A 70,548-nucleotide genomic window follows, 5' to 3' on the forward strand; every position below is an offset into this window, starting at 1 on the left:
TCCCCATCACTCTCTCTCTACAAAACACTCATCGCCACCTGGCATGAGATTTTCCAGCCTTAATTGTCTATTACCCTCTTAGAAAGCATATTATCTTACTAGTTTTCTTTTCTGCTGCTTTCCTACACCAAGAAATATAAGTTTTAGGGGGAAAAACATAAGTATTTAATGAATATTTGTCAAGGGGATGAATTTCCCATTTCATCCTCATGCCAAGTTCATAATCATTGAAGAGACTGGATATAATAAAACTCCTGTTAGTCTATTTGATGATGAGGCTTATTTATATAATTATGAGTCTCTTCTAACATCCTATATCATGATAGGAAGATAAAAATAATAGTCTGACTGGGAGGAAAGAATATGAGCCTTGAGTTTTGACTAATATAGTGCCAGCCTGGAAAAAGCTGTCTTGGCCCCATGAGCAAGTCACAGAAGTCCTTCATTTCCTACTCTGCCTGCAGTTGCCTCTGGAGGAAAGAAGCTCAGCTGTCACTCAGCTTTCTGATTGATTTCATAACAGAGAAATGATTATTATTTCACACACAAATTTCTATTTGGGTAGGTAGTGAGGAAACGTAGGTAGACAAGTCTTCTGGACTAAAACACTTTGGTGGAAAATGGACATCATTGACCATGACTGTGTAAACTCTTCATACTCATGACTGGTAAGTCTTTCAAAAAGCTCGTGTAGCCTGGTCCCCCTATTCAGGTGAGGAAATTGCAGATGACTTGCCCGAGGACACAGAGCATGTGAGTGGCAGGATTGGGTCAGGACAAGACACTCTCCTGTCACAACCCATTGTATAAACTACCTGAATATGCCAGGGATTCTGAAAATGCAGAGAAGTGGTAAGGGGTTCTGAGAGCACTGTCCCTAATACAATAGTCCCCTCTCCAAACCCCAACACCGACACAAAGAATAAAGAGGAGTGAGTCTAGGTTGTTTCCCTGACTCGAAACATGTGGGGGTCTCTGCAAATAGCAACCAGTTCCCCAACACGCCACTGTCTCAGAGAGATGAAATGACGTGCCCAAGAGCACACAGCAGCATAGTGAGTTACTTAAGCCCATCTCCTTTCATTAACACCAAGGCATTATCCTATTACACTGTTACAAATTAATAATTTGAGTAAAAATTAAATTTGTTATATATTCACAGTATTAATGTTACTGCTATCAGATCTGACATTGGTAAAAGTTACTCTGGAAATACCTGTGCAAATCATTTTAAAAGTAACTTTTTCTTCTGATCACAACATGATGAGATTGATAGACAAAGCAAAAAGCAACCTCTGAGTTCCAAGACCTGCCCTGGCACCACAGTGGGCCCAATAGTCTTCTGCTCAATAGTAACATTAAACAGAACCTCAATATCAGACAAGGTCATTCTGCATCCATGAAATATCAGGACAAAAATAAGACATTTGGTAATCATGTTTGAACACAGACAAAACAAGCTAAATTAAAGGAACAACCAAAATGACCAGACATCCCCCTATCTTCAGTGACTGCTACTTCTGGGAAGGAAATGGCCACCCCGGTCCAGTATTCTTGCCTGAAAAATCCCATGGACAGAGGAGCCTGGTGGGCTACAGTCCATGGGGTTGCAAAGAGTCAGATGTGCCTGAGTGACTGAGTTGAGCAGAGCAGACTTAAACTGGAAACCAGATTGTTTCTAGTGGTCTCTGGCTAAAAACACTAACAAATACAACCACTATCCTTATTTTATAATAAAGAATGGAAAGCTCAGAGATGTTGAGAAATTTGCCCAAGTCTACAAGGAAGTAGTGAGTAACAGCACCAGCACCAGCACCATCTGTGTTCTTGTTTCATTATCGTTCTTTCTGTGGTCCCCATGCTTCACTTTCCTCATGTGTAGTAACACAGATAACTCTCTGTTTTCCAAAAGTGTCTCCAGCCTACCTCCTCCCAGAGGCAGGAGCAAGAAAACATCATCAAACTCCCTCTACTTGGGAGACCGGGGGCCTGCAGTGTGAGCAAATGAATACAGCAGCTGAGAGCCATCTCCATGCCTCCATTCCCTCCCTTGAAGGATTCTTAGGATGATAAATAGAATAATACAGGCAAAATGCTAACACAGAGCCTGGGACACAAAAAAGGTAGTTGCCCTTTCTTTAACTGAAATAAGAAGCCCCCTCCCCACATGTGACCTCAGGGAATCAGATTCCTTAGAAAAGTGGACAACTGAGTCTGATATCCATTCTCCTTCTGAGAGTCCAGGAGAACAACCTGCCCCTAAATTGGACTGAACTTAGAAGTAAGGAATAAAAGCCTACATATTGAGGTGTCTGTGTCCCAGGTTTTTGTGTAGCTTAGAGTGGCTGTGAAAAGGTAGATGATGCTGTAATGGGTTTTCTTCCTATGCCTGGTAGGGCACACTCTGTAGATGGGGAAAAGGGAGGTAGCCACTGCTAAGAAGAGCAGAGAGGATCACCATTTCCATGGACCTTACTGGTTAAGGTTTGTAGTTGCAAACAACAGACTCCACTCCAGTCAGTTTAATTTTGAGTATGCATTTATTGAAATATAAGCCACAGTGTTTGAAGCTACAGAAAAGAAAATTGTAACATCATTGTGCAGTCAAGGAGCTTCTTTATCCCAAACCCTTGTCTCATGATTGATGCTGAGAACTGGAGGCTGGAAATTCCACCATGACCACCCACAAGAAGGGCAGTGATGGTGGGGAGGGGGATGACGGTGAGGATGCTGTGAGGATGCTGGTGAAAACAAAAGTCCTGTCATCAAACGACAGGCTCTGTAGTCACTGTGGGCATGAGGAATGTGCTCCATCCAGCATTCCTTCCTTCCTTAAAGAATTATGAACTGTCTCCTTGGTGTCAGGAACTGCACTAAGCACTCGGGATAAAGGCAAGGCTGGCTTTCATGGTGCTGGGAGACAGCTGGATGAGACAGAATTAAGACATGTAGACCCATGGAGGAAAGGAAATAGACAGGTTCTGCTGAGCAGGGTAGGGGAAAGAACTGAGAGGAGACTGTTTCAGAAGCAGCCATGGCTCAGTCCTGCAGGGATCCTCCTCAGACTTCAGAGTTTCAGGGACCACTCTTTGCATGTCCTCTTGCTGAGTTCCAGCTCCAGACGTGGACACCGGTCATCTAGACAGATCCAAGATTTTCCAAAAAATGTGGAACCGTAGTCCCCATGATCCGAATGGCCAACGAGAAGGAAATGAGTTTTTCAAGCCTCGGGTGGGGGTGGGGGGTGCCAGGAGCACTGCAGACCTGCCCTGGAGGGTGGCTGAATCAGTGTTGCCATCTGAGAAAGGGGAGCATATGATCAGGCTCAGATGATCATAAAGAGGCATCTAGGGTTGACCTGCCAAGCTCACCCGTGAAGGACACGCTCAGGGTTACAGGTTTCACAGAACACTGCAGCCTCTTCTCCTGGGAGGCAACAAGGAGGAAAGACACTGTGCAGGTATGAATGGTGTGTGGTCTCCTGAGCTCCACCTCTTTCCCCAACCTTCCCCTCCCACCCTGACCTGACCCTTGTCTTACCACCAGGACCTGGTATTGATATATATATATCTCAAATATATATATTTGATATCATTAAAAGATATATATTTGATCCCTCAGTGACTCCTCCTTTCACTGAGAGTCAAATTCTGATCTTAATAAGTCCCACAAGTTTCCTCATGACCTGCCCCCATGGCCTCTCAGCCTCATTGCCTTCCACTCCCTTCCCCTACGCCCACCCAGCTCCATCCACCCTGGTCCTGGCTGCTCTTCCAACACACACCAGGCACATTACTTCTACAGCCTCTGCTCAAAGCCTCCTATCACAGAAGATTTCCCTGACCCTGGAGAGAAAAAGCACAGCATCCTTTCTCCACGTCCCTCTCTACCTTCAAGAAACTTATGACCTACTATAGGATTTCTCCCCTCTGCTATTGTTTGTCTCCCTCCTAGAAGGCAAGTTATTTTGCCATATATTTTTCACAGCTGTTTCCCCACCCCAAGAACAATGCTTTGTAGGGACTTAATTCCCATTTTCATTTTCTTAACAAGTACACAGTCTTTAATAGAATGGATATGATCAAATTTTTTTTAGTAAAATATCTACCTGATCATTGGACATATTTACATAATCATCTCTAATATTCAGTCTACTGAAGATAATAAAATAATGTGATCCATGTGATCACTGTATTATTATTAACCCCAAAACCTCTCTGAATCCAAATATTTATAGATTTTTATGGGGGTATTTGATAATTAGCCATACTGACTGAATTATCGGCCATGGCTGATTGATCTCAATCTCAGAGCCATCCACTCTCCCAAGAGGTGCTGGCAAGAAAGTGGTGAAAGTTCAAGCATCTAAGTGAGTGTTTGAGGTTTTGGGGAGACCAGTCCATACCTGAAAGCTTCCTGGTTGCCTTTCTTGAGTGCTCTCATGACCTATGAAAGAAGATAAATTCCAAGAAGTTTAGGAGGCCTGGGCCATGAACCAAGACAAAGATCAAATATAGATAATAAAAGAATAGTCAAGAGGGAACCTGAAAACTATACGAATCTGCCTTGGTCCTGCGAGCCAACCACACAAGGGCTGTGTTTCTTGCTTACCCTGCAGTTACTCTGCTCTTTTGATCCCAGGTCTTTCTGGTTTATTTTAATAATGGAGGAATATCAATATATGACACCTAAATATTTTTTCTTGCCCAAGGAAGGTACATAGACTTTTTTTTTCATGAACACATCTTACTAGAAAATGGAAAAAATTGGCCATGAAATGTGATTAAACTCTTTATATTAACGACAGGTAATCTTTTCAAAGAACCCATGGAACATGTACCCCGTATTCAGATGAGGAAACTGCAGATGATTTGCCCCAGGACACAAGCACGTGGGTAGTGGGGTCAGGACTAGGTACTGTCTAGTCACAACCCATTTGATACAGTACCTGATTCTGCCAGAAATGCTGAAAATACAGTTTACCTGTAGAGTCTCTGGATCCAGTGTCCTACTTTCATTACTTCCGTGTCCTTAAGCCTCATCTAACCCCTCATATCACAGGTGAGGATGAGTCTGAGTTTACCCTGATGCCAAATACATGATGTCTCTACCAACACTTAACAGCCACAGTCAATGTACTTTTGGTAGTGTATTGGTGGGCTTAGCGCAGATTCTGTAGGTTGAGGGCTCAAGATTGTCCTCAGTTCAGATGCAAGCCATGTGATCTCGAATAACTCATACTTGCAACCAAGTGGCCAAAAATCAGAGGTTCCATGACTCCACCTCCATGTTCAATAACTCTATAGACCCAGCGACTGAACTCAGGAAACACCTTGCTTATTGTACCCATGTTATAAAAGATAAAGCTTGGGGACAGTGAAATGGAGGAAACGGGTAGGGCAAAGGCGGAGTGGAGATGTGCGGAGCCTCCATACCCCCGTGAGCCCAGCACCCTCACGTCACCTCCTTGTGTTCATCACCCTGAAAGCTCTCTAAACACCAGTGTTCATGGATTTTTATTTAGGTTTCAATACAAAGGCATACTGATTGAATCAGTGGTCATTGGTGATTGAGCTCAATCTCCATTCCCACCCCTCTCCCCAGAGTTGCTGACATGGATGGTATTGAAAATTTTAACCTTTAACTGCCTGTTTGTCTTCTTCTGGAGACACAGGCAATTCTGATGATATCTTGGATGGACATTCATTACCTAAGGAAGACAGTGAATTCCCAGAGGTTCAGGAGGCCTGGGTCATGAATATGGCCAAGAATGAAATATGGATGCTTTTATTACACTACAGTGAGGATAAGAGACACTGACCAGGAATAGAGGCTCAAAGATGTGGTCCCTGACTCGGTATTTTAGGCGGGATATATATATATATATATATATATATATATATATATATATATTTTTTTTTTTTAATTCTAATTTTCCTTTTTTTTTCCATGTTGAGAGTGGTGAAATGTTCCTGCAGTTAAAACTAGCCAATTTCAGGGGAGAAATCCAGAGGGGGCTGGCAGCACCCACCCTACCCCTGCTCCCCAGCCCCTTCTGTGGACTCCCCTCTTTTCCCTCCAGTGTGTAGAGGAGAGGTGAGGCTGGACCTACCTGGGTGTCCGGGGTGCTCTCCACCAGGATAACCAGGAGGAAGAGAAGGGCTGCAAAGAGGCAGAGCCGGTTCATCTTTGTGGCCTTGCAGGAGGGCTCCTGAGGATGCTGGTGATGGACTGAGCTTTTAATATCCTGGCTGAGGGGTAGGATCAGGCCATGAGGAGGGGAGTGGGCAAGGGGAGGAGCTGGGTCAGTCCTGTTTATTGTGTGATCTCCCTACCTAACCATGTCTCCTGCTTCTCTCTGCAGGGGCCAAATGTTGAAAAACAGCAGTTCTCAGACCTGCCAATGCCTGTGGGTCTCATGTAAACATAGATAGTGACCTGACAGGTGGAATTTGTCCATCTGAACACCTAGAGCTGTGCCTGGCGTATGATGGATGGTCAGTGAGTGGATGAGAGCCGACCAATGGACAGATAAGTCATCAGTAGTGTGTTAGTGCACATCCACCTTTTCAGCCACGTGCAGGTGTCATCTCACCTGGACCCCAGTGCCCTGACCACCTCAGATGACAGGTGTGACACAGGACACCTTCCTGCAACCATTGTCACAGCTCCTCCACTGGATGGATATGTGCTATTTACCAGGCACTGGTCCAGGTAGGAACTTAGCTAGGAAAGGTGACATTGTCCTGGGCTGTAACCCTGTTTATGCTTCAAAAAAGGAGTAAAGAGGAGGCAGCAGAGGGGAAGCAGGGAGCTGACACAGGTGGTGTCCACAGCCTGACCACATGTCATCCCTCACCTGGTTTCACAAATAGGAGAGCTGTTTGCCCTAGTGGACTTCAGGGGACCTTGGAAGATCAGCTGCAACCTCCTCCTTCCTCCTGCTCTCCCTCAGTGGCGATGGGGCCACAGGACCTCAGCTTGGGTGGGTACCAGCTCTGCGTTTTCCTAACTTTGCTCCTGAGGATTTAAATCTCCCAGAGTCCTGTGTCCTCAGGTATCAGATGAGATCCACGCTGCACACATCATGTGGTTGACGTGGAAGCAATGGAAGCAACAGGCATATATTCCTTCTCCCTGAGAAGCTAAAGTCCTTTGCAATGTTAATAATAACAATAATAAGGAGTAGTTATAGCACACAAAACCTAGCTTTTCTATGTGTTACATGTTATCCTAAGTACTTGACATACATTAACTCAAACAGTCCAGAAAAATCCTAAAAGAGAGGGTGAGAAGCTATTGATACTTTTTCACGTTACAGAATAAGAACCTGAGATAAGAACAAATAAAATAACTTGCTTAAAGCCCTAGAGTGGTCAGAGAGTTTTTGAACCCAGGATTCTGACTTCAGAATCTGTGCACATGCACTCTGCTGCATTGTAAGCTGTAAACTATAGTGCACACGTGAGGGGTGACACACCCACAATCCCTTCACTCTCGTATATTCACTCCAAGTTACAATCATGTAGCACAAGTCTCTTTACTCATCCACACACAGACAAGCATTTCCCAATCTCTCTTTCTCTCTCTCTCTCTCACACACACACACTGTGCTCCACTCCAGGCCCAAGGAGAAGGGAGCTGGGCTCAATGACCAGAAGCCCTAGGAGGAAGTCCAGCCAAATGTCAAGCAGGCACACAGCTGGGTGATGAGCTGAGAGGACATGGGGGGCTGCCTTCCTGCACAGACACCCTTTCCCTGGAGAAGGGCAAGAGCTCTCAATACCGAGCTGCCCCAGGACAGAAGGGCTTCGGGAGCCCGTGAGTCACCAAACAAGCCACTGTGAGAGGAGGGTCTACTCTCTCCTCAGACATTCCACATGCATGATTTCATTTAGCCTCATGTCCATCCTACAGCATCTGAGAGTTTCATCCCCCTGTGTGAAGGACAAAGCCAAGCCTCAGAGAGGTGAAGCCACTTGCTTATGACACACGAACAACAGAGGGTACAGTGAGGATTCTAGTTCGGGAGGCCTTCTGACCCTGCCCCTCTTCCCCTCAGTCTATCCACCTGAGACCAGGGAGCAGCAGAGACTCCCCTAACAACAGACACATCTCTTTTCTCCCCCGTCCTCTGTCATCTGTCTTTCTCTCCCAATCTCCTCCTTTCCTGGTCCTCCTCACTCTGATCCAGGTTAGAAGCCCCAAGACCAGAAGCCCCCTGATGGGCTCAGCCTCCTTCTCCTCCCCCCTCCAGCTTGTGAATGACTGAGGTCTCTAATTACAAACCTGCTGCGATCATCTTCAGAGAAATAAGAAGGCGGGAGCATCACAGGCATTGTATTCTGGACAAAGATCCAAGACTATGGGACTCCAGATATTATCTCTGCTTCTATTTCTTGGTTCTTCCCTCTGAAATTTAAGAATTTTAGATTCCATGCTATCTAACTGGATAGATAGACTGAAATGGATAGACTGCACCCGGGGTAGACACATGATGTTTAGATTTCTGTGACGTAATGCCCTCTGAAAGGGGCATTCATATCCATGTCATGCTTGGCCTCTTTCTTACTATGTGATATAACAATTTTTGGACCTACAGAGTCTTCCTCCTTAAAAGTGCTGTCATGAATACTGTTATTTAAGGATTATTTTAAGCATTAAAAGGAAGTGCTTGCTGGGGGTGCTCAGTCACTCAGTCATGTCCGACTCATTTCGAACCCATGGACTACAGCTCGCCAGGCTCCTCTGTCTGTGGGATTCTCCAGGCAAGAACATCGGAGTGAGTAGCCATTCCCTTCTCCAGGGGATCTTCTCAGCCCAGGGATGGAAACCAGATCTCCCACATTGCAGGAGGATTCTTTATTGTCTGAGCCACCAGGCCAGCCCATTAAAAGGAAGAACATAAATCAAGATTGTATATCCAGCTAGAATATCAGTATTGTTAGCCCACACATCACATTTCACAGTTTTTAAAAGTTTGCCAGGACTTAATAGTGGGAGTTTATAGAAAATAAATTTCTAGCATTGTTAGAAAAAATGAACAATCTGGCAACACAGTCCTGCAATTTATCAAGAACAGTGGATTTCAACGTTGAGTGAGCATCAGAATCCTTTAGACATTAGTTCCAAAACAGATTTGAGAGTTCCAGTTTCTGAAGTTTGATTTGGTAGGTCATGGGTGGGACCTGAGTGTCTGCATCTACCAAGTTTCTGGGGCTGAGAGTGCTGCTCGAAGGACCATGCTTTGAAAGCTGTGAACTAAGCTAAGGAGAGCTGTTCTGTTTTCAGGAGGGGAGTGTTCTCTCCAGTTTCCATAATCCCCGCTGTTCCTTATAGTCCCTCCTGCCTCCACCCCCACTCCAAATATTTACATAACTCACTTGGCTTGGAAGGCATTTAACATTGTGACCTGAGAGGTGGATTCACAACAAGTGTTCTAGAAAAAGTAGCTTGTTGTTATTTAACCATCTTAGGAGTTAAGCTTCATTATTCTTATATTAGAGATAAAGAAACTAAACTACAGCTCAAGAATGTGACTTGCTGAAGGAGAAATGGCAAGGAAGGAAGCAAAGTTCCTTCAGAAATTCCTTTCTTCAAAATCAGAAGGAAGACAATTGCCAGAAACTGTTAGTCATGTGGGTCCCCAGTTATTTCTATGTTACTAATACAAAAACAAAGAACATCTAGGCAATACTATCAGAAATTAACACACATGATGCATCAAAGAATTTGGAAGTGACTGTCTAATATTAGATTAGATATAGCTTCCCTGGTAGCTCAGCTGGTTAAGAATCCTCCTGCAATGCAAGAGATCCTGGTTTGACTCCTGGGTTGGGAAGATTCACTGGAGAAGGGATAGGCTACCCATTCCAGAAATCTTGGTCTTCCCGGGTGGCTCAGACAGTAAAGAACATAGCTGCACTGTGGGAGACCTGGGTTCGATCCCTGGATTGGGAAGATCCCCTGGAGAAGGGAAGGGCTACCCTCTCCAGTATTCTGGCCTGGAGAATTCCATGGACTGAATAGTCCATGTGATAACGAAGAGTCAGACATGACTGAGTGACTTTCATCTAATTTTTTTTTTAATTCATGCTGCTTAATTTTTTAATTTATTTATTTTAATTGGAGGCTAATTACAATATTATAGTGGTTTTGCCATACATTGACATGAATCAGCCACAGGTGTACATGTGTTCCCCATCCTGAACCCCCCTCCCACCTCCATCCTCATCCCACCTCTCAGGATCATCCCAGTCCAGAAGCCTAGAGCACCTTGTCTCATGCATGGAACCTGGACTGGTGATCTGTTTCATATATGATAATATACATGTTTCAGTGCTATTCTCTTAAATCGTAACACCCTTGCCTTCTCCCACAGAGTCCAAAAGACTGTTCTATACATCTGTGTCTCTTTTGCTGTCTCGCACATAGGGTTATCGTTACCCATCTTTCTAAATTCCATATATATGCATTAGTATACTGTATTGGTGTTTTTCTTTCTGGCTTACTTCACTCTATATAATAAGCTCCAGTTTCATCCACCTCATTAGAACTGATTCAAATGCATTCTGTTTAATGGCTGAGTAATATTCCATTGTGTATATGTACCACAGCTTTCTTATCCATTTGTCTGCTGATGGACATCTAGGTTGCTTCCATGTCCTGGCTATTATAAACAGTGCTGTGATGAACACTGGGGTACATGTGTCTCTTTCAATTCTGGTTTCCTCGGTGTGTATGCCCAGCAGTGGGATTGCTGGGTCATATGACAGTTCTATTTGCAATTTTTAAAGGAATCTCCACACTGTTCTCCATAGTGGCTGTACTAGTTTGCATTCTCACCAACAGTGTAAGAGGGTTCCCTTTTCTCCACACCCTCTCCCGCATTTATTGTTTGTGGACTTTTGGATAGCAGACATTCTGACCGGCGTGAGATGGTACCTCATTGTGGTTTTGATTTGCACTTCTCTGATAATGATTGATGTTGAGCATCTTTTCATGTGTTTGTTAGTCATCTGTATGTCTTCTTTGGAGAAGTGTCTGTTTAGTTGTATGGCCCATTTTTTGATTGGGTCGTTTATTTTTCTGGAATTGAGCTGTAGGGGTCACTTGTACATTTTTGAGATTAATTCTTTGTCAGTTGCTTTGTTTGCTATTATTTTCTCCCATTCTGAAGGCTGTCTTTTCACCTTGCTTATAGTTTCCTTTGTTGTGCAAAAGCTTTTAAGTTTAATTAGGTTCCATATGTTTATTTTTACTTTTATTTCCATTACTCTGGGAGATGGGTCATAGAGGATCCTGCTGTGATTTATGGCAGAGAGGGGTTTGCCTATGTTTTCCTCTAGGAGTGTTATAGTTTCTGGCCTTATGTTTAGATCTTTAATCCATTTTGAATTTATTTTGTGTATGGTTTTAGAAAGTGTTCTAGTTTCATTCTTTTACAAGTGGTTGACCAGTTTTCCTAGCATCACTTGTTAAAGACATTGTCTTTTCTCCATTGGATATTCTTGCCTCCTTTGTCAAAGATAAGGTGTCCATAGGGGCATGGATTTATCTCTGGGCTTTCTATTTTGTTCCATTGATCTACATTTCTGTCTTTGTGCCAGTACCATACTGTCTTGATGACTGTAGCTTTGTAGTATGGCCTGAAGTCAGGCAGGTTGATTCCTCCAATTCCATTCTTCTTTCTCAAGATTGCTTTGACTATTCAATGTTTTTTTGTATTTCCATACAAATTGTAAAATTATTTGTTCTAGTTCTATGAAAAATACCGTTTGTAGCTTGATAGGGATTGCATTGAGTCTATAGATTGCTTTGGGTAGTATACTCATTTTCACTATATTGATTCTTCCGATCCATGAACATGGTATATTTCTCCATCTATTTGTGTCCTCTTTGATTACTTTCATTAGTGTTTTATAGTTTTCTATATATAGGTCTTTTGTTTCTTAGGTAGATATATTCCTAAGTATTTTATTCTTTTCATTGAAATGGTGAATGGAATTGTTTCCTTAATTTCTCTTTCTGTTTTCTCAGTTAGTGTATAGGAATGCAAGGGATTTCTCTATGTTCATTTTATATCCTGCAATTTTGCTATATTCATTGATTAGCTCTAGTGATTTTCTGGTGGAGTCTTTAGGGTTTTCTATGTAGAGGATCATGTCATCTGCAAACAGTGAGAGTTTTACTTCTTCTTTTCCAATCTGGATTCCTTTTATTTCTTTTTCTGCTCTGATTGCTGTGGCCAAAACTTCCAAAACTATGTTGAATACTAGTGGTGAGAGTGGGCACCCTTGTTTGTTCCTGACTTTAGAGGAAATGCTTTCGATTTTTCATCATTGAGGATAATGTTTGCTGTGGGTTTGTCATATATAGATTTTATTATGTTGAGGTATGTTCCTTCTATTCTTGCTTTCTGGAGGGTTTTTTTTTTAATCATAAATGGATGTTGAATTTTGTCAAGGGCTTTCTCTACATATATTGAGATAATCATATGGTTTTTATCTTTCAATTTGTTAATGTGGTGTATTACATTGATTGATTTGTGGATGTTGAAGAATTCTTGCATCCCTGGGATAAAGCCCACTTGGTCATGATGTATGATCTTTTTAATATGTTGTTGGATTCTGTTTGCTAAAATTTTGTTAAGGATTTTAGCATCTATGTTCATCAGTGATATTGGCCTGTAGTTTTCTTTTTTTGTGGCATCTTTGTCTGGTTTTTGTATTAAGGTGATGGGGGCCTCATAGAGTGAGTTTGGAAGTTTACCTTCCTCTGAAATTTTCTGGAAGAGTTTGAGTAGGATAGGTGTTGGCTCTTCTCTAAATTTTTGGTAGCATTCGGCTGTGAAGCCATCTGGTCCTTGGCTTTTGTTTGCTGCAAGATTTTTGATTACAGTTTCGATTTCCATGCTTTAATGTGTCTGTTAAGATTTTCTATTTCTTCTTGGTTCAGTTTTGGAAAGTTATACTTTTCTAAGAATTTGTCCATTTCTTCCAAGTTGTCTGTTTTATTGGCATATAGTTACTGATAGTAGTCTCTTATGATCCTTTGTATTTCTGTGTTATTTGTTGTGATGTCTCCATTTTCATTTCTAATTTTGTTGGTTTGATTCTTCTCCCTTTGTTTCTTGATGAGTCTGGCTAATGGTTTGTCAATTTTATTTATCCTCTAAAAGAACCAGCTTTTGCCTTTGTTGATTTTTGCTATGGTCTCTTTTGTTTCTTTTGCATTTATTTCTGCTCTAAGTTTTAAGATTTCTTTCCTTCTACTAACCCTGGGGTTCTTCATTTCTTCCTTTTCTAGTTGCTTTAGGTGTAGAGTTAGGTTATTTATTTGATTTTTTCTTGTTTCTTGAGGTATGCCTGTATTGCTATGAACCTTCCCCTTAGTACTGTTTTTACAGTGTCCCATAGATATTGGGTTGTTGTGTTTTCATTTTCATTCATTTCTATGCATATTTTGATTTCTTTTTTGATTTCTTCTGTGATATGTTGGTTATTCAGAGCGTGTTGTTCAGCCTCCATATGTTGGAATTTTCAATAGTTTTTCTCCTGTAATTGACATCTAATCTTACTGCATTGTGGTCAGAAAAGATGTTTGGAATTATTTCAGTTTTTTAAAACTTACCAAGGCTAGATTTATGGCCCAGGATGTGATCTATCCTGGAGAAGATTTCATGTGCACTTGAGAAAAAGGTGAAATTCATTGTTTTGAGATGAAATGTCCTATAGATATCAGTTAGGTCTAACTGGTCCATTGTACCAGTTAAGGTTTGTGTTTCCTTGTTAATTTTCTCTTTAGTTGATCTATCCATAGGTGTGAGTGGGGTATTAAAGTCTCCCACTATTTTTGTGTTATTGTTAATTTCCCCTTTCATACTTGTTTGCCTTACATATTGCAGTGCTCCTATGTTGGGTGCATATATATTTATAATTGTTATATCTTCTTCTTGGATTGATCCCTTGATCATTATGTAGTGTCCTTCTTTGTCTCTTTTCACAGCCTTTATTTTAAAGTCTATTTTATCTGATATTAGTATTGCTGCTCCTGCTTTCCTTTGGTCTCTATTTACATGGAATATCTTTTTCCAGCCCTTCACTTTCAGTCTGTATGTGTCCCTTGTTTTGAGGTGGGTGTCTTGTAGACAACATATATAGGGGTCTTGCTTTTGTATCCATTCAGCCAGTCTTTGTCTTTTGCTTGGGGCATTCAACCCATTTACATTTAAGGTAATTATTGATAAAGTATGATCCTGTTGCCATTTACTTTGTTGTTTTGGGTTCGAGTTTGTACACCCTTTCTGTGTTTCCTGTCTAGAGAAGATCCTTTAGCATTTGTTGGATAGCTGGTTTGGTGGTGCTGAATTCTCTCAGCTTTTGCTTATCTGTAAAGCTTTTGATTCCTCCTTCATATTTGAATGAGATCCTTGCTAGGTACAGTAATCTAGGTTGTAGGTTTTTCTCTTTCATCACTTTAAGTATGTCCTGCCATTCCTTCTGGCCTGAAGAGTTTCTATTGAAAGATCAGCTGTTATCCTTATGGTAATTCCCTTATGTGTTATTTGCTGTTTTACCCTTGCTGCATTTAATATTTGTTCTTTGTGTTTGATCTTTGTTATATTGATTAATATGTGTCTTGGGGTGTTTTGCCTTAGGTTTATCCTGTTTGGGACTCTCTGGGTTTCTTGTACTTGGGTGGCTATTTCCTTCCTCATTTTAGGGAAGTTTTCAACTATTATCTCCTCAAGTATTTTCTCATGGCCTTTCTTTTTCTCTTCTTCTTCTGGGACTCCTATGATCTCTGAGGTTGTCCTCCTTTCTTTTAATTCTTTTTCCCTCTCTGCTTCATTTATTTCTACCATTCTATCTTCTCCTCACATATCCCATCTTCTGCCTCCATTATTCTACTGTTGGTTCCCTCCAGAGTGTTTTTGATCTCATTTATTGCATTATTTTCATTATTGATTGACTCTTTTTTATTTCTTCTGGGTCCTTGTTAAACATTTTTTGCATCTTCTCAATCCTTGTTTCCAGGCTATTTGTCTGTAACTCCATTTTGTTTTCAAGATTTTGGATCATTTTTACTATCATTATTCTGAATTCTTTTTCAAGTAGACTCCCTATCTCCTGCTCTTTTGTTTGGTTTCATGGGCATTTATCATATACCTTTACCTGCTGAGTATTTCTCTGCCTTTTCACCTTGTTTATATTGCTGTGTTTGGGGTGGACTTTCTGTATTCTGGCAGTTGGTGGTTCCCCTTTATTGTGGAGGTTCCTCACTGTGGGTGGGGTTGGATGGGTGACTTATCAAGACTTCCTGGTTAGGGAAGTTTGCGTCAGTGTTCTTGTAGGTGGAGCTGGATTTCTTCTCTCTGGAGTGCAGTGAAGTGTCCAGTAGTGAGTTTTGAGATGTCTGTGGGTTTGGTGTGACTTTGGGCAGCCTGTATATTGAAGCTCAGGGCTATGTTCCTGCATTGCTGGAGAATTTGTGTGGTATGTCTTGCTCTGGAACTTGTTGGCTCTTGGGTGGTGCTTGGTTTCAGTGTAGATATGGAGGCTTCTGGATGAGCTCTTATCGATTAATGTTCCCAGAGTCAGGAGTTCTCTGGTGTTCTCAGGTTTTGGACTTAAGCCTCCTGCCTCTGGTTTTCAATCTTATTCTTACAGTAGACTCAAGACTTCTTCATCTCCTTTCTAAGACAATGAGCTGCCTTTTGGGTGCCTGACGTCTTCTGCCAGCATTCACAAGTTGTTCTGTGGAATTTGCTCAGCATTCAAACGTTCTTTTGATGCATTTGTGGGGGAGAAAGTGGTCTCCCCATCCTATTCCTCCACCATCTTAGGACCGCCTCCACTTTCATCTAATATTAACATAGATGATGTGGCAAAGAATTTGGGTGTGATTTCATGAATGTAAAATCATATTTATCAAGAAAAAGAGGCAGGTCCCAGCAGTTCCAGCTGAGAGAGGAGGGGCAGGGTCCAGGCACCCAGGTTACAGAAGGTTCTGGAGGTGATGGTGGGGTGGCAGATGAAAGTGAGGATGCAGCGAGAGAGAAGGTTAGGACAAGATCCTGGATTCACTCCAGTCATGAGGAGCTTGTCTCCTGCATTCCTTCCTTCCTTCCTCCAATATTCATGGACTGTAACCTTTGTGCCAGGAACTGTGCAAAGTTCTAGGGACAAAGAGAAGGCTTGCTCTCATGGTGCTTAGAGCAAACTGGATGAGACAGAAATAAAGCAAGCAGGCCCATAGGGGGAAGGAAAGAGGCAGATTTCTGCTGAGAATGGAAAGGTTGAGAAGGAAGAGGAGGAGGCAGAACTTTTTCAGAAGCAGCCAGAGCCCAACCTGGGAGATTATTCCTTAACCTTCAGCATTCCCGGGGAGTACAGTCCACAGGTTCTCTGAAAAGAGAGAGGATTTTGCTGACTGACATCTCTGAAGACCCAGACGTGGACACCATACACCCTGACCATCCCAGAAATATGCAACCACAGTCCTCCCAGGACTGAGGTGACCAACAAAGAGCAAATGAATTTTGCAGGTTAGGTGGGGCTCTCAGGAGCACTGTGACCTCCTCTCCAGAGTGACTGACTCAGTGTTCCCATCTGAAAAATGGGAGCATGTGAGTAGAATCAGATTATGATGATGGGGCTTATAGGGGTGACCTTTTGTCACACTGGCCCATGGAGGACATGCCTTGTTCTTGGATACTACAGCCACTTCTCCAGGGAGGCATCAAGGAGAAAAGTCACTGGGGGGTTGTTAGGGGTGTGTGGTCCCCTGAGCTCTATCTCTTTACCCTGCCCTTCCCCTCCCTCCATGCCTTGCCCCCTGTCTCACCCCAGGATCTGATAGCACTACCACAGATCCTCATGCAATCCTCCCCCATTTTAAAGTTTTTGTTCTTAGTGTTGCAGCTGCCATGTACAAAGGTCTCAGAGAACCTGGACTTGGCAATGTAGAAGCAGTTGATTATTTTGGCCTTGCTGGGACTCTTGCAGAAGGCCAGGCAGAAGTTAGGTTGCAGGGCTGCAGACACGGAAGGGTCAGAGAAGAGGATGGTCATCAAAGCTCAGTCTACAAGATGAACAACTGAAATCCCCAGTTTGTTTGCAATAGAGAGTGGTAGGGGTGCAGGGAGGTGAAATATGAACAGGTTGTTTGATGCTCTACTTCCCGGACATTATCATTAATGTGGTTAGGCATGACAATGATAGGATGATATTGTAAATAATTCCATATTGTTACTGAATATTTATAGATGAATTGGCATGATGCCATTTATTAGCATCAAAACACATCTAAAAAGAGGATACATTTTAAGAATATTCTCCATATGTTGATAATGATTGGAGCTGGACAAATGTCCATAGGTTTATAATACTATTTTCTGTACATACATGTATGGTTGAAAGTTTTCACCATTGAGAAAAAGTGAGATGGTGTTATGCTATAATGGAGAAAGGCATGGAAGAAAACACACCATTGTGTTCACTTTGGTTACATCATGGGCACAGGAATATTAGAATATTGAGGAAATACTGACATTGCGACTTTGATAAGAATCATTAATTTGGTCTTCATCCCATTCCCACCACAAAGCTCCTAAGTGTTAGTCACTCAGTCATGTCTGACTCTTTTCAAAGCCATGGACAGTAGCCCGCCAGGCTCCTCTGTTCATGGGATTCCCCATGCAAGAACACTAGAGTGGGTTGCCATGTCCTTCTCCAGGGGATCTTCCCGAGCCAAGGATCAAACCAATGGCATTGTCCCCTGCAGTGGCAAGAGGATTCTCTACCACTGTGCTACCTGATTAGGTGGTCATATTTTCACTCCCACTTTCCCCCTTTCCCTGTCCCCACATGGGGAGGTTGAATCTATCACAAATGGCTAAATATTTAATGATTCATGAGGTGTGATGAAGCCTCCACAGAAACCTCAACAGAGCAAGTCATTCATGTTCTTCAAGAGAACTAAGATCAACCCAGGGATCAACACAGATACACACTCCAACATGACTCACGTGGACCACTGCAGCAGCTTGCCCAGGGGCCTCTCTCTCTGCCCTTCGCCCCCTAGAGGCCACTCTCCACACTGCAGCCACAGGGACCCTGTTACAACCGGACTCCTATCCCATTGCTCGCTTGACCAATCCCTCACGACTCCCAGCTCTCTCAGAGTCAAATTCAGATTCTTACAAAGTCCTATAAGGCTCCTCACGACCTGTCCCCATGGCCTCTCTGCCTCATCGCCTTCCACTCCCCTCCCCTCCAGCCACTCTGATCCTGGCTGCTGCTCAAACACACCAGGCTCATTTTTAGCAGCCTCTACTCAATATCTTCTTATCACAGAGGGTTTCTCTGACCCTGTACAGCCTCCTGTATCCCCATACTCTCTTTCTTCATGACATTCATCACCACCTGCCATAGGATTTCCCCCTTTTTTTGTTTGTCACCCTCTCAGATGTCATATTATTTTACTATGTTTTGTATTCAGCTGCCTCCCTATTTCAAGAAATATGGCTTTTGAGGAAAAAAAGCAGAAGGATTTAATGGATATTTGTCAAAGGAATAAATCTCCCTTTTCATATTCATGCCAAGTGTATTGAAGAGACTGGATATAATAAAATTCATATTATCTGATGATGATGCCTGTCTATATAATTATGAGTATACTTATAACTTTCTATATCCTGATAGGAAAATAAAATAAGAGCCTGACTGGGCAAGAAGAAGGGCATTGGTGAAGTGGAGTGAAAGTTGCTCAGTCGTGTCTGACTCTTTGAACAGTCCACGGAATTCTCCAGGCCACAATACTGGAGTGGGTAGCCTTTCCCTTCTCCAGGGATCTTCCCAACCCAGGGATTGAACCCAGGTCTCCCACATTGCAGGCAGATTCATTACCAGCTGAGCCACAAAGTAAGCCCAGAAGGGCATTGAGTCTTGACTGATATTTTACCAGCCTGGAAAAAGCAGTCTTGGCCCCAACGAGCAGACTCATGGAAGTACTGCATTGCCAGGAACCAGCATGGGAGATCCCACCCATGACAAGGTCATGCAGAGGAGAACTGACAGGCAAGGTGAATCAGGACTCGAGGGACTCCCTGGACCTGCTCGAGCATCTACCCTGAAACCAAAGTCTGTCTGTCTACTGTTTACTATATTATACTTTTCACCAACTCTTCTGACATTAACAGGGGGCTATGCCCGACCACCTTTCTCTGAAGAAAATCAACTTAGGGCTCTAATTAATAAGTCTCCTGGGCTTGAAAGAAGTATTTCCATTCTAACCCCTCTGTTAGCATTCTAGCCTGCTTGGCAGGTTTATCCATACTCTTGCAACTAACACACATGATTATTCACAACATCCCAACCATAACCTTCGAGCAGTAAAAAAGTTTTATTAAAATAATACTGCATTGTTGAGCCAAAGTTTGCTACCAAGTTTCCTTATCCCTTACCCAATGTGCGCCTGGGAGTGCATTAGTTAATATAGTTAGAATGTAAGAAAAACAAGCAGTAGCCTTGGCATTAGCAACATAAGACCCTTGAGTTAATAAGTTCTTTCTTTGTTGTAACCCACTGCACCTTTGCTGCATAAGAATGTTTTCTGAGGGGGACACAGATTAGAAAAATAAAGAAAAAACACTTTAAGGGAAAAAACAAGTTTTCTGGTTGACCAGCCTTTATCAGGAAAGAGTCATAAAATGTTAGCAGACCACAGGGCCAGAAGATAATGTACATAACATAAGACCCTTGTAAATGGAAAGGTATGCAGAAAATGTCCTGACTTCAATAAAGGTAAAACTGATGGAATGTTGAGCTGACTCTGTATGACCCTGCATCTTTCATTTCTGGAAATGTGTAACTCAGGGTATAAAAGCTCCTTTTGGAAATAAAGCTGCAGACCTTGTTCCACCTACACTTGGTCTCCCCATGTCATTCTCTCTCTCTCTCTCTCTCTTTTCAGGCTGATCCCCTGGAGCACAGAGGCTCTCTGAGCTCACTTTTTTGCCCGGGCTTCTAAGACCCTCTCCAGAAGGCGCTCTGTGTCTTTGCCTCATCTAGAGGGCACCTGAGGCCTCCGTGAACAGAGCAAGTCCCATGTCAGGGTCTTTATTGGCTTTCTGTGTAAACCAAGGAATATCAACCTCATTCTCTCTCCTTTTACTTTAATCTCTCTCACCAACGCTGTTCATCCTGAGGGTATCCCTGGATCCTGCTGGGGCTGGACCCCAGCACTGCATTCTTGCTCTGCCTGCAAGTTGCCTCTGGAAGGAAGACACTCAGCTATCACTCAACTCCCTGATTAATTTCATAACAGAGAAATGATTGTTATCTGACACTTGTTTCTTTTGGGGGAGGTGGTAAGGTTTAGTCTTTCAGACTAAAACATTTTGGCAGAAAATGGACATCATGGACCATGACTGTGTAAACTCTATATTCATGACTGGCAATCCTTTCAATGGACAAGGAAATGGCAACCCACTCCTTGCCTGGGAGTGAGTACTCTTGCCTGGGAATCCCATGGACAGAGGAGCTTGACAGGCTATGGTCCATAGGGTTGCAAAGAGTCAGACACAACCTAGGGACTGAATACAATGCCTTTCAAAAAACTCATGTAATCTGTTCCCCACCATTCAGCTGAGGAAACTGCAGATAATTTGCCCCAAGACACATAGATGTAGGTGGTAGCATCAGAACAAGACAATATCCTGTCATAGCCCATTTAATAAACTACCTGATTCTGCCAGGAATTCTGAAAATGCAAAGAACTGGTAAAGGTTTCTGAGTGCACTGTTCCTAATACAGTAGTCCCCTGTCCCTGAATCTCACCTCAGACCCAAATGATGAAGAAGACTGTCTGGGTTTTTCCCTGACACCAGATATGGGGGGTCTCTACCAACAGCGACTGATTCCCCCACACCAGCTGGGGGAATTCCTTTCTGACACTAAATCCACAGAGGTGACCCAGAAGCCACAGGGTGAGGACTCCCTCCCTGAGGGTGGCCCACACTTCAGGTGTTGATCACAAGTTCCAGGGTCTCTCATAAGGGTGACCAACTCACTATAAATTCATAGATTCCATGACCCACCTTCCATGTTCAGCAACTTATTAGAACCATTCACAGAACTCAAGAAAGCCTTTTACCCAGGGACAGCCGAATGGAGAAGAATAGGACAAATGGGGAACCGAGGGTGCAGAGGTTCCAAGGTCTCTCAGGACTCTCCCCACCTCACAATCCCTTTGTGTGGTCAGCTCCCCTGAAGGTCTCAGAATCCAATGTTTTGGGATTTTTAACTGAGGGTTGGAGCTAGGCAAGTTGATTGAATCATTGGCCATTGGTGATTGACTCAATCTCAGTACCCTCTCCTCTGCCCATAGGCAATGGAGGTTGGTAGTTCTAACCCTCTAATCATTTGATGGTGTCTGCTGTAACCCAGTCCCATCCAGACACTGTCTAGGATCCCACCCTTGACTCATATCATGACTTACAGAAAAACAGTAAATCCCAAGAGTTTCAGGAAGCCTGAAGCATTAACCAGGACCCAAATAAATAAATAAAGGTGGATCTTGTTATTATACGACACTGAGGTTTAGGAAAAAGATAGTGACCAGGAAAAGAGAGTCTCAGAAGAGGGGTCTCTGATCAGGTTCAGTGAGGTGGGATACCTTTGTTTAAAAGCTGAACATGTAATAACACGTCCATTTGTTAGTGTCCCAGAAGAAATCCAGAGAGGGCTGGCTGCACTCACGTCAGCCCTGCTCCCCAGCCCCTTCCATGGACTCCCCTCATCACCCCCACCCCCAGCCTAGAGAGCAAAGGTGAGCATGCACTTACCCTGGGCCTGGTTTCTGGTTTCTCCCCCTGGGTTGTCCCCAAGGACTAGAAGTGCTGCAAAGAGACAGAGCTGGCTCAACTTCGTGGCCTCGCAGGAAGACATCTGAGGAAAGCTGGGGGTTGACGGAGCTTCTCTAACCTGAGCTGAGGAGTGGATACAGGTGACAAGGAGGCGAGTGGGGAAGGGGAGGAGCTGAGGTCAGGCTCATAAGTGTAATCTCCCCACATGGCCAGAACTCCTGCTGAGGCCTGCTGGGGCCAAATGCCCCAATATCAGCATTTCTGAAACTCGACTTTGCCTGTGGGTCTTGTGAAAACAGATTGTGATTCCACAGGTGCAAATTTTGCTCACTTTGTCACTGACGGAGCATCCCAGCACCTAGAGCAGTGCATGGCATGTGATGGATCGTCAGTGAACAGAGGAGAGCAGACCAACGGGCAGGTAAGCGCACAGCCGTGTGTGAACTCAGGTCCTCCTTTGCAGCCTCCTGCAGGACTCCTCACATCTGGGCGTCAATGCCCTTCACCCCCACACCTCAACCCCACCTACTTTAGAACGTGTGACACAGGTAAGGTTTCTGCAACCATTGTGGCAGCATCTCTACTGGACAGACACCAGCTCTTTAGCTGGCAGTGGTCCAGGCGGGTGGTGAGTCGGGGGGAAGAGCGTGTCCATCTGGAGCACAGACTCTGCTTTTCTGGGGAGAAGAGACTAAGAGGATTGGGACATGTCTCCACAGTATGACCACCCCCTGCCCCTCACTTTGTTTCACCAGCAGGACAGCTTGCCTGCCTGAGTGCACCGTGGGGGACTTTGGAAGATCACCTGCAACTTCCCCCCAACTCTGGTCTCCCCACCAGTGGCTTTGGGATCAGAGGATTTCATTTTGAATCCCAGCTCTGCCTTTGCGTAACTTTGTGACCTGGGGCCAGAAATTTCTTTTGTCTTCACGTGTTACGCGTGAATCTGCGGCTCATATCACAGGGTTGCTGTGAGAGCAATGGAAGCCAGAGACATGTATTCCTTCCCTGTAAAGTCAAAGTCTTTTGTAATAATAATAATAATGAGTACCAGGCTGGGCTCACTGCTATTGTACAGCAGAAACCAACTATAAAATCTAAGGCAATGATTAAATAAATTAAAAAATATAAAGTTACTATGAAAAAAAAAGCACGGTAAGACTCCATTTAAAAAAATGAGTAATTGTGACAGTTAACACTTGACTCCTTTGATTAGAGGGTCAGATAAAGGTAAGGGGGGTGGGAAAAGAAAGGGCTTGACCTGGGTGAGATCTCTCACTGAAGCAAGAGGGCTTTTGGTTACCTTTGAGGAAGAAGGAGATCTATTTGAAAGAGAGACTCTGTCTCCACTCTGGCACTGGGGGAACTTCCTGACTGTAAACTTCTAGAAGATGACACTACAACAATCAATGCTATTTTTTCCTTTCTTTACGACAGTTGACAGAGAATTTAAAGAGCAGTCAGGAGCAGAGGAAACTAAAACTCTGTGTGCTTCTAGACACTTTGCTTTAGTCCCTGGTGTTCAAGGAACTTTAGCAGCGTAATCAACATGGTTCTCAAAAATCACCACAATATTGTAAAGTAATTAGACTCTAATTAATATAAATTATTTTTTTAAAGTACCCAAACCTGGGGATTGCTTAAAACGGACACCAGCATCCTCGTTCACAAAGAAAGAACCTGTGATTCAGAGAGGTGAAGTGACTGGCCTAAGATCACAGAGCAACATAGTGAGTTATGAAGCCAATCTTTTCTCCTTAATGCCAAATCATTTTTTATTAACTGTTATAAATTAATAATTATTCACAATAACTAAGCAACAGTTTTTACGGTATTACTCTATTATCAGATCTGACATTCATTAAAAGGTTACTCTTGTCAATACCTATACAAAGCATTTAACAGAGATAATATCTTTTCAATTCTCACCACAATTTTATGAGATTGATAGAGATAGAGAAAAACAACTTCTGAGTTTTAAGACCTAACCGGGCACCCCAGTGGGCCTTATGCTCTCCTGTTGAACATAAACATTTCACAAAACTTCAACATCAGACAAGGCCTTTCTGTGTCCACGTGTGCTAAGTAGCTTCCGTCATGTCCAATTCTTTGTGACCCCAGACTCCTCTGTCCATGGGGATTCTCCAGGCAAGAATACTGGAGTGAGGGGCCATGCCCTCCTCCAGGGAATCTTCCCGACCCAGGGATGGAACCTACATCTCTTATGTCTCCTGCATTGGCAGATGGGTTCTTTACCACCAGTGCCAGATGGATTAAGACCAAAATAAGCCACTCAGTAATCATGTTTGAGCACAGACAAAAGTGGCTAAATTACACAAAGCACCAGTATGACTGAGCACCTTCCTATCTTGAATGACAGCTACTTCCTATTTTAAATGACAGCTACTTAGACCCAGTGAGCTCTAACCTCTATCTAGTTTTACTTTCTGAGAGTTAAGATATCCGGTCAGAGAATAGTCCCACTTCCCACCAATATCCAGAGCAAAGCCAGCTTCCTGAAACCCTCCCCAAAATAACCTAACACAAGCCACATCTTGTCAGTTCTTCCTAAAATCCTCCTAAAGAGAAGCCATATGGTTTCCCAGGGTGTGTAATGAGTACAATTCATTCAACTAGCACAGGAGCATTTTGGCTGATCTGTGGTTGGAGACACTGACAGGTATAAGCATTCTCATTTATTACGTAAAGAGAGTGAAACTCAGAGACATCGAGAAGTCTCCCCGAGACTTCAAAGTAGTGAGGACAGAACCAGCTCTGTAAAGGTCTCTTCTTTCTTTTTAAAAAACAAAACAAAACTGCTGTTTGAAGTCTCTAGGCCTCGATTGTCTCATCTGTAATGGGAATTTAGGTTGTGTTGTATAAATGTTGCTCAAGCTCACATCATCCCCAAGGCAGTAACATGAAAACACTATTAAACTGGCCCCATTTGGGCAAGCTGGGACGTCCTTTAAATGGGTACCCAGAGTGAGTGAAGTCGCTCAGTCATGTCCGACTCTTTGCAACCCCATGGACTGTAGCCTACCACGCTCCTCCTTCCATGGGATTTTCCAAGCAAGAATACTGGCGTGGATTGCCATTTCCTTCTCCAGGAAATCTTCCCGACCGGGGGATTGAACCCAGGTCTCCTGCACTGTAGGCAGATGCTTTACTGTCTGAGCCACCAGGGAAATATAGGACTGCAGTATAGGAGGTAATATTTCCACCTCAGGCAAGGGGACCCCAACATCTCGTGGCATGGGACACCCTGGATCTGTGGCTGTGCCAGACACTCCTCTGCTGGACGGCACCGCCACGCTGTCCAGCAGTGAGGACGCTGAAACTGTATCAAAGAGCAGCGAGGGACGGGCCTGCCCCCACGATGTCTTGGAGATCATCTTTGTCCGGAAGGTGGGGGCTTTTGTCAACAAGCCCATCAACCAGGCTACCCTGACCAGTTTGGACATACCCTTTGCCATGTTTGCTCCCAAGAACCTGGAGCTGGAGGATGCGGATCCCATGGGGAATCCGCCAGATTCCCCAGAGACTACATCTCCTCTCCAGGGCGGCTTGCACTCTGATGGCTCCAGCGGGGGCAGCAGCGGCCATACCCAGGACGACTTCGTCATGATCGACTTTAAACCAGCTTTTTCTAAAGATGACATCCTTCCGATGGACTTGGGGACCTTCTATCGTGAATTTCAGAACCAGCCTCAGCTGAGCAGCCTCTCCCTCGACATCGGGGCCCAGTCCGTGGCCGAGGACCTGATATGGAAGCCCCTTGGCCGCCACCTCGCCCTCTGGCCTCCTGCCCTCCTTCTGTGGCCATTCCTGCTCCGCAGGCCTGGAGAGTTCTTCCCGCTGCTCCCCCACGCCCACTCCTCCCATCTTGCGGTCAGTCACAGGACAAGACGGTTGAACCGTTACCTTCCTGCGATCGCACTCGAGATTTGCATTGCGCTCCGCGGTCACTATCTTGACTTTGCTTGCGTTTATTTCCTCCTTTTCTCTGCATTCTCATCCCAGCAGTTCTCACACTCTCCTGTTGTTTGCCTGATGTCCTCTACTTGCTGATGCCACTCAGCCAGGCTGCCTAAGCAGCTCTTGCCATCAGCTGTCCAGCTTGCCAGGTGGGTGCCAGGGACACAGGGTGGAAGCAGCAGGAGGATCGAGTGGTGGTGTTCTTGCCCTTTGCTCACTCATCCCCTTGCTCCGGAGTTCAGCCAGGTGTCCTGATACTCACTGTAAATGGGTACCCAGTGGAGTCTTATAAGTTGTCCCATAATCCCTGGCAACCAGGGGGCCTTATAATGACCTAGAAGAGTGATACATCCTGGGAAATACTTCCCTGAGCCGTGGATCCATCCTCACCATCTACTCCTACCCCTTCCTCTCTGTCATCTTCATTCATTTGTTCATATTCCCACAGTATCTGATTTCCTTGTGTGTACTAAGTAACTCAGTCATGTCTGACTCTTTTTGTGACCCCATGTACTGTAGCCTGCCAGGCTCCTCTGTCCATGGGATTCTCCAGGCAAGAGCATTGGAGTGGGTTGCCTCACTCTTGCCCAAATGGGGGAAGCAATTCAGAGGGTGAATTGGGACCTCTGATCCTACAACTAGCCTTCCCTTTTTCCACTAACCTCTCTCCTCCTACTCAGTAATGGGGCATCCTGAGGGCCCCATGGGACATCCTGTAAGCCTCTGCATAAATTGTCAGAAGTGGGGAAGAGGGATTCCCCAAACTTTGAGGATTAATATTCTGAAGCTGATAGAGGGGGCTCAGCAAGTATTGCACAAAAATCTAAAAGATAATTTTTTTTTTTTTTGCCACACCACATGGCATGTGGGATCTTAGTTCCCCAACCAAGGGCTGAACCTATAACCCCTGCAGTGGAAGCGTACAGTCCTAATCCCTGGACCACTGGGGAAATCCCCCTAAAAGACCGTTGTGGGAAAGAAGGAAACTACCTTGATTGCCATCTCCAAGTCTCTGTTAGGGCTGTTTTAGGACAAACACAGTAGAATGGGTCAATTGGTTTCCTGAAATTAGAGTCAGGACAGAAATGACAAGGTTGGGTCAGAGGGAAGGGAGGGGTTTTTACTGGTTGAATGGGACAAAGGATTGTTCTCATGATGAATGCTGTCACCTGGCACCTGCTGCCCACGTGATAGTGAACTCACTATAAGAGGAGGTATCAAAACTGAGGCTGCCTGAGAGTTACCTCCAATGAATGCTAGCTTTTAATTATTCAGAAGCCTTCCTCAGATCTTCTTCCAGCACCAAGTCCCTCGTTATACCAACATCTCCACACCTACATTACTGAACTCTGATGGATCTGTTTCTCAGGGAGGCTAAAGGCAGGTGCTAAAGGCAAGCTAAAGGCAGCCTCACTCCTCTCAGGAGTTGGAATTGGAGGGGGGAGCAGGAAGTTCAAGCTGTGGGGCCAGGGCTCTTGTGTAAACAAGGAGGTTCCCCCACACCCTGTGATGTTTCCGCCATGTAGTTTCTCCAAGGATGCCTGAGGCCTTGGGAAGATAGATACCTCATCAGGGGCAGCTTCTGGGTCAAGAGGCCTCCAGCCTGGACCAGATGGAGGATAGCCAGAAGACAGGAGGACACTGGAAGAGATAACGAGAGGCAGACAGATAGATGAGAGATGAGCAAGGAGGAAAGAAGATTTTCTGTTGTTAGGGTGGGAGGTAGGCTTTCTGTTGCTCCCTGGTCTCAGATGGACCGACTGAAGCAGGGAGAGGGGCAGAGTCAGAAGGCCTTCTAAACTAGAATCCTCATTGTACCATCTGTTGTTCATGTGTCCTGAGCAAGTGACTTCACCTCCTGAGGCTCGGCTTTCTCCTTGACAAAATAGGATGAGAATCTCAGATGTTGTAGGATTGACATGAGGCTAAATGAAATCATGCATGTGGAATGTCTCAGGAGAGGGCAGACACTCCACTCACAGTGGCTTGTTTGGTGAGTTGCTGGCTATTGATGCCCTTCTGTCCTGGGGCAGCTCAGTATTGAGAGCTCCTGCCCTTCTCCAGGGAAAGGGTGTCTGTGCAGGAAGGCAGCCCTCGTGTCCTCTCAGCTCATCACCCAGCTGTGTGCCTGCTTGACATTTGGCTGGACTTGCTCCTGGGGCTTCTGGACGCTGAGCCCAGCTCCCTTCTCCTTGACCCTGGAGCTGAGCACAGAGTGTGTGTGTGTTTGTGTGAGTGAGTGTGTGTGTGTGAGTGGGAAGATGCTTGTCTGTGTCTGGGTAGGTCACTGTGTAATGGTGGCTTGGTGCACCATGGCCCTAACTGGGAGTGACTAGATGAGAATGAGTGAAGACATTGTGGGTCTCACCCCTCACATGTGCCCTGAATTTTACATCTTACAAAGCAACAGAGCACATGGTGCACAGACTTGAAGTCAGATTCCTGGGATCAAATCCTGTCTCTACCATGTATGATTTTAAGCAAATTTCTTAACTGCTTGTTGCCTTCAATTTCTTCATCTGCAACATGAAGCAATAGTAACAGCTCTTCACCCCCTGTTTTAAGACTACCGTGAGGATTAGGTAAGTGAATATGCAGCAAGGGCTTAAGGATAATGCCTGTATCTAGAAGGAGCTAGGTGTTAACTGTCACAATTACTTATTATTATTATTGCTATTACTACACAGGGCTTTGACTTCTCAGGGAGAAGGAATATATATGTCTGTTGCCTCCATGGCTTCCACAGCAACCCTGTGATGTGGTCAGCGCTGATCTCACCTGACGCGTAAAGACACGGGGCTCTGGGGGATTTACATCCTCAAGTACAAAGTTAGAAAAGCAGAGCCGGGATTCAAACTGAGGTGCTCTGGTCCCAAAACCCCTGGGGAGAGAGCAGGAGGAAGGGGGTGGTTACAGGTGATCTTCCAAGGTCCCCTGAGGTCCACTCTGGCAGACAGCCCTCCTGTGTGTGAAGCCAGGTGAGGGCCAGCAGGTGGCCAGGCTGTGGAGACATGTTCAGCTCCCTTCTTCCCCTTTGCCCCCTCCCCTTACTCCCTTTCCTTCCCAGACAACAGGCTTTGTGCCACAGATACGGAAGCTCTTCCTCTAGCTCAGCCTCTGCCTGGAAGAGTGCCAGGTAAGCAGTATACATCCAGGCAGCTGAGATGCTGCCTCAATAGTCGCAGAAAGGTGTCTCTGTAGTCTGAGTCAAGTGATGGTGGGGGCACCGATGCCCAGAGGTGATGAATCTGCAGGAGACTGAAAAGGAGGACTTCAACTAACATACTGCTGTTCACTTATCCATCTTTTAATTCGCTCTCATCCACTCACAGACCATCCATCACAGGCCATGCCTTGCCCTAGGTGCTGGGATGCTCCCTGAGTGACCATATTGGACAAGATTCCACCTGTGGAATCACAATCTGTGTTTCAACCAAACCCACAAGCAGAGTCAATTCTGAGAAACTCTGTTACTGGGCATATGGCTCTAGCAGTGGAAACAGGAAGTCTGGTTCTGTAAGGACATTACAGACTGTTCGAGACTGACCCCAGATCTTCCCTTTCCTCACTCCCCTCCTTATCTCCTGCTCCCACCCTTCACCTGGGGTATGAAAAGCACAGTCAGCCACCAGCCTTCCCCAGGAGCCCTCCTGCAAGGCCACGAAGATGAGCCAGCTCTGCCTCTCTGTAGCCCTTCTGGTCCTCCTGGGCACCCTGGTGGCCGGCATTCCAGGGTGTGACACCAGCAACCAGGCCAAAGGTAAGTCTTGGCTCATCTCTCCTCTAAAAGTTGGGGTGGGGAGGAGGGGAGTCCATAGAAGGCACAGGGGAGTAGGGGTGGAGTGATTGTTGTCAACCCTCTCTGGATTTCTTCTTATAAATTGGGCAGTTTTCTCTCTAGGGACATTTTTTCACTCTCAATAGATATCATTGTGTGTTAAGTTTTGGGGGAAAAAAGCATTCCACCTGACTCTACCAGATCAGGGACCTCATCTCTGAGACTCTCTATTCCTGGTTGCTGCCTTGCCCCTGCACCTCACATAGCATCATACAAAATCCGTACTTGATCCTTGTCTCGATTCATGCCCCAGGCCTCCTGAAACGCTAGGAATTCACTGTATTTTTGTAAGTCATGAGATGAGTGAAGGATGGGACCTTAGATAGTGTCCGGATGGGACTGGATTCTAGAACGTGCTGTCAGGTGATTAAAGGGTTAGAACTATCAACCCTGTCCCTCTGGGGAGAGGAGAAGTACTTTGTTCAGTCAACAATGGCCAGTGATTCTATCAAATTACCTACGTCCAATCTTTAATCAAAACTCGTACACACTGGGTTCACAGAGCCTCAGGGGAGGTGAAAACATCAAGGGATTGTGAGGGGGGAAAGTCCTAAGAGGGTCTGGAGGATCAGCTCCCCCAAGTCCCCATTTGACTGATATTTCTTCTCCATTTGTCTGTCCCTGGAGTTTTATGCTTTATAACAACTGAAGACAGTAAGTAAAGGGTTTTTTAGAGTTCCATGAATGACTCTAATAAGTTATTGAACATGAGAGGTGGGTCGTGGAACCTCTGAATTTAGAGCCAGTTGATCACACGTGTAAGTGACTGCAGAAATTGTTATCAACCCTTGAAGTGTGGGTGAAACTCAGGGAGCCAGACCCCACCCTGTGGGGTCTGGGTCACCTCTGTAGATTTAATGTCAGAAGTGAATTGACTCCTGGATACCCATTGGGTATTGGGGAACTGGTTGCTGTTGGTAGAGACCCACACGTTGGGGTCAGGGACAAAACCCAGACTCACTCTTTTCTATCATTGGTGTCTGGGTTGAGGTTCATAGACCAGGGTCTATATTATGTGGAGCAGAACAGTCAGAACTCCTTACCAGTTCTCTGCATTATCCGAATTCCTGGTAGAAGCAGGTGAGTGAGTGAGAGAAGTCGTTCAGTCATAGAGTCAGACATGACTGAACGACTTCTCTCACTCACTCACCTGCTTCTACCAGGAATTCGGATAATGCAGAGAACTGGTAATTTCTGAGTGTTCTGCTTGATTAAATGGGTTGTAACAGGATAGTGTCTTGTCCTGATCCTAGCATTCATATGGTGTGTGTTCTGGGGCAAGTCATCTGCAGTTTCTTCACCTGTACAGGGGGACCAGGTTACATGAGTTTCTTAAAAGATTACCAGTCATGAGTATGAAGAGTTTACACTTTCCTGATCAATGACGTCTGTTTCCCATCAAAATATGTTAGTCCAAAAGACTCATCTATCTAATGTAGATCATTTCCTCACCACCCCTCTAAAAAATTTATCTTTCTGATATGATCATTTCTCTATTATGAAATTAATCAGAGAGCTGAGTGACAGCTGAGTGTCTTCCCTCCAAGGCAACTGCAGGAAGAGCAGGAAATGCAATACTTTTCTGAGTTTGCTCGTGGGGCCAAGACTGCTTTTTCCAGGCTGGTACAATATTAATCAAAACTCAAAGCTCTTCTTGCCTCCTGGCCAGACTATTATTTTATTTTCCTATCAAGATATAGAAAGTTAGAAGTAGACTCATAATTATATAGGCAGGCCTCATCATCAAATAGACTAACAGGAATTTTATTATATCAGCATTTTCAATGACTGTGCACTTGGCATGAGGATGAAATGGGAGATTTATTCCCTTGATAAATATTCATCAAATACTTAGGCTTTTTGTCCATACAAAGCATATTTCTTGATATAGGAAAACAGCTGTAAACAAAAGATAGTAAAATAATATGCCTTCTAAGAGGGATACAGACAATAAAGACGGGGGGAAATCCTATGCCAGGTCATGATGAGTGTCGTGAGGAAGGTGAGTTATGGGGATTCAGGAGGCTGTAGAGGATCAGGGAAACCCTCTGTGATGAGGAGACATTAAGCAGAAGCTTCCAAAAAGGAGTCTAGTGTGTTTGAGCAGCAGCCAGGACCAGGGTGGCTGGAGCTGAGTGGGTGAGGGGAGGGGAGTGGAAGGGGATGAAGCAGAGAGGCCATGGGGGCAGGTCATGAGGAACCTTCTAGGACTTTATAAGGATAAAAATTTGACTCTGAGAGAGCTGGGAAACCACTGAGGGACTGGTCACGGGAGCAACGAGATACAACTGGAGTTTTAACAGGGTCTTTGTGGCTGCAGTGTGGAGCGTGGCCTCTAGGGGGAGAAAAGCAGGGACAGGGGACCCCTGGGCAGGCGGCTGCAGGGGTCCAGTGAGCCATGATGAATATACCTGTGTTGTTCCCTGGGTTGATTCCAGTTCTCTTGAATAACCTGAAGATATCCTGCTATGTTAAGATATCTAGGGAGGCTTCATCACAAATCATGATTCATTAAATCTTTAGTCATTTGTGATTGATTCAACCTCCAATCCCTCTCCCCTTCCTGAGATGTGGATACAATGAAAGAGGGGAAGGTAGGAATGAAAATTCCCACACCCAACTCAGGCAGTTGTTTCCCCTAACAACTTATTCCCATTCTTGGCTTTGGTTGAGGCTTTACAAAACTCATCTCCCTCACATGATAAAGGACTCCCCTTTGCTCTCATCTCTTAGGAAATTCCAATGTTTTAGGAGCTCTGTGCCAGGTATGGGATGCGGACCAAGTTAATACTTCTTTTATATGTCACAGTATCAATATTTCCTCAATATTCTATTATTCCAGTCTCCATGAGGTAACCAAAGTAAACACCGGTGTGTTTTTCTACCACGCCTTTCTCCATTTACGGCATGATTTCCTCACACTTTGTAATAGTGACGGGTCACGCAGCCCTACTCAACCATTGGCTGGCATCCAGGTGGGCACCTTCATCAAGGGGTAACTGTAAATGAGCAACCCTTGGTGGTCCAGTTTAGCCATTGCCACTGGCGTTGCCACAGTGGGCTCTTCGCCCTCCCCTTCTTTTGTATAAAAGGAACAGGAATTTATACTGTGGGGAAGATGGTTTTCTTGAGACAGTAGCATGCTATCATCTCCGTAGCCCCAGTTTCCAATTAAAAATGTTATTCCTAGTTCCAGCAACTCTTCTCCGGATTATTGGCTGGCCCTGAGGTGAGCAGAATGAGATTGGGCTCAGTAATGCTTTCTTTTTTAATGATGGAAGTTTCAACCACACACATATATAGAAAGCATAGTATTATAAAAGCCATGGATCCATTGTCCAGCTCCAGTAATTTCTATACATGGAGAGTATTTTTATATGTGTCCCTCTTTAGTGTTACTTTTGAAACTAATCAGTAGCATCATGCTAATTAATCCATAAACATTAATCAATGGCATGTAATTATTTATAATATTGCCCTGTCATTGTCACACCTAACAACATTAATAATAATGGCCTGGAAAGCAGGGGATCAAAAGGCCTTTTCACGTTTCACACTTCTGCCCGCCCCCCATCACTCTCTATCACAAACTGGTGGTTTTAGTTTATCTTGTAGACTGAGCTGTGATGACCTTCCCTCTCTTTAACCGAGATCCTCCCATCCCTGCAGCCCAGCAGCCTGACTTCTGCCTAGAGCCTCCATATACAGGTCCCTGCAAGGCCAAAATGATCAGATACTTCTACAACGCCAAGTCTGGGTTCTGCGAGACCTTTGTATATGGCGGCTGCAAAGCTAAATTCAACAATTTCAGGAGCGCGGAGGACTGCATGAGGACCTGTGGTGGTGCTATTGGGCCCCGGGGTAAGACAGGGGGCAGGGCAGAGGGAGAGGGGAAGGGCTCGGGAAAGTGGTGGCGCTCAGAAGGCCACACACCTTTCCAAAAAAGTGATTTTTTTCCTCGCTGCCTCCCAAGAGAAGTGGCAGCAGTATCCGTGGATTGAGCGTGTCCTCCATGGACCAGCTTGGTGAAAGGTCACCCCCTAGAAGCCCCATCATCATAATCTGAGCCTACTCACATGCTCCCATTTTTCAGATGGGAACACTGAGTCAGTCACTCTGCAGAGCAAGTCTGGAGTGCTCTTCAGTGCCCCACCTCAGCCTGGAAAACTCCCTTGCTTATTGATGGTTACCCTGGTCCTGGGAGGACTGTGGTTACACATTTCAGGGATGGTCTAGGACCTGTCAGGGTGGACAGGGTCCAGGTCTGGGCCTTCAGGGATGTCAATCAGCAAGTTCCTTTCTTTTTACAGAGAACCTGTGAACTGTGCTCCCCTGAGATGCTGAAGTATGAGGAGGACCCACCCAAGGCTGGCCTCTAGCTGCTTCTGAAAAATTTCAGCCTCCTTTTCTTTCTTCTCAACCCTCCCCTCCTCAGCAGAAATCTGTCTCTTTCCTTCCTCCACAGGTCCACTTACTTTAGCCCTATCTCATCCAGTTTGTTCTAAGCACCCTGAAAGCAAATCTTCCCTTTATCCCTCACACTTCCCACAATTTCTGGCACAAAGAAGACCGTCCAGAAATATTGCAGGAAGGAAGGAAGGAATGCAGGAGCAAAATTCCCCATGACTGGAGCATCTGTAGAGTCTGAGATTTAAATCTGGATTCTTGTCCTAATCTTCCTCCTCACGGCATGCTTATCTTCATCCTCCACCCCACCATCACTGCTCTCCCTCTACTGGCGAAAGTAGAATTTCCATCATTGAATTTTCAGCTCAGTGGTGGGAGAGGTCTTTTCATGAACGAAGCCTCCTCCTCACATTGATTTGAAGGTCTGTGGCTTCAAAGAGTCTGGCCTTATCTTTAAATAAATTCATATTTTAATTAAACTAACTGGAGTGGATTGTGTTGTTTGCAACTAAGAACTTTAACCCATAGGAAACGGTGGTCTTTCTCATTTTATGCAGATGGGTGGGCAGCTCCCCATCACCTCTCCTCAGACTCAGCCCTACCAAGTAGAAGGAGCCAACCCCTTACACCGACATCTACCTCTTATGGCCGTGCCAGTGTACATGAAAAACTGGATGAGCGACACCTCAACAAGAAAACTTTTGTCCTTCACTTCTTGGGCCAGGTCAAACTTCAGGGCATGTTATTTTCCTGAATTCTCAGAAGGAGAAAAGAAGGAGCATGAGGCTCAGTTGTCAACTTGTCCTTAGAACCCCCTTCCCTGTCATTGTTTTGGGATAGGGGACTTCCAAGTCTAGCTAAAGAGGACCAAGCTCACATTTAGTGAGCACTGGCCATTTGCCAGGCTCTGTGCTTGTCATTTCCCCAGATTATCACTCCTTCTCCTTCCTTTCCCCTTTGGTAACCATAAGTTTGTTATCTGTGTCTGTGAATCCAGTCTTATTTTCATACCACATTTCTTAAGCCAGTCATCGTTGATGGGCACTTGCATTGTGCACGTCTTGGCTATTTGTAAACGAGGCTTTTATGCACCTTGAGGTGCGTGTATCTATTCAAATTAAAGTTTCTTTTTTCCACATATATACCCAGCATAATATAGTAGTTGATGATGTAGTAGTTCTATTTTTAGCTTTTTAAGGAAATTCCATACTGTTTTCATGGGAGCTGCACCAAGATAAATTCACACCAACAGTGTACAAGGCACTTTCCTTTTCTCCACTCTCTCTTCTGTATCTTGTATTTCTAGAATTCCCAATGATAGCCATTTGACTGATGTGATGCTTTATCTCATTGTCAGTTTTTAAATTTATTTACTTTTTAATTTAAGGATAATTGCTTTACAGAATTTTGTTGTTTTCTGTTAAACATCATCATGAATCAGCCATAGTTTTACATATGTCCCCTCCCTCTGTGCTGTGCTGTGCTCTGCTTAGTCACTGATTCTTGTCTGACTCTTTGCAACCCCATGGACTGCAGCTCGCCAGGCTCCTCTGTCCATGGGGATTCTCCAGGCAAGAATATTGCAGTAGGTTGTCATTTCTTTATCCAGGGGATCTTCCAACCCACGGATCGAATCCAGGTCTCCCGCAGTGCAAGTGGATTCTTTACCATCTGAGCCAAGAGGAAAGCCCAAGAATACTGGAGTGGGGAGCCTATCCCTTATCCAAGGGATCTTCCCAACCCAGGAATCAAACTGGGGTCTCTTGCATTGCAGGTGGATTCTTTACCAGCTGAACTACCAGGGAAGCCCTTCCATTCTTCTAATAATTACCAATGTTGATATCTTTTCATGTGCCTGTTGGCCATCTGTATGTCTTCTTTAGAAAAACATCTCCTTAGGTCTTCTGCCCATTTTTAAATTGGATTTTTTTGTTTTCTCAATGTTGAGTTGCAAGAGCTGTTTGTACACTTTTGATATTGACCTCTTATTGGTCATGTATTTTGCAAATAGTTTCTCCCATTCAGTACGTTGTCTTTTTGTCTTGTCAGTGATCTCTTCCTCGCTGCCCAAGCTTTTAAGTTTAAGTTTGATTAGATAGGGTTTCCCTGATAGCTTAGTTGGTAAAGAATCTACCTGCAGTGCAGAAGACCCTGGTTCGATTCCTGGCTTGGGAAGATCCCCTGGTGAAGGGAAAGGCTACCCACTCCAGTATTCTGGCCTGGAGAATTCTATGGACTGTATAGTCCATGGGGTTGCAAAGAGTCAGACACAACTGAGCAATTTTCACTTCACACTAGATCCATTGGTTTATCTTTGCCCTCATTTCTTTTGGCACTGGAGACTGATCCGTGAAAATATTGCCCTGATTATGTCCAAGAATGTTTGGCCTGTGTTCTCTTCTAGGAGTTTTATGGTATCTTGTCTTATATTAAGGTCTTTATTCCATTTTGAGTTTATGTTTGTATTTGATACGAAGAAGTGTTCAAATTTCATTGACTTACATTTAGTTGTTCAGCTTTCCCAAAACCTTTTGCTGAAAAGACTGTCTTTTCTCCATTGTATATTCCTTTCTCCTCTGTTGTAGATTAAGTGACTCTAGGTGCAGGAGTTTATTTCTGGGCTCTCTATTCTGATCTATTCCATTGATCTCTATGTCTGGTTCTGTGTTAATAAAATACTTTTATTGCTTTAGCTTTGTACTATAGTCTGAAGTCTGGAAGAGTCATGACTCAAGCTTTGTATTTTTCCCCCAGGATTACTTTGACAGTTCGGGGTCTTTTGTGGTTCTGTACAAATTTTATCATTATTTGTTTTAGATCTGTGAAAAATAACTTGAGTATTTTTATATGATTTGTCACTATAATCCTCATTTTCCAGTTGTTTTTGTAGTTATTCGCTGTTCATTTCTTCTTTTTGCTTTTCTTTTTGTGGTTTCTTGATTTTCTTTTAGTATGCTTAAGTTCCTTTGTTTTTAGTTTTTGTGACTCTATTCTGTTTTTGATTTGTGGTAACCATGGAGTTCAAGAATGTTGACCCACAGCTATACCTCCTTGCTTTACACTGAAAGTCACTCAAGTTCAAACACATTCTAAAAGATCTACTTTTTACACTCCTGTCCTTCACATTTTGTGATTTTGATGCTCTCCTTTACATTTTCATGCTGATCCTTTTACTGTTTATCCTGTCAGGATTGCTTTTACAATTTTTAATTGTTTTTTAATATCTGTAGTGGTTCATTTAAATGATCTTCCATTCTTCTATATATTTGTTTTTCTTATTGTGATTTTCCCCTTTCCCTTAGATTCTTCCAGTCTCAGTTTTCAACCACTCCCTATGGAGAGCTCACTTTCTCTTGAGTATCAGGTGCCAGATAGCAGCATTCATCAATAGAACACTGGTTTACTCCACTGAACCAAAATAACTCCCTCTCACTTTCAGTTCTGGCATTCAACATTGGTCTCGCCACAGCTCCCAAAAAACCCATTGACCAATTCTGCTGCCTTTGTCCTAACACAGCCCCACAGACACTGGGAGATGGGACTCAAGGGACTTCTGTATCCCACCGAGTGTCTTTTTGGTTCTTGGAAAATATTTGCTAAATTCCCACCACCAACTTCAGATTCTCAAACCTGAAACTTCAGGGAAGCTGTACTGACAGCTCACAGCATTTTATTCCGAGGCTGTTAGAGCTACTGGCACCCCCACACACGGGAATCCCTCACTGGGGTGGAGGAGAGAATTTAGTGTAAGAAGAGGAAGATGGTCAGTAGGATCAGAGCTTCCAAGTCACCCTCCCAACTTGTTTTCCCCTGTTGGGCAAGAGCTGTGGCAATCATATAATGTGGAAATTTAAGTAACTGAATAATAATGGTTGAGAGGAGAGGGTAGGAGGTAAGTGGTGGGCAACAATCCAAGACTTATCAAAGTATTTCCCAGGATGCACTGCAGTTCGTTATTAGACCGTCCCAGTTGCAAGGCATCATGGGAATGACTTGTTCATAATCTAGTGGCTCCTGAGGCAAAGGGATGTCCCAACTTCCCAAGTAGAGCAAGTTTAACACTGTCTTCATGCTTTCAGTTCTGAGAAGCAGTAAGGTGGAAGAACCTTTGGGCAACAGAGTCTAACTGCCTTACTGTATATGAGGACATTGAAGCATAGAAAACTCAAAAAATAAAGGTAGTGTAATAAACCAAAACACAGATAGATCTGGTTCTGTTGTCCAATACCTTGTAGTCCCAGGCAAATACCTCAACATCTCTGAATTTTGCATTGCTTAATTATAAAATAAGGGAAAGACTTATATTTGTCAGTGTTTCCAACCACACACTACTAGAAGCAATCCTCTTCCAAACTGAACACGTTGGGTTTATTACTCGCTTCAGCAAGGAACTATGAATAATATGACATCTCATTAAGAGGATGTTTGAAGGATGTACAGGATGTGGGCTTCAGTTAGGTTACTTAGGGGAGAGTTTCAGGAAACTGGCTTTGCTCCAGATAGATGCTGTCAGGAAGTGGGGCAGTTCTATGATCCGGTGTCTTAATCTTACTCTGAAATGAAATTTCACCTGAGAACTGAGGAGTTACAACCCACAGATGTTACTGTGAGATTGGTCACAGAGGGTGAAGAAAAGTTAGAGTGAAGGACAACACTCAGCTTTCTGGGGGAAGGTAGGTGAAGCAAGTCTTTAGGGGGAAGGACAATGAATTCAGCTGAGTCAATGTTGAGTCCATGGTGCTTGTGGAACACTTAGGCAAAGATGTTGAGGGAGGGAGCAGGAGACATGCTCAGTCGTGTCCCCCAGGGACCCAATGGACTGTAGCCTGCCAGGCTTCTCTGTCCATGGAATTTTCCAGGCAAGAATACTGGAGTGGGGCTGCCATTTTCTTCTTCAGGGGATCTTCCCAACCCAGGGATTGAAACTGAGACTCCTGTATCTCCTGCATTACAGGCGAATTCTTTACTATTGAGTCACCTGGGAAGCCCATAAGTAGACATTAACTTCATTCATGCACTTGTTCATGAAATGTTTACTAGGGATAACATAGGTTTTGATTGAAACTTTTGCTCAGACTCAAGGGCTTCAAGCTGGCTCTTCCAGTTTACTAGCTGTGTGGCCTCTTCGATTTGCTAGTGATTTACATTTGTCAGCATAAATAGACCCTGAACTGTGTCCACATGGAGACAGTTATCCTTCCTTTGACACTAGAGGAACCTGAGTCTCAGAGGAAATGGGGATTGCTGGTAACTTCAAAGAGCAGAGTGAATTCCCTGTCCTGATGTGCTGGTCAAAGTCACTGAGTCAATAAGAATCCCTCAGTAACTCTGAGAGACGTAGAATTAATAATATAAAATATCTATTACCACTTACTGGTAAGCTACTATGTGCCAAGCAAGCCCTGCATATATATCTCCATCTCTAAACATTACAATAATCTCAATAGGTTCTTCTTCTGTCTTAAAGTCCTACAAGCTGGGACTTCCTTGATGGTCCAGTGATTAAGACACCATGCTTCCGAAGCAGGGGTCCCAGGTTTAATTCCTGGCCTGGGACTGAAGCTTCACACGTCACATGGTTGGGCCAAACAAGAAATTTTTAATTTTTAAAATAATTTTATTGATTTATTTTTGGCTGTGCTAGGTCTTCCTTGCTGCACGGGCTTTTCTCTAGTTGCAGAGAGTATGGGCTATTACCCAATTGCAGTGCTTTGGCTTCTCATTGAGATAGCTTCTCTTGTTGCAGAGCACAGGCTCTGGGGTGCACTGGCTTCAGTATTTGGGGCACATGGACTCAGTAGTTGCGACTCCTGGACTTAGTTGCTCCACAGTATGTGGGATCTTCCTGAATCAGGGATTAAAACCATGTCTCCTGCATTGGCAGGTGGATTCTTTACCACTGAACCACTAAGGAAGTCCCCCTAAAATAATTTTTTTATTATTTTTTGAAATAAAGTCATACAAATAGAAGCTCAGAGGTTTCATCTCTTCCCCCAAGTTCATGTAATGGATACATGCAAGGGCTAGAATCATACGCAAAACTTTCCGACCCCATGAACTGTAGCAGAGGACTAGGTTCCTCTGTCCATGGAATTCTCCAGGCAAGAACACTGGAGTGAGTAACCGTTCCCTTCTCTAGGGGATCTTCCTGACTCAGGGATCGAACCTGAGTCTCCTGCATTGCAGGCAGATTCTTTACCATCTGAGCCACCAGGGAAGCCTCTCTGTCTCCTATGATTTTCCTTAAAAGAGATTTATAAGCTGTGCCTTCAAAAGTCCCCAGAGACTCACCAGAGGGGACTCATAATTCTTCAAATAGGGAAGCTCTGCTTTTCATCAGGGTTTTTTTTTTTTTTTTTTTTTTTTTTTTTTGCACTGAGACCAACTGGAATCGAATTTTGGCAAAGACTTTTGTTCACATTTTTGCCAAGAAGTCCTTAACTGTGAGTTGGAGGAGGATGAGGGCAGAGAAAAAGCTACTGGACTTAAAAATGAGAGACTTGGTGATGATCGTGGTAAAGGCATCAGCTCTCACTGGTAGGAAGCAGAGAAGAAAGCTTGGGAACAGTGTGGGGCTATAGTGGGCATCCACTCTTCCTTCCTGATTGTACCCTTAAGTGAGATGCTTTTGGAATCTTGTATTAGCACCCATAGCACCTATTAATTTAGTTTAGCTCAGACTGAAAGGAGTGCTAAAACATCCCAGCTTGGAAAGGATGGTAAGCAAAGAAGAACTAATGTCTTCCCCAGTCACTTCTCAATAACCTCCATTTTTAGGTGTTTTTTCTTTCTTTGATCAAGATCAAGTTCCAGGGAATGCATCTGGTTAGTTACTCTTGGTCTGAGGATATGGCAGGCACTTCTATTGACAGGCACCTCAATTCCACCTGGAATTGGCTGGAGGAAGAGTCACTCCTCAAGGAAAATCAGTCTGCTGTTATCCAGAAAAAGGGACAGATCGATGCTAGATGACAAAACAAGTTAGCCCATATACTTAGAGACGTTTCCATGGAGAGAAGCTAGTTTGAATGGGTTCAACAGATCAGCAGGAGAAAACACCACTGTGTGGTTCAAGGCACACTGTTTGCTCCTGGGAATTTCTCAGATCGTCCATGTTCACGTGTTTCTAGTCACCTTAGATGGACATGTCTACAGCTGACTCATGGCACCTCCAATTATAGCATTTCCATCTTTCCTTTCTATTTTCTTGCTTCCTTTTCTTGATAAATGTAACTTTACATTCATGAAGTAAAGATTCAAAATCTTTGTTGCATCATCCATGTTAATATCAGATAGATGTGCCCAGGAGTTGTTTGTGTTTGTGTATTAGTAACACTGAAGTAACTGGGGACATGTGACCAACAGTTTTTGGAAAATGTCTTCCTTCTAACTTTCAGCTGTTTTTCCTCCAGCAAGTCATTTTCCCTTAGCCAAAATCAGTTTCCCCATCTGTAAAACAAGGAGTAATGAAACTTAACTCATAGATTGTAAACTAAGAACAAGCTACCCTTTCCTGAATGCTTATTGTGAGCTCAGACTACAGGTCACAATTTTAAATACCCTCCAGGTCAAGTGAGTAATGTGGATGAAAGCATCGGGAGTGGGGGTGGTACAGGGGAACCATAAGGAATGGTGGGGATTATGGAAACTGGAGAGAAAGTTCCCCTCCTGAGAAGAGACCGCTCTTCTTAGCTTAGTTCATGGTTTTCTAAGTGTGGTCCCTTGAGCAGCACCCTCAGTGCCTGGGGAACCTTGTTGATGCAGCTACTCAGGCCCCACTCTGTGCTCCTGCATCAACATTCTGGGGATGAAGATCTCAAATCTGTGTTTGATAATGGCTAAGAGATTCTGACGCTCACTCAAGTGTGAGACCCCCTGCCCGGGCAGGACTGTGTTGCAGTATTGTTCATCTTGTGCAGCAATGCTAGAAATTTCCTTTTTTTGAAATCCTCCACCTTTAAATGCTGGCAAATGATTCAAAATTATAAAATTGACCGGGTGGGCTAACAGTATTCTAACCAGATTTGCAACTTCCAGGTTCTCCTTTTCCTTTTAATCCTTACTATAATCCTAAAACTCCAGTACTCGTGCCACCACTTCATGGAGACAGACCACATACATGCAAAGTGAGGCCCTGTTATGTCTTGTGGTCAGAAAGTGGTCTCCCATGAAGATATGAATGTCCCTCTCAGAGGGCTCAGCATCACAAAAATTTAAATCTCTTCTGCCTGCCGCAAGTACATTCCATCCATTTCAGGATGTAGCCTTAGATAGCATGGTATCCATGCTTCTCATTTTTCAGAGTGAAAAACTAAGGAATAGGAGCAGAGATACGATCTGAGTCCCACAGTGCTCAGATAACATGCCTATATCCAGAATACATACTACGTGATGTTGCTGCCCTGTAATTTCTCTGAAGATGCCGACAGGGCCCGGGAAGGCTTGTAATCAGAGACCTCAGTCACTGATGAGCAGGGAGAGGGGAGAGGAAGGAAACACAGGCCCAACAGGGGGCTTCTGGATATGGGAGCCTCTAACCTGGACCAGAGTGAGGAGGACCAGGAGAGAAGGACATTGGGAGAGAAAGATGGACAGACGAGAGGGGGACAGGGAAGAAAAGAGGAGTCTCTGCTGTTAGGAGGAGTCTCTGCTGCTCCCTGGTCTCAGGTGGACAGACTGAGGCAGGAAGAGGGGCAGGGCAGAGGGCTCTTGAACTAGAATCCCAGTTGTTCAATTTGCTGGTTGTGGAGTCTGAGCAAGTCACTTTACTTCTTTGAGCCTGTACTTTCTTCTTGACACAATGGGATGAGAACCCAGATGTTGCAGGATGGACATGAGGCTAAATAAAGTGCCACATGTGGAATGTCTCAGGAGAGAGCAGGCCCTCCACTCACAGTGGCTTGTTCGTGAGTCACAGGCTCCCAATGCCCTTCTGTCCTGGGGCAGCTCGGTATTGAGAGCCCCTGCCCTTCTCCAGGGAAAGAATGTCTGTGCAGGAAGGCAGCCCCCCGTGTCCTCTCAGCTCATCACCCAGCTCTGTGCCTGCTTGACGTTTGGCTGGACTTGGTCCTCGGGCTTCTGGGCACTGAGCCCAGCTCCCTCCTCCTTGAGCCTGGAGTGGAGTACTGGGTGTGTGTAAGTGTGTGTGTGTGTGTGTGTGTGTATGAATAGAAAATGCTTGTCTTTGTGTGGATGAGTTGGCACAGGGGTCTTGTGCTACATGACTGTAACTGGAAGTGAATAACAGGTGTGAGTGAGGGATTGTGGGTGTGTAACCCCCTCACGTGCGCACCGTGGTTTACAGCTAACAGTGCAGCAGGGCACATGTGCACAGACTCCGAAGCCAAATTCCTGGGTTAAATCCTCTGTCTCCACTCTATGACTTGAGAAAAACTACTTTATTTGTTTCTACCTCAGTTTCCTCCTCTGTAACACAAGGAAATATCGACAGTTCCTCACCCACTCTTCTAGGATTTTTGAGGATTCAGTAAGTTAAGATACGTGCTTAGGATAATGCATAACACACACAAAAAGCTGTTTTATCTGCTATATTACTCATGATTACAGTATTCGTGCCTGCAGCATCCCATGGACAGAGGAGCCTGGCGGGCTACAGTCCATGGGGTCGCAAGAGTCGGACATGACTTAGCAACTAAACCAACACCATTATTACTACCTCAAAAGACTTCGACTTCTTGGGGAGAAGTTGCCTCCACTGCTCTCACGGAAACCCCATGATCATGAGGGCTGGGGGCACATCATGAGGACTCTTGTAGGTATTTAATAATCAGAACTTGACTCTGAGAGAGCTGGGAAGTCACTGAGGGATTGGTCATGGGAGCAAATGGGATAGGACTCAGGTGGCAGCTGGATTCTGCGGCTGCAGTGTGGGGAGTGGCCTCTAGGGGGCGAAGGGCAGAGACGGGGGCCTGGTGACAAGTTGCTGGAGGGGTCCAGGTGAGCCTTGTTGTTCCCTGGGTGGATCCCAGGTCTCTTGAATAACATGAATGTCTTGCTCTGATGGGGTTCCTATGGTGGCTTCATTACTGAGTCATGATGCATTAAATCATTGGCCATTGGCAGTTATTCAACCAACAGCTCTACTTTCCTCCCTGAGGTTGAGGGGGAGGGAAGGTGGATGGACGGCCATGGGGGAGGATAGGAATGAAAGATCCAACCCTCCTGTAAGACAGTGGTTTCCCTTGGCAACCAGAACCCATTCTGGGGTTACTAAGGTCCTTCCAAAACCCCCTACTTCACACACCAGAAGGAGAAAGGAAGGGACATGATGTCCAACTGTCCACTTTTCTGGAGAGTCCCCTCCCCTGGGGTCACGTCCGGGGAGGGGGCTTCTTCTGTTAAAGAAAGGCCACCAGCCTTTGAGTGAACGCTGGCCATGTGCCAGGTTCTGTGTTAGCATTTTGCCTGCATGATTTTATTTAATCATCCTGTGAATCCTTTGAGGGAGGAATGGGAGCCTGGCAACGTCACTTAGCTAGAGGACTAGTTTCCTGGGGATGTCGTGGGAGCCGAGGTGGAGAGGCTGGTTGTCACCTAAAGTGGTCAAGGCCAGCCTCCCAGAAGAGGCGATGTCTGAACTAAGTTTGGAAGCATGAGTTGCATGCCATCAGTTGAGAGAAGGGGATGAACAGGAGCTTTGTGTCAAGACAAAGAGGTGGAGAGGAGAACAGAGATCCTACCTCCATCCATTTCCCAGGTTGGAGTCTATATTTGTTTCCAAGTAGCCTTTGAGCATTATGAGGAGACCTCAACCTGTTCCTCAAAGTCCCCCCAACCCTGAATACAATGAACCTGGAAGTCCCCTCTGGACAGAGAAAGGGAGAGGGGATACTTGGGGCAACTATCTTATCTACATGAGAGCTCTGACGCTAAAGGTTGACATTCCTGCCTCCTTCTGCTAGTCCCTGCTCCTGAGGAGAGTAAGGCAGCCGCCTTTAGTATCCCTAAGATAGAGACTCCTCGGGCCTGAGTGACATAGGTGAGTGGGTGTTTGGACAGAGGAGAAATTTCGTGTTGGAAAATAAATTGGAGAAAGCTACTGAATACCACTTCCCTGGTAGCTCGGGGGCAAAGAATCCATCTGCCAATGCAGGAAATGCAGATTCGTTCCCTGGGTCAGGAAGATCCCCTGGAGAAGGAAACAGCAACCCACTCCAGTAGTTTTGCCTGGGAAACCTAATGGACAGAGGAGCCCTGCAGACTACAGCCCATGGGGTCTTAAAAAGTCGGACAAGACTAAGGGACTGAACAATAACAAACTGAATAATCACTAAAATTTCATAGAAGACAGTCACTCAGCCTGTTTTTATACCTCCACCCACAGGGACTTCATTTTCCCTCAGGCATCAGGTGCCAGCTCAGGCATTCATCGGTAAAACACTTGTACCATTTAACCGTAGCTGTTCCCTCCCCTAGGCTTTGGCTTTCCACGTTGTGGTCCATCTGCTCCCAAGAAACCTACCAACCAATTCTACGTCTTTGTCCTAAGAGATCCTACAGACAGTGGGAGATGGCAAGCAAGAAGTATGCCCCTCCCCTACAAAGTGTAACTCCATATGCAAAATTTTGCTAAGTCCCCTCCACCAGCTTTCAGAATCTCAGGACTCACCTTGAGGGAACCCATCTTTTTCACTTCCCACAATTTATACTGCGGGGAGGCTTCATGAGGTGCTCGCTCACTGGGTTAAAGGAGACAGGATAGTGTAAGAAGAGGAGGGTGGTCAGTAGGGTTGGTGCGCCCAAGTCACACTCCCACCTTCCCTCCCCAAGTTGGGCAAGAGCTGTGGCAGCAGGATGTGTGGAAATGTGAATAACGGACAGAGGATGGCTGAGAGGCAGGACAGGATGTACGTGGTGGTTGGGGGTCCAGGACTAGTGTAGCTATGTCCCAGGATGCACCATATTTCACTTTCATATTAGACCTTCCCAGCTGCAAGGCCTTGTGATAAATGCCTTGTTCAGAAGCTAGGGAGGCCCCAGGGGAGGTGCTGGTTCTCCCAAGTAGAGCCACTTTGACAAGGTTTCACGGTCCTGCCTCTGGGAAGATGTGGGATGAAGGGATCTTTGGAGGACAGAGTCTAACTACCTTTTTACACTCAAAGGAACTGAGGCAGAGAGAACTCAAAAATCATTGCAGTTAGGTTAGGACGAGGACACAGATGGTGCTTCTTCTGTTACTCACTAGCTCATCACCCTGGACACATTTCTCAGCGTCTCTGAGTTTTGCTTTCTTTCATTATAAAATAAGGATAATGCTTATCTGCCGATGTTTACAGCCACAGACCTCTAGAAACACTCCCATTGCTAGTTGAATGAGTTGGGTTTATGACTCACTTCAGCAAGAACCAAGTCACCACCCTTACGAACCGCACGATGTCTCATTAAGAGGACGTTAAAAAGGACTTGTAGGACTGCCCTGGTGGTGCAGTGGATAAGAATCTGCCTGCCAATGCAGAAGACGCGGGTTCGATCCCTGGCCGGGAAGATTCCACGTGCTGCAGAGCAACTAAATCCATGTGCCAGAACTACTGAGCCTGCCCTCTAGAGCCTGGGAACCGCAACTACTGAAGCCTGCACACCGAGAGCCTGTGCTCTGCAATGAGAGAAGTCACCGCAAGGAGGAGCCGACGCACCGCATCCCCGCAACTGGAAAAGCCCTGTGCAAAGCAACAAAGACCCGATGCAGCCAAAAATCAATCAAACAATTAAAAAGAGTTTTAAAAGGACTGCTAGCATGCGGGCTTGTGTTAGGTGATTTGGGGGTGGGTGCAGCAAGTTGGCTGTGCTCTGGATGGATGGTGATAGGAAGTGGGCTGTTCTCTGGATATCTCAACGTTAACTCTGAAAAGGGAAGACTAGATAGAGGTTAGAACTGTATTTGGTAAAGAAGTAGCACTCACTCAAGATAGAGGTATGCGAGGTCATTTTGGTGGTTTGTGTAATTTAGCTCATTTTGTCTGTGTCCAAACCTGGTTACAGAGTGTTCTATTTTTGTTTGGGTCCTTCCTAGACACAGAAGGGCTTTGTCTGCTGTTTAACATCTTTCAGCCCTGGAAACCTGGTAGATGTGGACACTGAGGTCCCACTCCTGTCCTCCCAAATCAGACCTCAGAAAGTGGAGCTCTCAGATCTGTATTTGATCAAATGGCTAAGGGATTCTGGTGCTCACTCAAAGTTGCGATCCACTGCCCTTGATAAATTGCAGGACTGTGTTGTTGCCAGATGGTTTACTTTTTCAAACAATGCTAGAAATTCATTTTCTGTAAAACTCCCACTGTTAAATCCTGACAAACTTTTCAAAATTGTGAAATGTACTGTGTGGGCTAACAATCCTTGATATATTCTAGCCAGAATTGCAATCTTTTGCTTATGCTCTTCCTTTTAATACTTGAAATAATCCTTATAAAACATTATTCATGACCTCACATTTAAGAAGGAAGACTCTGTAGGTCCAAAAAGTGAGGTGCTATTATATCACGTAGTAAGAAAGTGTTTGCTCATGACTTGGATATGAATGTCCCTCTCAGAGGGCACAGCATTTCAAACATCTGAACACCTTCTGTCTGCCCCTGGTACATTCCATCCATTTCACCATGTGGCCTGAGATAGCATGGGATCCAAGAGTCTTCTGCTTCAGAGGGAAGAACTGTGGAATAGAAGCAGAGATATGATCTGGAGTCCCACAGTCTTGGATCTTTATCCAGAATACAATGCCTGTGATGTTCTTGCCTTGTTATTTCTCTGAAGATGCATGCAGAGGCTGGGGAGGTTTGTAATTAGAGACCTCGGTCATGCATGAGCTGGAGGGGGGAGGGGAAGGGAGGCTGAGCCCATCAGGGGGAGTCTAACCTGGACCAGAGTGAGGAGGACCAGGAAAGGAAGACGTTGGGAGAGAAAGACAGACAGATGAGAGAGGAGAGGGTAGAAAAGAGGAGTCTCTGCTGTTAGGAGAATTCTCTGCAGCTGCCTGGTCTCAGGTGGACAGACTGAGGGGAATAGGGGCAGGGCCAGAGGGCCTTCTGAGCTAGAATCCTCAGCTCAGGATTTATTTATTATTTACCACCCACAGGTGGCTTTACTTCTCTGACGCGATGGGATGAGAATCCCAGATGCTGTAGGACTGACTTGAGGCTAAATGAAATCATGCAGGTGGAATGTCTCAGGAGAGAGCAGAGCCTCCACTCACAGTGGCTTGTTCAGTGAGTCACCCATTCCCAGTGCCCTTCTGTCCTGGGGCACCTCAGTATTGAGAACTCTTGCAATGGCACCCCACTCCAGTACTCTTGCCTGGAAAATCCCATGGACGGAGGAGCCTGGTGTGCTGCAGTCCATGGGGTCGCTAGGGGTTGGACACGACTGAGCTTTTCACTTTCACTTTTCACTTTCATGCATTGGAGAAGGAAATGGCAACCCACTCCAGTGCTCTTGTCTGGAGAATCCCAGGGATGGCGGAGATTGGTGGGCTGCCGTCTATGGGGTCTCACAGAGTCGGACATGACTGAAGCGACTTAGCAGCAACAGCAGCAGCCCTTCTCAAGGGAAAGGGTGTCTGTGCAGGAAGGCAGCCCCCCACATCCTCTCAGCTCATCATCCAGCTCTGTGCCTGCTTGATGTTTGGCTGGACTTGCTCCTGGGGCTTCTGGGCACTGAGCCCAGCTCCCTCCTCCTTGAGCCTGGAGTGGAGCACAGGGTGTGTGTGTGTGTGTATGTGTATTAACAGAAGAATGACTGTGTGTGAATGACTGAGTGCATGGGAGGCTTGTGGTAAGTGGTTGTAACTGGGAGTGCATATACAGGAGCGAGTGAAGGGACTGTGGGTGTGCCACCCCTCACGTGCGCACCATAGTTTTCAGCCAACAATGCAACTGAGTGCACGTGCACAGACTCTGAAACCAGAACCCTGACTTCAAATCCTCTCTCCATTCTATGATTGTAGGCAAATTACTTTATTTGCTTTCACCTCAGGTTCCTCCTCTGTAAATGAAGAAATGTCAATAGTTCCTCACCCCCTCCTTTAGGATTTTTGGAGTTACTATATGTCAAGTGCTTAGGATAATGCTTAACATATAAAAAGCTATGTTTTTACCCACGGTAATTACTTATTGCTATTATTATTAATAGTACAAGGGACTTTGACATCTCAGGGAAAACGAATGTATGTCCGTTGTGTCCGTTGCTTCCACAGCGACCTCATGATGTGGGCAGTGCTGATATCATGTGACACCTGAAGACATGGACTCTGGGAGATTCACATGCTCAGGCACAGTGTTAGGAAAAGGCAGAGCTGGTACTGGAACTGAGGTCCTGTGACCCCGATGCCACTGGAGCAGAGAGCAGGAGGAAGGGGAAATTGCAGTGGATTTCCAAGGTCCCCTGAGTTCCACTCAGGCAAGGCACACTCCTAGTTGTGAAACAGATTGAGGAATGGCAGGTGGTCATGCTGTGGAGACGTGGTCAGCTCCCTGCCCCTTCTCTGCCCCTCCCCTTACTCCTTTTTCTACCCAGAAAATAGGGTGGCTGCTCAAGCAGAACGTTATCTTCTCAGCTGATTTCTGCTTGGACCAGCGGCAGGTAAAGAGCAAGGGTCCATCCGGTGGAGAAGCTGTGGCGCTGGTTGCACAAAGGTGTGCTGTGTCACTCCTGTCTTCTAAGGTAGGTGAAGGGGGTGGAGATGGATGAAGGGTGTTGATGCCAAGATGTGATGACGCCTGCAGGAGGCTGAGCTCACACAGTGGTGGTTGTGGGTGAGCTAATACAGTGCTGATATCCTATCTGGCCTTTGATCGGCTCTCATCTGCTCACTGACTATCACGTTCCATGCACTGCTGTAGGTACTGGGACGCTCCCTGAGTGACCACACTGGAATCACGATCTGTGTTCACAGGAGACCCACAGGCGGAGTCAAGTCTGAGAAGCGCTGTTACTTGGTATTTGGCCCCAGCGACCAGAAACACGAAGTCAGGTGGAGATTGCACAATAACCAGGACTGACCCAGCTCCTCCCCTTCTTCTCTTCCCTCTTCATTGCCTGATCACACCCCTCGGCCAGGATATTAAAAGCTCCATCCATCCTCAGCATCCTCAGGAGCCCTCCTGTGAGTCCATGAAGATGAACCGACTCTGCCTCTCTGCAGCCCTTCTCTTCCTCCTGGTTATCCTGGTGGATGGCATCTCAGAGGATATTAACAAGAGCCATGACCACGGTATGTCTGGGCTCACCTCTCCTCTACACACTGGAGGGAAATGAGGGGAGTTCATGGAAAGGGCGGGGGGCATGGGTGGGGTGGGTGCTGCCAGCCCTCTCTGGATTTCTCCAGGGAAATTGGGCAGTTTTAACTCCAAGAACATTTCATCACTCTCAACATGGAAAAAAAAGAAAATTAGAATTAAAAAAATATATATCCAGGTAAAGTACCAGATCAGGGACCACCTCCCTGAGACTCTATTCCTGGTCAGTGCAGTGTCTCTGATCCTCACTGTAGGGTAATAAAAAGATATATATATATATATGTGATCCTTGACTGATTCATGAGGCAGGCCTTTTGAACCTCTTGGAATTCACTGTTTTTCATAGGTCATGAGATGAGTCACGGACAGCAACTGACGATAACTTCAGAACCGCGCTTATCTCCAAAGCAAGACAAACATGCATTTGCAAGTTAGAATTTTCACCAGGCCCCATGACAGCATTTCTGGGGAGAGGGGAGGACACTGAGACTCAGTCAATCACCAATGGCCACAGATCAATCAATATGCCTTTGATTTGAAGCTTAAATAAAAATCCATAAGCATTGGTGTTTAGAGAGCTTTCAGGGTGATGAACACAAGGAGGTGACGTGAGGGTGCTGGGCTCACTGGGGTATGGAGGCTCCGCACACCTCCACTCCGCCTTTGCCCTACCTGTCTCCTCCATTTCACTGTCCCCAAGCTTTATCTTTTATAATAACATGGGTACAGTAAGCGAGGTGTTTCCTGAGTTCAGTCGCTGGTTCTATAGTTATTGAACATGGAGGTAGGGGTCATGGAAGCTCTGATTTTCACCCAGTTGGTCACAAGCATAAATTATTTGAGATCACATGACTCATATCTGAACTGAGGACAGTAAGAGCTCTCAACCAGCAGAATCTGCACGAAGTCCACCCATACACTATCAGAAGTGAATTGACTATGCGACACCCAGTGGGTGTTTGGGGAATTGGTTGGTGTTGGTAGAGACATCACACATTTGGTGTCAGAGAAAAACTCAGACTCAGTCTACATTGTGATTTGGGGGCTGAGGTGAAACGCGGGCACAGGGGAGTAATGAAAATACCTGGAAACTCTTGCCAGTTATGTGTATTTTCAGAGTTCCTGGCCAAATCAGAAAGTGTGTCAAGTGGGTTGTGACTAGACAGTACCTCGTCCTGACCCCCCTACTACCCTGCCTTGTGTCCTGGGGCAAGCCATCTGCAGTTTCCTCATCTGAACAGGGGTACATGTTCCATGGGTTCTTTGAAAAGATTACCTGTCAGGAATATAAAGAGTTTGATCACATTTCATGACCACTTTTGTCCATTTTCTACTTAGATGTGTTAATTTTGAAAAAAAAATATGTCTGAGTAACTTCCTTGAGCAAGAAAGAATATTTAAGTATCATATAATGATATTTCTTTATTATTAAAATGAATCAGAAAGATATAAGACCACTGAGCAGAGCAACTTCAGGGAAAGGTAAGAAACACAGCCCTTGTGTGGTTGGCTCAGGGGACCAAGGCTGGTACAATATTAGTAAAGTCTCCCAGCCCTTTCCCTTGTCCCCTTTGACTGTTATTTTATTATATGCTTTTGATCGTTTTCCTGGTTCTTGGTCCAGGCCTCCTCAAACTCTTGGAATTTACTGTTTCATAGGTTATGAGATGACTTACGGAAGACTAAATGAGAAGCATTCAGGTACGGACTGGTCTAAAAAAATTTAAACCACCTTGTACAGGTGTGAACCTTCATGCCCCTTCACCATGCCGGCACCTCTGGGGAGAGTGGGGGATACTAACTCGGATCAATTATCAGCAGCTGACAATTCAATCAGTATGCTGATTTATTGAAAACTCAATAATATCCATAAACATTGGGGTTCAGAGTATTTTCAGGGCGATGAACACAAGGAGGTGATGTGAGGGTGCTGTGCTCACTGGGACATGAAGGCTTCACACCCCCCACCCCCACCCCCCATCCCCACTTTGCCCTGCACATCTCCTCTTCTTCTCTGTCTCTGAGTTACCTCCTTTCTAAATTTGTGGGAAAAGTAAGTGAAGTGCTTTCCTGAATTCAGTCACTGGTTCTATTGAGTGAGTGAAGATGGAAGAGGGGTCATGGTACCTTTGACTTTTAGCCAGTTGGTCACAAGAAACCTGAGCTTGATTCAGGGAACAACATAAATAAACTCATCTGAACTGAGGACAGTCTTGAGCCATCTGTGTGCAGAGTCTGATGTGCCTGATCATCAAGTAGATTTTTTTACTAAAAGGAATTTAAGTCGTATTGATTCTATTCAGTGACTGTGCACTTGCTGAGAGAATGAAAATGGAAGTTACTAAGTCCCTACAAAGCATTGTTCTTGGGGTGGGGAAGCAGCTGTGAAAAAAATATGGCAAAATAATTTGCCTTCGAGGAGGGAAACAAACAATAGCAGAAGGGAGAAGTCCTATGGTAGATTATAAGTTTCCTGAAGGTAGAGAGGGACGTGGAAAAAGTTTGCTGTCCTTTTTCTCTCCAGGGTCAGGGAAACCTTCTGTGATAAGGAGGCTTTGAGCAGAGGCTGCAGAAGTAACGTGCCTGGTGTGTGTTGGAACAGCAGCCAGGACCAGGGTGGATGGAGCTGGGTGGGTGGAGGGGAGGGGAGTGGAAGGCGACGAGGCTGAGAGGCCATGGGGGCAGGTCATGACGAGTCTTGGGGGACTTATTAAGATCAAAATTTGACTCCCAGAGAAAAGGGGAGTCACTGAGGGATTGGTCATGGGAGCAATGGGGTAGGAATCAATAGTAAGAGGATCCCTGAGGCTGCAGTGCAGACAGTGCCCTCTAGGGGATGAAGGGCAGACACGGAGGCCCGGGGAGCAGGCTGCTGCAGTGGTCCATATGATCCTTGATGGAGCGTTTATTTATGTTGTTCCCTGAATCGACCTCAGGTTTCTTGAATAATATGAATGTCTTGCTCTGTTGAGGTTTCTGTGGAGGCTTCATTACCTAGTCATGATGCATTAAATCATTAGCTATTGGTGATTGTTCAATCAACAGCTCCTCTCCCCTCCCTGAGGTGGAGGCAAGGAGGAGGAGGAGGACGGAGGATAAAAGATCAAGGAGGAGGGTAGCAAGGAAAGTTCCAATCCTCTCTCCTGCCAGATACTCCTTCCTGTGCATTCAGAGCCCATGCTGGGGTTACGAGGGTCTTTCCAAAATCATTGACATAACATACCAAAAGACACTTTTATTGTTCTCATCATATAAGAAATACCAACGTTTTTTGGAACTTAGTGTTAGGAAAAGAATTTAAAAAAACATATATTTCTTCTTATAATCACAATATGAGCATATCATTATTCAATTTATAGAATCCTCCTGAGGTATCCAAAGTAAACACACTGGTATGTTTTCTTCATGCCTTTTTCCATTACAGCCTGTTTCCTTCACATTTTTTAAATTAATGGTGGAAAGTTTTAAACATGCACATAAGCACAGAGAATAGTATTATAAAGCCCAGGTATCCAGACCCAGTAATTACGGACCTATAGCAAATATTTTTCACCTCAGAGCTCTTTTTCTTGTTTTAGAGTTGTGGGTTTTGTTTTGCGCATTTGTGTATTTATTTTTGGCTTCCCAGGTGGTGCTAGTGGTAAAGAACCCACCTGCCAATGCAGGAGATGCAAGAGACCTGGGTTCAATCCCTGGGTTGGGAAGACACCCTGGAAGAGGGCACAGCAACCCACTCCAGTATTCTTGCCTGGAGAATCCCCGGACAGATGAGCCTGCTGGGCTACAGTTTGTAGTGTTGCAAGGAGTCCAACACGACTGAAGCAACTTGGCGTGCACGCACGCGCACACACACACACATATTTATTTGGATACATTGGGTCTTATTTGCAGGTTGAAGGCTCAGTAATTGTGGCCCACCAGCTTAGTTGCCCCATGGCATATGGGCCCTTAGTTCCCTGACAAGGGATTGAACCCAGGATTCCTTAGTTGGAAGGAGGTTCTTAACCACTGAACCACCTCAGAAGTCTTATAGAACTTTTAAGGCTAATCAAAAGCATTATACCAATTTTCCTTAAAATACTTCATGAGAAGATATGTATATTTGAACATGATTATTATATTATATTACATCTAGCAGCATTCATAATTCTGCCCCAGAAAGGAGGTTTCCAAATGGCCTTCTCAATTTGACCATCCCCCACAACTCTAACATTCTCTATTGCAAACAGACAGTTCTAGTCATTGACTTATATGGAGTTGTGATGACCATCTTCATAACTAAGCCACTGTCCCTCTCATTCCAGCAGCTTCTAAGCCTGCCTTCTGCCTGAAGCCTAAATCAATAGGTCCCTGCAAGGGCAGGAAGATCAGGTACTTCTACAATGCCAAGACCGGGCAATGCCAACGCTTTTTCTACGGTGGCTGCAAAGGGAACTTGAATAACTTCTACACCATGGCGCTGTGCATGAACACCTGCGGTCATGTGGAATGGTCCTGGAGGTAAGACAGGGCGCAGGGCATGGTGGCAGGGGAAGGGCTGGGAAAAGAGTTGGGGAGCTCAGGGACCCACACACCATTCACCCTGCAGTGTCTTCCTCCTCGCTGCTGCCAGAAGAGGCTGCAGTGTCCTGTGAAACCACACACTGAGTGAGTTCTCCAGGGAGAGAATGGCAGAAGGTCAACCCCAGAGGCCTCTTTGTGATCATCTCAGCCTGATCACATGCTCCTCTTTCTCAGTTGGGAACACTGATTCAGCCACCCTCCAGGGCAGGTCTGCAGGACTCCTGAGCACCTCCCCCAATCCAGGCTTGGAAAATTCACTGCCTTTTTGTTGGTTTCATATTTCTTTTGAAAATCTAGGATCTGTCAAGAAGAATAGTATCTAGGTTTGGGGCTACAATGAAGTCACTCATGAAGTTCCTTTTTTTTTTTTTTTCCCTTACAGAAGACATGGGAAGAGTCATGCTCCAAAACTCTGAAGTCCGAGGAGGACCCATGAAAGTCTGGGCTGCTCCTGAAACAGTTCAGTCTCCTTGCATTTCTTCTCTCCCCTACCTTCCTCAGCAGAGCCTGCCTATTTCCATTCCTCTATGATGCTGAGAGACTTCCCTGGTGGCACAGATGGTAAAAGCGTCTGACTACAATGTGGGAGACCCGGGTTCAATCCCTGGGTCAGGAAGATCTCCTGGAGAAGGAAATGGCAACCCACTCCAGTGTTCTTGCCTGGAAAATCCGATGGACAGAGGAGCCTGGTAGGCTACAGTCCATGGGGTCGCAAAGAGTAGGACCCTACTGAGTAACTTCACTTTATGATGCTGGGGAAGATTGAGAGCAGGAGGAGACGGGGACAGCAGAGGATGAGATGGTTGGGTGGCATCACCAACTTAATGGGCATGAGTTTGAGCAAGCTCTGAAACATAGTAAAAGACAGGGAAGTCTGGCATGCTGAAGCCCATTGGGTCACAAAGAGTTGGACACGACTTGGTCACTGAACAACATGGGTTTATACACCTTAGTTCAGTCTTATCCAGTTGGCTCTAAGCACCATGACAGCATGTCTTCCCTTTATCTTGAGCACTTAGCACAGTTCCTGGCACGAAGGAAGCAGTTCATAATTATGTGAGGAAGGAAAGAGTGCAGGAGGAGCACATTCCTCTCGACCAGAGTAACTATAGAGCCTGAGGCTGGACACCAGGATTGTTGCCTCAACCCACATACTCATGGCATCCTCACCATGCCATCACTGATCTCCTTGTGTGAGGCCTTGGTGGAATTTCTGGCATCCATTTCTCAGCATCAATAAGGAAAGAAGTCTTTGCAATAAAAAAGCTCCCCCTTTCCCATAAAGAAGTTGCAGTTTTCCTTTCTGTATTTTCAAACACTGTGGCTTATATTTCAATAAATGCATATTCAAAACTAAACTGAGGGCAGTGGAGTCTGTTGTTTTCAACTACAAATGTTTACCAATAGGGTCCAAGGAAATGGTGGTTCTTCTCTCTGTTCTGCAGAGCAGCGGGCGCCTCCCCTTTGCCAGTCCACAGACTGTGCCCTACCGGCTAGAGGAAGCAAACCCATGATAGCATTATCGACCTCTTAATAGCCACGCCAAGTTACACAAAAGCCTGGGAGACGGACACATCAGCCTGAAAGCTTTTATTCCTTACTTCTAAGTCTAGTTCAAGGACAGGCAGGCTGTCCTCCTGGACTCTCAGAAGGGGAAAGTGCATAAAATTCAGTTGTTCATCTTTCTAAGGAATCTGATTCCCTGAAGTCACATGTGGGGAGGGGGTGTCTTACTTCAGTTAAAGAGGGACAGCTACCATTTAGTGTGCCAGGCTCTGTGTTAGCATTTTGCCTGCATTATTCTATTAACCATCCTAAGAATCCTTCAAGGGAGGAAATGGAGGCATGGAGATGGCACTTAGCTGCTGTGTTCATTTTCTAACTTGGCAGCTTCCCACTCTTTCAAGTAGAGGGACTCTGATGAAGTTTTCCTGTTCTTCCTCTGGGAATATGTAGGAGGGAGGCACTTTGGGAAAACAGAGTACCTGCTTCATGACAGATCAGGAAAATGAGGCATAGGGACCACAGCAAGTGTAAGTTCAGTTCAGTTCACTCACTCAGTCGTGTTCGACTCTTTGTAACCCCGTGAACTGCAGCACGCCAGGCCTCCCTGTCCATCATCAACTCCTGGAGTCCACCTAAACCCATGTCCATCGAGTTGATGATGCCATGCAACCATCTCATCCTCTGTCGTCCCCTTCTCCTCCTGCCCTCAATCTTTCCCAGCATCAGGGTCTTTTCAAATGAGTCAGCTCTTTGCATCAGGTGGCCAAAGTATTGGAGTTTCAGCTTCAACATCAGTCCTTCCAATGAACACCCAGGACTGATCTCCTTTAGGATGGACTGGTTGGATCTCCTTGCAGTCCAAGGGGCTCTCAAGTCTTCTTAAACACTACAGTTCAAAAGCATTAATTCTTCGGCGCTCAGCTTTCTTTATAGTCCAATGCTCACAACCATACATGACCACTGGAAAAAACCATAGCCTTGACTAGACGGACCTTTGTTGGCAAAGTAATGTCTCTGCTTTTTAATATGCTATCTAGGTTGGTCATATCTTTCCTTCCAAGGAGTAAGCGTCTTTTAATTTCATGGCTGCAATCACCATCTGCAGTGATTTTGGAGCCCAGAAAAATAAAGTCAGCCACTGTTTCCACTGTTTCCCCATATATTTGCCATGAAGTGGTGGGACCAGATGCCATGATCTTAGTTTTCTGAATGTTGAGCTTTAAGCCAACTTTTCACTCTCCTCTTTCACTTTCATTGAAGCTCTTTAGTTCTTCACTTTCTGCCATAAGGATGGTGTCATCTGCATATCTGAGGTTATTGATATTTCTCCCGGCAATCTTGATTCCAGCTTGTGCTTCTTCCAGCCCAGCGTTTCTCATGATGTACTCTGCATAGAAGTTAAATAAGCAGGGTGACAATATACAGCCTTGACATACTCCTTTTCCTATTTGGAACCAGTCTGTTCTTCCATGTCCAGTTCTAACTGTTGCTTCCTGACCTGCAGACAGGTTTCTCAAGAGGCAGGTCAGGTGCTCTGGTATTCCCATCTCTTTCAGAATTTTCCACAGTTTCTTGTGATCCACACAGTCAAAGGCTTTGGCATAGTCAGTAAAGCAGAAATAGATGTTTTTCTGGAACTCTCTTGCTTTTTTGATGAATCAGCAGATGTTGGTAATTTGATCTCTGCCTTTTCTAAAATCAGCTTGAACATCTGGAAGTTCACGGTTCACGTATTGCTGAAGCCTGGCTTGGAGAATTTTGAGCATTACAAGTGTGTGAGATGAGTGCAATTGTGCGGTAGTTTGATCTTTCTTTGGTATTGCCTTTCTTAGAGATTCAAATGAAAACTGACTTTTTCCAGTCCTGTGTCCACTGCTGAGTTTTCCAAATTTGCTGGCATATTGAGTGCAGCACTTTCACAGCATCATCTTTCAGGATTTGAAATAGCTCAACTGGAATTCCATCACCTCCACTAGCTTTGTTCATAGTGTTGCTTCCTAAGGCCCACTTGACTTCACACTCCAGGATGTCTGGCTCTAGGTGAGTGATCACACCATCGTGATTATCTGGGTCATGAAGATCTTTTTTGTACAGTGCTTCTGTGTATTCTTGCCACTTCTTCTTAATATCTTCTGCTTCTGTTAGGTCCCTACCATTTCTGTCCTTTATTGAGACCATCTTTGGATGAAATGTTCCCTTGGTATCTCTAATTTTCTTAAAGAGATCTCTAGTCTTTCCCATTCTGTTGTTTTCCTCTATTTCTTTGCATTGATCACCAAGGAAGGCTTTCTTATCTCTCCTTGCCATTCTTTTTTTTTTAATTTAAATTTATTAGTTTTAATTGGAGGTTAACTACTTTACAATATTGTATTGGTTCTGCCACACATCAACATGAATCTGCCACGGGCGTACATGTGTTCCCCATCCTGAACCCCCCTCCCACCTCCCTCCCAGGACCATCCCTCCTGGTCATCCCAGTGCACCAGCCCCAAGCATCCTGTATCGAACCTGGACTGGTGATTTGTTTCTTATATGATAGACATGTTTCAATGCGAACTCTGCACTCAAATGGTGTATCTTTCCTTTTCTCCTTTGCTTTTCGCTTCCCTTCTTTTCACAGCTTTTTGTAAGACCTCCTTGGACGACCATTTTGCTTTTTTGCATTTCTTTTTCTTGGGGATAGTCTTGATTCCTGTCTCCTGTACAAAGTCATGAAACCTCCGTCCATAGTTCATCAGGCACTCTGTCTATCAGATCTAGTCCCTTAAATCTATTTCTCACTTGCACTTTATAGTCATAAGGGATTTGATTTAGATCATATCTGAGTGGTCTAGTGGTTTTGTCTACTTTCTTCAATTTCAGTCTGAATTTGGTAATAAGGAGTTCATGATCTGAGCCACAGTCAGCTTCTGGTCTTGTTTTTGCTGACTGTATAGAGCTTCTCTATCTTTGGATTATGTCAGGAGCTCCTTTTTTATTGAAAACAAGTGAGGAGTAGTGGGTGATCATGTTGTGGAGACACGTTTGTCTCTCTGCTTCCCTTCTGCCAACTTTTAAACTCTTTTTTTTCCTACCCAAAATGCCAGAGCTTGTGCCCCAGATGAAGATGCTCTTCCCCTGGCTCACCATCTGCCTGGACAAGTCCCAAGTAAAGAGCTGGTGTCTGTCTAGCAGAGATGCTGCCATAGTAATTGCAGGAAACCTGACATGTCACATCTGCCTTGTGAAGTAGGTGAGGCTAAGATGGGGGTGGGGTGGGGTGGGCAGGATGTACAGACACCTATATAAGGGTTTAAAGGATGACCTAGACTAACACACTGCTGATCACCTACCAGGTCTGTGATCCGCTCTCGTCCACTCACTGACCATCCATCACATGCCACGCACCACTCTAGGTGCTGGGATATTCCCTGAGTGACCTTATTGGACAAAATTCCACCTCTGGAACCACAGCCTGTGTTTCCACGAGACCCACCAAACTTAAGAATGGATGTTACTGGGTAGGCAGAAGCAGGACCTGGAGGTGGGGAGATTACACACTTTATAAGACTGACCCCAGCTCCTCCCAGCCATCGCTCCCCTCCTTGTTGGCTGTTCTGACCCCTCAGCTGGCATGTGAGACCAGTCAGCCCTCAGGTTTCCTCACAGGTCCTCCCACTAGCCACAGGGATGAGCTGGATCTGCCTCTCTGCAGCCCTTTTCATCCCTTGGGCACTTGGTAGATGAAGCAGGAATCGGCCCTGAGGTATGTTCTGACTTCACCTCTCCTCTACAGGCTGGGGAGTAGGTGATAGGGGGAGTTCATGGAAGGGGCTGGGGTGTGTGCAGCAAACCCTTAGCATTTCTTATGGTAAATTAGGTAGTTTTCACTCCAGGGATATTCCTTGACTCTCAAAAGATATCATTGCAGTTTTGAAAAGAAAAAAAGACTCTACCTGATCAGTGACCTCATCACTGAGACAATATTGTTAGTCACTGCCTTGTTCCTGACCCTCACTGTCGTTCCATAACAAAATTCGTAATTGACCCTTGTTGCTGTTCATGCCCCAGGCCTTCTGAAACTCTTGGAATTTTCCATAGTTTCATAAATCATGCGATGAGTGAGGGATGGGACCTGAGATAGTGTCTGGATGATACTATTTGCATGGGACTGGACTCCAGAATGTTCCATCAGGTGCTTAGAAGGTTAGAACTGTCAACCCTCCGTTCCTCTGAGGACAGAAGAGGGTACTATACTGAATTCAATCACCAATAGCCAATGATCTATCAACTTGCCTACCTCTAACCCTCAATTAAAATCCATAAACATTGTGTTCACAGAGCATCAGGGGAGGTGATAACATCAAGAGACTGAGAGCAGGGAGAGTCCCAAGAGGGCTTGGAGGTTCGGCAGCCCCAGCTCCCCATTTACCCTATGCTTCTCCGTTTGGCAAGTTTATAATAACTTGCGGCAGTAAGTAAAGGGCTTTCCTGAGTTCTGGGAGTAGTTCTAATAAGTTATTGAACATGGGAGGTGGGTTATGGAACCTTTGAGTTAATAGCCAGTTGGTCACAGTTGTGAGCGACTGCAGGACTTGTGATCAACACTTGAAAGTATGGGCAGTCTCAGGGACCCAGCCCTCACCTTGTGGGTTCTACACTACCTCTATGGATTTAGTGTCAGAAGTGAATTGACTTCTGAGATGGGCAGTGGATGCTGGGAAACTGGTTGCTGTTGGCAGAGACTTCACATGTTTGGAGTTGGGGACAACACCTGGACTTACTCTTCTCTATCATTTGTGTCTGGTATGAGGGTCAGGGCCGTGGGACTGTATTATGTGGGGCAGAGCACTCAGAACCCCTTCCCAGTTCTCTGCATTTTCAGAATTCCTGGCAGAATCATGCACTTGATTTATGGATTGTGATTTGTACTCATTTGTTGTAGTTCAGTAACTCAGTCGTGTCTGACTCTTTGTGAGCCCATGGACTGCAGCATGCCAGGCTTCCTTCTCCTTCACCATCTCCCAGAGTTTGCTCAAACTCATGTCCATTGAGTTGGTGATGCCATCCAACCATCTCATCCTCTGTTGCCCCCTTCTCCTCCTGCCTTCAGTCTTTCCCAGCATCAGGGTCTTTTCCAATGAGTCGGCTCTTTGCATCAGGTGCCCAAAGTATTGGAGCTTCAGCTTTAGCATCAGTCCTTCCAATGAATATTCAGGGTTTGATTGCTGTTGTTATTAATATTACAAAGGATTCTGACTTCTCAGGGAGAAGGAACATATGTTTGTTGTGTCTGTTGCTTCCATAGCAACCCCATGGTGTGGGCAGCACTGATCTCATGTGACACCTGAAAACACAGGGCTCTAGGGGATTTATATCCTCAGGTACAAAGATAGGAAAAGGCAGAACTGATACCCAAACTGAGGTCCTATGACCCCGAAACCACTGGGAGAGAGGACTGGAGTGGCTGCGGGGGGTGGCTTCAGGCAAACTTCCATGGTCTCCTGAGGTCCACTCGGGCAGACAGCTCTCCTGTTTGTGAAACCAGGTGAGGACGGCAGGTGGTCATGCTGTGGAGATGAGTTCAGCTCTCTGCTTCCCCTCTGCCCGCCCCTCCCCTTATTCCTTATGTGAAGCAGTAAACAGGGTTACAACCCAGGAGGACACCACCTTCCCCAGTTAGGTTCCTGCCTGGACCAGTCCCTCATGAAGTGCAGATGTCCATCCAGTGCAGAAGCTGTGGCAATGGTTGCAGGAAGGTGACCCGTGTCACACCCATCTTCTGAGCCAGGTGAGGGGGGTCAGGGCATTGAGGCCCAGATGTGATGACACCTGCAGGAGGATGGAAAGGAGGACCTGGGCTCACACCTGCCAACTACCTATACATCTTTGATTTGTTCTCATCTACTTACTGACCATCCATCATGTGTTATACACTGCTCTAGGTGCTCAGATGCTCCCTGAGTGACCATATTGAACAAAACTCCATCTATCTGATCACAATCTGTGTTTACACAAGATGCACAGGCATAGTCAAGTCTGAGAACTGCTGTTACTGGACATTTGATCCCCTGCAGACAGAAGCAAGAGGCATGGTTAGGTGGGGGAATTTCACAATAAACAGGACTGACCCAGCTCCTCCCCTGTCTCACTCCCTTCCTCATCGCCTGATGCAACCTCTCAGCCAGGATATTAAAATCCCAGTTCATCCCCAGCATCCACAGGAGCCCTCCTGCAAGGCCATGAAGATGAGCCGGCTCTGCCTCTCCGCAGCCCTTCTCTTCCTCCTGGTTATCCTGGTGGACAGCACCCCGGTGTATGAACAGTATACCCAGGACCAAGGTAGGATCACCTTTCCTCTGTAGACTGGAGGGGAATGAGGGGAGTTCTTGGAAGGGGTGGGGTGGATTCTGCCAACCCTCTTGGAATGTTTCCTGCCGTGTTGGATGGGGCTTTTGTTTGTTTTGGCTGTATTGTTCTTCCTTGTTGCACGAGGACATTCTCTACTTCCAGGGTCTACTCTCTGGTTGCGATGTGTAGGCTTCTGCATGGGGTGGCTTCTCTTGTTACAGAGCAGGGGATCTAGGCATCCAAGTTCAGTAGTTGCGGTTCACCTGCTTAGTCGCCCCTAGGCATGTGGAATCTTCCCAAACCAATGATAGAACCCATGTCCCTTGAAGGGCAGGCTGATTCTTAACTACTGGACATCAGGGAAGTCTGAAGTTGCAAATCTTTAACTCCACTCCCATTATGATTCTCATGAGGAAATATCTTAAAATTAAATACACATGTATATCCAATGGGTTGTGTCAGGGCAATATCTTGTCTGAAACCTGCCACCCACGTACCCTGTGGCCTAGGAGAAGTCATCTACAGTTTCCTCATCTGAGCAGCAAGTACCTGTAACATGGGTTCTTTGAACATATTGCCAGTCACAATTATAAAGAGTTTGTTCACATTTCTTGGCCAATTTTGGTCATTTTCCACCAAAATATGTTCACTTGAAAAGATTTGTCTGCCTACTTGCTTGGGGCCAGAAAGCATATACATGTGTGTGTGTCAAATACTGGTTATCCCTCTATTATAAAAATTAATGAGAAAGACCTGGAACTACTGAGCAGAGAAACTACAAGGAAAGCAAGAAACACAATTCTGTGTTGGTTGGCTTGTGGGACCAAGGCTGATACAGTATTAGCAAAGTTGCCAGACCGTTATCCTTGTCCTCTTTTGATTATCATATTATTATCCATATTTGATTCTTGTCCTGGTTCATGGCCCAAGATTCCAGACAATTTTGGAATTTTTGTCTTTCATCGACAACAAGATTGTTAAAGAATTGAAATTCAATATACTAAAAGGGTTGACTAAGAGAATCTTCAATAACAGACTTAAAGCTTTGAACTTTCTGCACCTCTGGGGAGAGAGGAAAGCACAGAGATTGAGACCAATCAACACTGGCTGATGATTTAATCAATATGCCTATTTAGTCAACCATCAATAAAAATCCATAAATACTGTAATTCAGATAGCTTTTGTGGTGGGAACTAATGGTGGTGTTGTGAGGGTGCTGTGCTCACCAGGGCATGGACACTCCAAACACCTCCACTCCCCCTTTGCCCTACCTATCTCCTCCATTTCACTGTTACTGAGTTTTATTGTGTATATTAATCTGAGAACTGTAAGTAAGGGTTTTCATGAGTTTGGTCAACAGTTCTATTGAATTTTTGAGCATGGAGCTGGGGTCATGGAAACTCTCACTTTTAATCACTTGGTCAGAAACATGAGTGACTTGAGACCACTTGGCTGGCATCTGAAGAGAGGACAGTCTGGATGCCTCAACCCGTGGCATCGACACTAACCCCACAGATTTGGTATCAGAAGTCAATTAGCTGTGGTTCTCCTGTTGGGTGTTGGGAATTGGATGGTGTTGGTGGAGAAACCATATATTTCATGTCAGGAAAAAACCCAGACTCACCTTTTCCTGTGATATGAGGGCTCACATGAGGCTTGGGGAGAGGTGAGTAGTGAAATATTTCTTAATCAAATAATGATTTTTCCTCCATTATTAAAACTAGTCAGAAAATGTGGAGCGTGGAGGAGAGTAACTGCAGGGAAATGAAGAAACACAGCTCTTGTGTGGTAGGCTGTGGGACCAAGGCTGACATAATATTACCAAAGTCTCCAGGCCCTTTCCCTTGTCCTCTTTTGACTGTTATTTTCTTAACCATGTTTGATCTGTTTCATGGACCAGGACTCCTGAAACTTTTGAAATTTATTCTCTTTAATAGGTCTTGTGATGATTTCTGGAAAGCAACTGGAGAAACGTTCAGTAAAGGAGCTCCCAACAGCAGTACTCCAAGAAGAGAATAAAGGTTTGTACTTTCTGCACCTCTGGGGAGAGGGAAGGTCACTGAGAGTGAGAGCAGTCACCAGTGGCCAATGATTCAACTAATAAGCCTATTTCTTGAAACGTCAATATAAATTCACAATTATTTGGATCAGAGAGTATTCCAGGTGGGAATGCAATGATGTAATGTGAGGGTGCTGTGCTCCACTAGGGAATGGAAGTTCCACACACCTCCATTCCTGCTTTGCCCTATAGATCTCCATTTCACTGTTTGTAAATTTTCATGTATATTAATCTGAGAATAGTAAGTAAGGATTTTCCTAAGTCTGGTCACCAGTTCCACTGATTTATTGAATATGGAGGGATCATGGGACATCCACATTTTAGCCATTTGGTCACAGGCATAAGTAAATTTGGACCACGTGGCTGGCACTAAAGTGAGGACAGTATTGAGCCCTCAACCTGTGGGAGCTGCATTAAACTGCATGGATTTTATCTCAGATATCAATTGATGGGCGACACCCGGTGGGTGTTTGGGGAATTGGTTAGTGGTAGTAGATACACCACAAGATCATGCATCCAGATCATGCAAAATGATCTGGAAAACCTTTAGGAAAAGGCAGGTCTCCCCAAAAACTCAAACACCCATTTAGAGGTTGGAAATTCACCACTTTCTTACTAGCACCTCTGGGGAGAGGGGCAGGCTCTTGAGAATGAGATCCACAAGCAATGGCTGCTAATTCAATCATGATTATTTATTGAAAACATCCATAAAAACTCATATTTATTTGTGTTCAGAGAGATTGCTGGGTTAGTGATCACCTGGACACATTATTTTATTATCCTGCCAGGAGACTGAATGTTAGAGGGAGTTTGAATGTTAGAGGGAGATGACTATTATGTTGATGTGCTGTATCATCAAGGTGATTTTTTTACTAAAAGGAATTCAATTATACCCATTCTATTTAATGACCTTGCACTTGTGGAGAGAATGAAAATGGGAGTTTGTAAGTCCCTACAAAGCACTGTTCTTGGGTTGTGAAAAAAATTTGGCAAGTAGCTTGCTTTCTAGGAGGGAGACAAACAATAGCAAAGGCAAGAAATCCTATGGTAGGTTATAAGTTTTTTGAAGTTAGAGAGTGATTCGGAGGAAAGATGCTGTGCTTTTTCTCTGCAGGGTCAAGGACACCTTCTGTGATAAGGAAGGTTTGAGCAGAGGCTGCAGAAGAAATGTGGTTGTTGGTTGAAGATGAGTGGGTGGAGGGAAGGGGAAGGGAGTGGAAGGGAATGAGGCCAAGAGGCCATGGGGGCAGGTCATGAAGAGCTTTGTAGGACTTTATAAGAATCAGAATTTGACTCTCGGAGCAAAGAGTAGTCACTGAGGGACTGGTCATAGGAACAATGGGATAGGACTGAATACTGACAGGATCCCTGAGGCTGCAGTACAGAGAGTGCCCGCTAGGGGGCAAAGGGCAGAGACAGAGGCCCAGTGAGCAGGCTCCAGCAGTGGTCAAGTGAGCCATGATGAAGTATTCATCTATGTTGTTCCCTGGGTCGATTTCAATCCTCTTGAATAACATAAATGTCTTGCTCTGTTGAGGCCTCTATGGAGGCTTCATTACCTAGTCATGATGCATTAAATCATTAGCCATTGGAGATTGTTCCACAGACAGCTCCATTACCCTCCCTGAGGTTGAGGAAAGGCGAGGAGATGGAGAATAAAAGACCACAGGGGAGGATAGGAGGGTAAGAAGGAAAGGCGGTCCTTTCCTGTGCAATCCAATCTGGGGTTACAAGGGTCTTTCCAAAATCTCCAACCAGAAGACACTTTTATTGTTCTTCTCACATAAGAAATATCAAGATTTTTAGGAACTCAGCATCAGGAAAAGGATGAAAAGAAAAAAAAAAAAACCCTATATTTCTTTTTATGATCACAGTATTCAATGTATTAATAGTATCAACATTCAATTTATACAGTCCTCTAGAGGTATCTGGAGAAGCGATGGCACCCCACTCCAGTACTCTTGCCTGGAAAATCCCATGGACGGAGGAGCCTGGTAGGTTGCAGTCCATGGGGTCGCGAAGAGTCAGATAGGACTGAGCGACTTCACTTTCACTTTTCACTTTCATGCATTGGAGAAGGAAATGGCCACCCACTCCAGTGTTCTTGCCTGGAGAATCCCAGGGACGGGGGAGCCTGGTGGGCTGCAGTCCACGGGGTTGCACAGAGTCGGACACGACTGAAGCGACTTAGCAGCAGCAGCAGCAGCAACCTGGGGTATCAGAAGTAAACACGCTGGTATGTTTTCTTCATGCCTTTTTCCCCACTAAAGCATGATTCCTTCACATTTTTTAAAATTGATGGTGGAAAGCTTTTACCATCCACATAAGCACAGAGAATAGTATTATAAAACCCAGGTATCTAGACCCAGTAATTATTGATACATAAGGAATATTTTTTGACCTGTGATATCTCTTGGTTGTTGTAGAGGTGTGTGTGTGTGTGTGTGTGTGTGTTTTATTGAGCATTTATATATTCATTTGACATGTTGTATCTTAGTTGCGGGCCAAAAGCTCAGTAGTTGTGGTCCAGCAGCTTAGTTGTTCCAAGGCATGTAGGACCTCAGTTCCTTAAAAAGGGACTGAACCCAAGACTCCTGTATTGGAAGGCAGATTCTTAACTACTGGACCACAGGTAAGTCCTATAGAAGTTTTTGTTCAGTTAGGTTCAGTTTAGTCGCTCAGTTGTGTCCAACTCTTTTTGACCCCATGGACTGCAGCATGCCAGGCTTCCCTGTCCATTACCAACTCCTGGAGCCTACTCAAACTCATGTCCATTGCGTTGGTGATGCCATCCAACCATCTCATCCTCTGTCGTCCCCTTCTCCTCCCGCCTTCAATCTTTCCCAGCATCAGGGTCTTTTCCAAAGAGTCGGTTCTTCACATCAGGTGGCCACAGTATTGGAGTTTCAGCTTCAGCATCAGTCCTCCCAATGAATATTCGGAACTGATTTCCTTTAGTATTGACTGGTTTGATCTCCTTGTAGTCCAAGGGACTCTCAAGAGTCTTCTCTAACACCACAATTCAAAGACATCAATTCTTTGGCTCTTAACTTTCTTTATAGTCCAAATCTAATCAAAGGCATTGTACCAATTTTTCTTAAAATACTTCATGAGGAGATATAAATTTGTACATAATTAATATATTGTGTCATGCTTAGCAACATTCATAATTATGTTCCAGAAAGGAGGTTTACAAATGAGCTTTTCAATTTGACCATCTTCTGCAACCCTAACATTCTCTATTGCAAACAAACAGGTGGTTTCAGTTGTTGACCTTGTAGACCAAGCTGTGATGACCATCCTCATAACTGACTCATTGCTCCTCCCATTTCAGCAACTTCTAGGCCTGCTTTCTGCCTGGAGCATAAATTCTCAGGTCCCTGCATTACCCTGGAGATCAGATACTTTTACAATGCCAAGACTGGGCACTGTGAGCACTTTATATATGGTGGCTGTAATGGAAAGAAGAACAACTTCCTCACTGAAGAGGATTGCATTAAGACCTGCGGTCAAGGGGCAGGGTCCCCGTGGTAAGACAGGAGCCAGGGCACAGGAGGAGGGGAAGGGCTGGGGAAAGAGGTGGAGCTCAGGGGACCACACACCATTCACCCTGCACAGTGTCTTCCTCCTCGCTGGTGACAGGAGAAGAAACTGCAGTGTCCTGTGAAACCACACACTGAGCGAGTTCTCCAGGGAGAGAATGGCAGAAGGTCAACCCCGGATGCCTCTTTGTGATCATCTGAGCCGGATCACATGCTCCTCTTTTCTGGTGGAACACTGATCAGCCACCCTCCAGGGCAGGTCTGCAGTGTTCCTGAGCACCTTCAGGCCTGGAAAACTCATCTCCGTCTTATTGTCCATTGGGTCATGGGGACTATAATTCCACATTTTTTGGAAAGTCTAGGCTCTGTCATGATGAACGGTGTCCAGGTCTGGGCTACAATGATGGCACTCAGCAAGTTCCTTTCTTTTTGCAGAGGACATGCGAAGAGTGGTCCCCAGAAACTCTGAAGTCTGAGATGGATCCCTGCAGCACTGAGCTGTGGCTGCTTCTGAATCAGTTCAGTTTCCTCATAGTTCTTTTGTCCCCTACCCTCCTCAGCAGAACCTGCCTGTTTCCTTTCCTCCATGGGTCTACATGCCTTACTTCTTTCTCACCCAGTTGGCTCTAAGATTCATGAGATATAGTCTTCCCTTTATCCTGAGCACTTAACACAGTTTCTGGCACCAAGGAGACAGTTTATAATTCTTTGAGGAAGGAAGGAATGAAGAAGCACATTCCTCCCGACCCAGGCAACTATAGAGCCTGTGGTTTGACACCAGGATTCTTGTCTTAACCCACATCCGCATGACATCTTCACCTTTATCCCCCTCCACACCTTAACTGCTCTCCTTGTGGCTGGCCAGGGTGGTATTTCTGGCCTCCAGTCTCAGCATCAGTAACGAGAGAAGTCTTTGCAATAAACAACAAGCTCTTTCCCCTAACAATGATGTTGCAGTTTCTCTTTCTGTAGCTTCAAACCTCGTGGCTTATATTTCAATAAATGCATATTCAAAATCAAACTGACAGGTGTGGAGTCTGTTGTTTGCAAGTACAAACATTAAGCAATAGTTCAGTTCAGTTCAGTCGCTCAGTCATGACCAACTCTTTGTGACCCCACGGACTGCAGGATGCCAGGCTTCCCTGTCCATCACCAACTCCCGGAGCCTACTCAAACTCGTGTCCATTGTGTCAGTGATGCCACCCAACCATCTCATCCTGTCATCCTCTTCTCCTCCTGCCTTAAATCTTTCCCAGCATCAGGGTCTTTTCCAATGAGTCAGTTCTTCGCATAGGTGGCCAAAGTACTGGAGTTTCAGCTTTAGCATCAGTCCTTCCAATGAATATTCAGGACTGATTTCCTTTAGGATGGACTGGTTGGATCTCCTTGCAGTCCAAGGGACTCTCAAGAGTCTTCTCCAACACCGCAGTTCAAAAGAATCAATTCTTAAGTGCTCAGCTTTCCTTATAGTCCTCCAAGTCTCACATCCATACATGACTACTGGAAAAAAAGCATAGCCTTGACTAGACAGATCTTTATTGAGAAAGTAATGTCTCTGCCTTTTAAGATGCTGTCTAGGTTGGTCATAACTTTTCTTCCAAGAAGCAAGCATCTTTTAATTTCATGACTGCAGTCACCATCTGCGGTGATTTTGGAGCCCAAAAGAATAAAGTCTGTCACTCTTTCCATTTTTTTCCCATCTATTTGCCATGAAGTGATGGGACCAGATGCCATGATCTTAGTTTTCTGAATGTTGAGTTTTAAGCCAACTTTTTCACTTTTGTCTTTCACTTTCATCAAGAAGCTCTTTAGTTCTTCTTCGCTTTCTGCCATAAGGGTGGTGTCATCTCCATATCTAGGTTATTGATATTTCTCCCAACAATCTTGATTCCAGCTTGTGCTTCATCCAGCCTGGCATTTTGCATGATGTACTCTGTATATAAGTTAAATAAGCAGGGTGACAATATACAGCCTTGATGTACTCCTTTCCCGATTTGGAACCAGTCTGTTGTTCCATGTCCAGTTCTAAATGTTGCTTCTTGACCTGCATACAGTTTCACAGGAGGCAGGTCAAGTGTTCTGGTATTGCCATTTCTTTAAGAATTTTCCACAGTTTGTTGTGATCCACACAGTCAAAGACTTTGGTGTAGTCAATAAAGCAAAAGTAGACATTTTTCTGAATCTTTCTCCCTTTTTCGATGATCCAG

At 45.0% G+C, this 70,548-nt stretch overlaps 4 protein-coding genes and 1 long non-coding RNA gene across 6 annotated transcripts; 4 read left to right on the plus strand and 1 right to left on the minus strand.

Moving 5' to 3' along the window:
* Window positions 1-2,558: 2,558 nt before the first annotated feature.
* LOC123329064 lies at window positions 2,559-6,223 on the minus strand. Its single transcript, XR_006544204.2, has 3 exons — window positions 6,113-6,223; window positions 4,406-4,446; window positions 2,559-3,298 (listed from the first exon to the last, which is right to left on the minus strand). It is a non-coding gene; the product is annotated as an uncharacterized LOC123329064 (long non-coding RNA).
* Window positions 6,224-25,126: 18,903 nt separating this feature from the next.
* On the plus strand, window positions 25,127-25,942 carry LOC123329103 (autophagy-related protein 13-like). The gene has a single exon (XM_044927483.2). The coding sequence runs from the start codon at window positions 25,127-25,129 to the stop codon at window positions 25,940-25,942; it is 816 nt and encodes a 271-aa protein (XP_044783418.2).
* LOC112577708 (spleen trypsin inhibitor I) lies at window positions 25,884-34,573 on the plus strand. The gene is made up of 4 exons (XM_045162595.1): window positions 25,884-25,998; window positions 29,471-29,609; window positions 33,357-33,548; window positions 33,998-34,573. The coding sequence occupies exons 2-4, from the start codon at window positions 29,516-29,518 to the stop codon at window positions 34,006-34,008; spliced, it is 297 nt and encodes a 98-aa protein (XP_045018530.1). The 5' UTR covers window positions 25,884-25,998; window positions 29,471-29,515; the 3' UTR covers window positions 34,009-34,573.
* Window positions 34,574-50,073: 15,500 nt separating this feature from the next.
* Window positions 50,074-55,535, plus strand: LOC102398187 (pancreatic trypsin inhibitor). Of its 2 annotated transcripts, none has more exons than XM_006042602.4 (4): window positions 50,074-50,316; window positions 52,001-52,042; window positions 54,646-54,841; window positions 55,287-55,535. In XM_006042602.4, the coding sequence occupies exons 1-4, from the start codon at window positions 50,217-50,219 to the stop codon at window positions 55,318-55,320; spliced, it is 372 nt and encodes a 123-aa protein (XP_006042664.1). In that variant the 5' UTR covers window positions 50,074-50,216; the 3' UTR covers window positions 55,321-55,535. The 2 variants fall into 2 exon arrangements, with proteins under 2 accessions (XP_006042664.1, XP_006042665.1); XM_006042603.4 differs by having other exon boundaries at window positions 50,116-50,316; window positions 54,649-54,841.
* A 6,686-nt stretch (window positions 55,536-62,221) lies between these two features.
* LOC102397875 (spleen trypsin inhibitor I) lies at window positions 62,222-69,362 on the plus strand. The gene is made up of 4 exons (XM_006042601.4): window positions 62,222-62,731; window positions 64,678-64,761; window positions 68,134-68,329; window positions 68,777-69,362. Coding segments are annotated over exons 1-4 (531 nt in total). The 5' UTR covers window positions 62,222-62,481; the 3' UTR covers window positions 68,778-69,362.
* Window positions 69,363-70,548: the final 1,186 nt, after the last annotated feature.

Source organism: Bubalus bubalis, chromosome 14, assembly GCF_019923935.1.
Source record: "Bubalus bubalis isolate 160015118507 breed Murrah chromosome 14, NDDB_SH_1, whole genome shotgun sequence".
NCBI classification, from domain to species: Eukaryota; Metazoa; Chordata; class Mammalia; order Artiodactyla; family Bovidae; genus Bubalus; species Bubalus bubalis.

Excerpts from the sequence above, each read along its gene's own strand:
- LOC123329103 (XM_044927483.2), top strand. The coding sequence starts at position 25,127 with ATGGGACACCCTGGATCTGTGGCTGTGCCAGACACTCCTCTGCTGGAC.
- LOC112577708 (XM_045162595.1), top strand. The coding sequence starts at position 29,516 with ATGAGCCAGCTCTGCCTCTCTGTAGCCCTTCTGGTCCTCCTGGGCACC. Across the intron at positions 29,610-33,356 it reads CACCAGCAACCAGGCCAAAG|CCCAGCAGCCTGACTTCTGC; the intron begins GTAAGTCTTGGC and ends CCATCCCTGCAG.
- LOC102398187 (XM_006042602.4), top strand. The coding sequence starts at position 50,217 with ATGAAGATGAACCGACTCTGCCTCTCTGCAGCCCTTCTCTTCCTCCTG. Across the intron at positions 50,317-52,000 it reads TAACAAGAGCCATGACCACG|GTTATGAGATGACTTACGGA; the intron begins GTATGTCTGGGC and ends ACTGTTTCATAG. Across the intron at positions 54,842-55,286 it reads CATGTGGAATGGTCCTGGAG|AAGACATGGGAAGAGTCATG; the intron begins GTAAGACAGGGC and ends TTTCCCTTACAG.
- LOC102397875 (XM_006042601.4), top strand. The coding sequence starts at position 62,482 with ATGGTTAGGTGGGGGAATTTCACAATAAACAGGACTGACCCAGCTCCT. Across the intron at positions 62,732-64,677 it reads ACAGTATACCCAGGACCAAG|GTCTTGTGATGATTTCTGGA; the intron begins GTAGGATCACCT and ends TCTCTTTAATAG. Across the intron at positions 64,762-68,133 it reads ACTCCAAGAAGAGAATAAAG|CAACTTCTAGGCCTGCTTTC; the intron begins GTTTGTACTTTC and ends CTCCCATTTCAG.